The sequence below is a fragment of the Phocoena sinus genome, chromosome 15, assembly GCF_008692025.1.
Source record: "Phocoena sinus isolate mPhoSin1 chromosome 15, mPhoSin1.pri, whole genome shotgun sequence".
NCBI lineage: Eukaryota > Metazoa > Chordata > Mammalia > Artiodactyla > Phocoenidae > Phocoena > Phocoena sinus.
In genome coordinates, this window is record NC_045777.1 from 68,450,939 (window position 1) to 68,523,027 (window position 72,089).

At 38.0% G+C, this 72,089-nt stretch overlaps 1 protein-coding gene across 2 annotated transcripts; it reads left to right on the top strand.

Annotated features, from left to right (window-relative positions):
• The first annotated feature begins 1,656 nt into the window (after positions 1 to 1,656).
• Positions 1,657 to 34,086, top strand: RBBP6 (RB binding protein 6, ubiquitin ligase). Of its 2 annotated transcripts, XM_032604513.1 has the most exons (18): positions 1,657 to 2,895; positions 7,466 to 7,565; positions 9,832 to 9,868; positions 14,274 to 14,318; positions 16,413 to 16,501; positions 16,616 to 16,712; positions 17,065 to 17,204; positions 19,969 to 20,141; positions 21,573 to 21,676; positions 21,795 to 22,129; positions 24,544 to 24,640; positions 24,741 to 24,819; positions 24,930 to 24,984; positions 26,283 to 26,351; positions 28,443 to 28,805; positions 29,089 to 29,190; positions 30,028 to 31,785; positions 32,089 to 34,086. In XM_032604513.1, exons 1-18 carry the CDS (start codon positions 2,730 to 2,732, stop codon positions 33,668 to 33,670), a joined length of 5,391 nt encoding a protein of 1,796 aa, XP_032460404.1. In that variant the 5' UTR covers positions 1,657 to 2,729; the 3' UTR covers positions 33,671 to 34,086. The 2 variants fall into 2 exon arrangements, with proteins under 2 accessions (XP_032460404.1, XP_032460405.1); XM_032604514.1 differs by lacking the exon at positions 29,089 to 29,190 and having other exon boundaries at positions 1,659 to 2,895; positions 32,089 to 34,084.
• The last annotated feature ends 38,003 nt before the right edge of the window (positions 34,087 to 72,089 follow it).

The following is a 72,089-nucleotide window of genomic DNA, read 5'->3' on the forward strand; positions in this document are numbered from 1 at the left end:
CGATTCACCATTCTCTTGTCCAGTTTTTCTTTCATTAGATGTGATTTTCCCCCTTTCATTCACACAGAGATTTTTTTCAAGAAAAGCAGCTGTTCTACAGTGGACCCAAGAGCAAGAAAATTTTAGTGAGTTACCAAAGATAAAGGAGAGAGAAATTTGTTACATGTGAAAAGCACTGATGATGTGGTTGAATTAAATTGTATTTGTGTCTCTGGGACTGCCCTTGATTTGCCAAAATCTTATTGCCATGGTATTTCTATAGGTTACATAAAAATGTATTTAGTTATTCAACAGATATTTCTTGAGTGCCTACTATGTCCAAGCAGTGTTCTAAGATCTGGGTATACAGTATAAGCAAAAGAGACAAAAATCCCTTTTCTCAGCTGAAGGGGAGACAGAGGATTTAAAAGTAAACATACACCCTGTAAGTAATGATGAGTGAGTGCTTGGAATAAAATTAAGAGTAAAGGAATGGAGAATGATGACGGTGCTATTTAGATAAGGTGGCCTCAGGAGACTTTTACAATAAGATAATTGATTTAAACCGAGTTCAGTAAGAATTTGGAGTGTGTATTTAGGAAGTCCCTGGCAAACTTTGCCACATCTTGGCTGTGTGACCTTGCTCCCAGTGACTAACTTCTCTGAGCCCAGCCTGTAAAATTCAGAGAGGATGCGGAAAATGCATTTGTAAATAATAGTGATTATTGCAGTTTATGAACACAACTTTATTACATTATGAATTTTATGAATGTAATAATAACTTCCCCATGCACCAAGGAAAAAATATTCCAATCTGCTGAGGGGGTTCTTGGTACAGTTCCCGGCATGTATAATTAGCGATGGAATTTCGGACCCCGCCACTGAGCAGACATTCCCCTGATTCTGCGAATTCAGAAAGTGCATGATCGCTCACTAGCTTCAGTTCCCTCATCTATAAATTGGAGATAACGGTAGTGCTGACCACCTCGGGTTTTTTGTTGATGTTGTTAAACTAACATTTATTGAGCCACATTGAACCATGTGCCAGGGACGGTCCTAAACAATGGATATGTATTCATTAATTTAATCTCTAACAACCCAGTAAACCAAATACGATTTTTTAAACAACATTTTATAATATAACCGAGGAAACTAAGGCACAGAGGAGTAAAATCTAGAGTCCCCACAGCTAGGATTCCAACCCAGACAACTAGGCTCCCGAGCGTGAAAATACTGTAAAGCGCTTACCCCCATGCTTAATATATCAAGCATATACTTAAAGAGCTCAATATATCTTTACAGTAGTGGTTGTTATCAGTTCAAGCCCGGGGCTGCTCCAGAATTTCTCCTTAGGAAGAACGTTAGGTAACCAGTTTGTTGTAAGAGGAAGCTAGGGGGTGCTTGCATAGCAACCATAGTTTACTGCATTTCAACCATAATGCTTATTTAAACTTGGGAGAGGAATCGGTGGTTCCCCCCCCGCCCTTTGAGGCAGATGGTTTCTTCCGTTCTCCCGGATGGTTTAGGTTACGCGCTCGGGAGTCACAAAGCGCGGGGTCACGTGGGCGGGCCGGTGCGCTTTGTGACGCCGCAGGCCCCGCCCTTCGTCCCGCCTATGAGAGCACGTCAGGCCCGCCCCGCGCGCGCCGCCCGTGCAATCCCTGCTTAAGAGACCCCGGAGTGGGGCGCTCGTCCGAAGCCAGGCCGCGTCCGCCATAGTGGTTGGCTTGGAGGTGTCGCCGGCACCTGGCGAGAACCCGAGAGCGGCAGGGGGGGCGAAACAAAAAGGGAGCCGGCGGAGCCCTCGCCGTTGCCCGGCGGTTTCCGGGCCTAATCTTTCGGTACTGGGCCGAAAGGCGACGGAAGCGAAAGGCGAGAGAAGCGCGGAGCACTCGGCGAGAGGAAGCGTCAGGGAGCCTCGGCGGTGTCGCCAGGGTCAGCCGAAGCCCCCCGGCTGCTGGCTGGGGCCCGGGGTGGTGAGGAGGCGCTGCAAGGCCTAGCCGAGGCCTAGTACCGGCTTTGTGTCTGAGGCGGCGTTGGCGGCGGCGGCGGCGGGGGGGAGGCGGAGCTGGGGGCGGCCTGCGGGAAGGCCTCTCCTCCGCCGACCGCGCGTTTCGGCCTAGGCCGCGGGGCCGCCCGTGGCCTCCGGGGAGCAGGCGAAAGGGGTCTGTGTGTGGTGGGGGCCTGGGCCTGGGGCAGCCGACGCCGGTCGTCCGGAAGCCAGGAGGAGGCGAGAGGCCGCTCGTGGACTCCGGGCCTAGGCCCTCTCCCCTCAACCTTCTCCCGGGGCCTGGGTCACCCCCGTCCACGGAGAGAGAGACCAACCGGGAGGTGCGGCCGCGCTATGGACCCCTGACCCCGCGGGGTCGCTCGGACTTTAACGTGTGGACTGACCGCTACTGACTGCACCGCCTGCCCCCGTCTCCTGCCGGCCCTTAGCATGAGCGAGGGGGACCCAGCGGGGTGACATTGTGCCCGTTGGCGGATTCTCACTTGCCCCCTGCCCCGTCCTCGTCCTCCTCCTCCCACATGAAGCGATTTTGAATATCCGGGGGGGGGGGGTGTTCTGGATTATTGTTTTTACGAACCCCCGCTTGTGGCTGGGGGGGTTATTTAATCTGAGGCCTTAGGGTCCTTCGGTGTCTCTTGAGTGTTCTGTGTGTGTACATATTTTGCTCTTAAGTTTATAAATATACATACATTGAGCGTGTCCACGTCTCCTCGCTGAACCTTAGGAATCCTTTGGCACCATGTCCTGTGTGCATTATAAATTTTCCTCTAAACTCAACTATGATACCGTCACCTTTGATGGGCTCCACATCTCCCTTTGCGATTTAAAGAAGCAGATTATGGGGAGAGAGAAGCTGAAAGCTGCCGACTGCGACCTGCAGATCACCAACGCGCAGACGAAAGAAGGTAAGAGCCACAGGGGCTCCAGATCCTCGCTGGTGGAAGAGAGATGCTGGTGGTGAGGTGCCTGGCAGGAGACTAACCGCCATGATGTCTCTTGTGGGACTGTTCGTTCAAACACTTCGGGGACGACTTTCATTGATAGCCAAGGGTTGCAGCAGTCGGCCCTGAAGTTTGACTTATTTGATTTCTACGTACTTGGATCATCTGGAACAGGCTGATCCCCAGTCGTGCAAAGTCTGATGATTCCTCCCAAATGATTTTTTAAAACGAGGATTTCCGTGGCACAGGATGGGGGTGTTGTCCAGGTTCTCTGAGTGCTTGCCCTGGGGCGTTTTCTAACCTGTTTTTCTTCAGAAGGAGGGGAGGAGCGCATAAGCCAGGCTGCTTATTTGTTAAAGCAGCACTAGAGATACTTTTCTAACTTTCTAACCTAACCACGTTTGGGGGTTTAATGGCAAATTCTATGTTCTCTTCTCCCTCTCCTGATTTATTTAGTTAGTTTTAAATTTTGGAGTTGCCTGCGTTGTGGTGAAGGATCCTCACTTTAATGTTGTAGAGGATTTAATCCAGCCAGTCTTTAATGTTGGAATTGCTTTTGGAACTTGGTATATTCCGGTGTGACCACTTTTGTCTTGTGTGTGAATTCCAGAATTAGTAATGCAGTAATTAGGTAGTTGAACTCTTAGTTCATCACATTACTCTCAAACTTCAGCAATTTCGTAAAGATCAAAAGTACAGGTTTTTCTTTTTTTTTTGAATAGTAATTGCTAGACTTTATATGATTATGTTGATACTAGGATACTGAAAAATAGTCGGCTGCTACCATATGAGTAGCTTATTTATAGAAGCCACTCATTGGAATCTTTAAGTTCTTTCTCCTTTTTAAAAGCATTTTATACTATATTGAGAATGTAGCATAGGTATGAGAATGAGACAAAATGGCCTTTTCAGATTCTGCCTTTGAGCTTGTTTTGGTTTCTTTTTCGCATTACTGTAATGCTGATGTGTAGTTTTTAGTAGGTTAGTCTTTTGAGTTTTACTGATGGGATGAGAAGTAAAGTGAAGTGCTAGTTAGGGTATTTCATTGATCACTACATTTGGCTTAAGGTGGAACATGGGTTCTTTTAGTTGAAATTTGGGGGGGGCCCACATCTAGCATATAGTTTGGTAGGTAGAGTAACTCTTGTCATGTACAAGAGCTGTTTTCCATTTATCAGTACATCCAGACATAACTGTGTTAAGAAACTACTACTGGCATATCACAACTCAAAAATACTCAATAAGGAAGAACTTTATATACTCACTTGATAACACGTGAAAGAATAGTCTCCACTTCCCCCCACCCACTTTTTTCAGTGTATCAGACCTAAGGGACACTTCATGTGAGGCTTTAGTAATTGTAATTATGTGGGAAAATTATTGGGGATCATGAACAGTTGAGAAACAGCTTTTAAAAATATTATTCAAGAAAATACCTTAAAGAAGATATTCTTTAAGGCCACAAAAGCATCCCTTAAGCATTATAGTCACGCTTAACAGAACAGATGGATTTACACGAATTTTAGGCCATCTTTGTATGTTAGTGATACTTAAAGAATGAGAGGAAAGAAAATATAAATGAAATTAGAGAATATTAAGGCAATTTTAATCACATACTACGCAATTTCATATTTTACTGGAGTATAACAGGATTTAATCATTTAAGGCTAGACTTTGTCCATCTTTTCCACCTAATAATTGATAACAGCTTTGTTAAACTGGAGTAAATTATTGTTGATGGAATTCTTGTCCATGAATTTAAGAGTTTTGTCATGCGTTGTTTTTTTTTTCTAAGCCAGGAAATTATATGATACGTTATTTTTACAAACGCTGAAATCAGGGAAGTGCTTTGCCCAGCAGCATATTTTTTATGTATTTGTGAACTGTCATTATTGGAGAAAGCTTTGCTATTAGATTGGTTAAGAGAAGAGAAAATTTGCATCTTATGCAGTCCTCAAATTAGGAGAGAAAAAAGATATCTAGGCACTTAATGAGTTTTATGACAAATAGCATCCAGTGTCACAAGGTAGCTGAGTAAGAATGCCACTTGGTTTTACCACCATCCAGTGAATTAAAGAGGATGGAATAAATATAGCTTCCTAGTTAGGAGATTGCCTAGGAAAGAATGCCAAACTGGATCACTTTCGTTTGTTTGAATTAATATTTCTATCATGTTTCTATAAAACATTCCTTACAGTTTTGGAAATCTGTCCATGTTTAGGACTCTTACATCTTAATTAGACTAAAATGCTTGGATCAGAATTTCATGTTTTAGATTTAAGAATTCTTCTTTATTTCTAGACTGTATTTCAAAATGAATCTCAGATTATCTTTTTTAATGTTTTTCCTGAATAAACTTGTTTTCCTAATTTTCTGCTTATTTGCAATCCCCCTCCAAAAAAAAACGCACACACACACACAACAAAACAACTTTTATCCTGAACTTAGTGTGAAAGATTTGGAAGCTGAGGATGAAGTATTTTCAAGACTGTTTCTCCATTTCTTAAATTCATCTTGTTTTTCATTTCATCCATAGTCTTCATGTTTTTGGATCCGAAATGACAGTGTTGCATAGAAAGGGTCTTTTGAAGTTAACAGACTACTTATTAAGGAGGTATTTAAAGGGTAAGAAATCATCAGTGTAACTCAGATACTTTAAAAGGTCAATTAGAAAGCATGTGGCATCAGGGCACCAGACTTCAAGCTTGACAGAGCACTGTGTTGATCAAATGAATAAGTTGGATTGGAGAGCTCATGAACATATTTGCTATTTGTTCCCACAGTGAACTCTTTTGAGGGTTGTTACATAGGTAGAAGCTTAACTGTCCTGTGTTTGACACCAAGTTTTGGTTCCAGAATTTTTAAAAGATACCCCATCTCCCCTGCTCCCAGTTTTTCTTACTCAGATCTTGCTTGGAATTTGGGACTATCCTGAACTATCCAAAAGATAATGATGGTAGTCTTACATTGGTATGTGAAATCTAGGAAATTGCATCACTCTAATTGGATACTTGTGAAGATACAGCTTACTACCTCAAATATACTGAAAAGAGCCCTTTCCTGAACACTTTAGTTTATAACAGGAAATAGTAATAGTGTGATTAAAAATAATAGAGCTGATACATATATAAAAGCTTAAAATGCTTACATATGTGATAAACTTAAAATAATTAGAACAGTGGTAGTCAGCCCCTAGGTGCTGAGTAACATTAGTGAATCAGGTAAACTCAGTAATCTTAAAAGAGTGAACCCTGATACCTGATTGTGTGATTAAGGGAGATGGGTACATTTTTATATCTGTCTCCCTGTAGTGGATTATTTTTCTTTTTGGTAATTTTACAAATTCCTTTCATAGCAAATCTTTTTTTTTTTTAACCATAGTTGAATTCATTGGTCCAGCTTCTTTTTTAATTTCGTTCTTAGAAAAGTATTGCAAGCAATAGTCCAAAGAGTAGAAAAATTCTTCCTCCCTGTTTGTCTTCTGAGAAAGTGACATCCTTGTTCATCCAGTTGCTTAAGCCAGGAACCCAGGAATTCATACCTGATTCCTCTTTCACCTTCATCTCTGCCCCCGCATCCATCCGAAAGCCTTCGTTCTACCTCAAAACACTCTGACTCGATTTCTCTGTCACATTCCAGAACAGATCATTATTCTCTCTTACCTAAACTACGCAGCAATCTTCATATTAGTCACCCTGTTTCTATTCTTGTTCCCATGCAGGTTCATTCTCCACTTAGATACCAGAGTTATCTTTGTTTTTTAATATTGTTTTTAGAATTGTCATCATTTTTATTTAAAATCCTTCAGTGGCTTCCTGTTGTACTTAGAAACAAGATATGAATCAGGATATATAATGTGTACCTTTCTACCTGTATTTCAAGTCATTCTTTCATTTTCATCAGCTCTTCTGGCCTTTTTGTGTCATTTTTTCGCATGCTTTTCCCTCTATCTGAAACATTCTTTGTCCGGTGTTTTTGCACATCTTGCTGGCTTCTTAGTCTCACATGTCAGTTCCTCAGAGGGGCCTTCCTTGAATCAACATACTATCCAAAGTTGCATCCACTTTTAATTCTTTATTACAAAGCCCTTTATTCTGTATTTGAAATGTGTCATATTTTAATTTTTTACTGTGTCTTACCCAGTAATACTGTGTTTAGGGCCTAGGAGAGAGAGAATGTTTGCATTCTAAATAACAGCTTTTTCTCATATAGTTCAGATGTTCTGCATTACTGGCTAAATAGAGAATGACTTAGTCTTTCTGAGATTTGGGGTTCCACAAAAGTAGAGGTGCCAGAGCCAAGAACCTGCTGATACTATTGGGTGTCCTTTTAAGAGAAACCCCTTATGGCTTTGGATATTTGTTCTGACAATTTCAGTAATCTAGATGTAAGGAGCATGTAGTTACTAATGCTCCTTTATATTTAAGATCATTTCACGTAACGTTTATGTCTGGTTGAAGTTTTCTGTTTCTTGAGGACTATGAATTATCCAAATCCCAAATAGAAATTCAAATCTTTATTTTTTTATTTACAGAATATACTGATGATAATGCTCTAATTCCTAAGAATTCATCTGTAATTGTTAGAAGAATTCCTATTGGAGGTGTTAAATCTACAAGCAAGACATACGTTATGTAAGTATTTATTAAATCCCATGTTTAAGTTCTCAAAATAGACTTTTTTTGTGAGAAAGAACAAGTATATTTTAGAACTGAACTCATTACTTTACCCTAATAAGTATGTCTTCTTAATCCTTAAAATTGTGAGGATGAGTTTGTTTTTTCCTGATTTCTTCCCCCAGCTAACTTAACCTCTAGTTAGGAGTAAGAACTAATTAGAAAGATTTTTTGCTCTGTATAGGTAATATTTACAAAGACAAGAAAGTGATGTTCAAATTAGTGAATAAATATTTCTGAACCCTTCTTTGGTTTTTATTTGCCTGTACACTTTTTCCCCCTACCATTTTTTCACTACAGAAATGTATATTAAGTGTCTTAAGAGATCTGTCCTAAATGTTGTGTCAGCATCAAGAGTATTCAGTAATGCTAACATTTGTTCCTAATCAGTACGGGGCTTTTGTTGGGAAGCAACCACAGACACTGGAATCAGGCTTAGGTTTGACTCCATTTACTACTTCCCACCAGTTGTGTGAAGTTGTATTTGGATAAGTTACCTAAAGTCTGTGACTCAGATTCCTCAAAATAAAATAGGGATATGAGTATTTAACTCCAGGGAGTTGTAGGAATTAAATAGTGCCTGGCACATGGTAAATGCCCTTTATTGGAGTAAGAATGTGGTAATATCTTAGGAGTGGTCTAGAGCTTAAGAAATTCACTAAAGGGGCAGGATTAAAACTTTGTATCTAACTTTCTCTGCTTTCTTGAAATTTCAATGGTGATAACAATTAAAATATGTGAAAAGAGTAGCAACTTGAGCTATTTAAAGCATAGAGATTTTTACCTTACTTGAAATTCTGGCAAATTCTGCTTTTGGTCAATGAAACATTCTGGAATTTGCCAGTCCTAGGAAATGGAATGTGTTCTTGGAATTGAGGGAAAATAGTCATTTCCTGGAGCTTTACCTCATGTGGACAAGTTTTCTAAGAATATTCTCATTAGTTTAGTGTAAAGTTATATTCCATACGTTAACGTTTGGAGGTTCTTTTGTGTAATATCTTCTGTATAGCAACAACTTAAAAAGCTGAATACTTTTTTTTTCCTGTAAATACCAAGTGAACTATGTGCCTTTTACTTTACATAATTTTGAGACATTGTAAGAGAAGAATTAATTCCTAGAATCTAGTGTGAAGTTATTCCTTAATTTACCAAGTGCTTTTTAAAAATAGCAAGCATTCGATTTCAGTAGATTTTTTTGATATTCAGAGACTTTGAGGAGAGAATTGTTCAGAGTATCAATATTAGGGAAAATAGTTGCCCCTTAAAGAATTAAATGTGAATTCACTATGTATATGATTTCCTTTGTAATATACTTGCCTCGTGAAGTGCCTTTGAATTTGTTGAGCAAATACTAGTAAATTAAAACTTCATTTTTATCTCAGGACTTCCAAATCATGCACAAATTTAGAAACTCCATTCATACGCTGTCTGACATTTCTTTGTAGTCAGGATAGCGTAAACTTAAAACTAAAACTAAGCCTTTAAAGGCTGTATTTTAGCAACTTGACTCTTGTCCCCTTTTCTGTGTGGACTTTTAAAGGAATTTCTCCTTGAGCTTATTTGTGTATGTATTTTAAAAATCAAGTTGTTCAGGTCTCCATAACCAACTTATTTAACTTATTCTTTTAACCAAAATACTCTGTCAGACTGTTGATTTTTTTGGAACTTAGAATTCTTATTTAGTCTTTGGTCATTGTCTTGAGACTTTTAAAAAATTAAACTGCCAACCTTTCTGGATTTCAAATTTAGTTTTTGGAGCACAGCAATTTCTCAGGGATCCAAATTTAAAAATGTTAACAACAGTGGTCTTGCTTTAAGGAAATCCGATGTATGAAAATTCACGTCTGTACCTATTAAGAAACTGAGGAATAATGTTGTTCAATCTATTAAGAAATAATGGCAAAGTTTCTTAAATAACAAAATCCTCATACTACCTTTCAGAAAACATTTATTGTATAAGTGGCAAGATACACATCTATTCTAGAATTCCCCAGTATGGATTTTTTTTTTTTAAAACCAGAAATGCATCTTAAACTGTTCAAAGATAGTAAAGATTAATCAAGGTAGTGTGTTTATTACTTCTGAAATTGGCTGTTTTAAAATCTTTATGCCAAGGAAAAATTGTGTTCCTAAAAATGTGTGATTAGAGAGATGTTTTTATCACAAAAATTCATTAATAGCTACTCACAGAGAGCTAATGCTGATTTTCTTTTTGTCGTTTTAGAAGTCGAACTGAACCAGTGATGGGAACTTCAAAAGCAGTATGTAAAAACACAATCTCACACTTTTTCTACACATTGCTTTTACCTTTATAATGTAGCAGTGAAGTAAATCATTTTAGAACTTAATATCCAACTGATCATAGTACATATTGTAAATAAAATGTATTTGATTACAGCTCAGTTGAATATGGATATATGTGGCATAACTTGCACACTTTATTTTGTAGAAATGGGTAGTTTGTGCCCAGAAAACACTGTTTCATATTAAATATGATAGCATTCTTCCTGTATGACGCTGTGTTGTACAGTTAATGTATGATCTTTTTTTAGATCATGTAGGTTTTACACTAATGAACATGGTAACATGTTCTACATCTGTCTGTCTATAGTTAGTATTTTGTATGTATGTACAGGCTGTTGTGTGCTTTTTGTTTCTTGCAATAAAAAATGTTTGGAGTGTATATTTTGCCATTTTCACGTTGTATCACTTAGTTTTTCTTTTTTTGGTTTTTGGTTTTTTTTGGTTTTTGGTTTTTTTTCTGCCTGATTGATGGCTTTGAAAAATGCATTAGCAACATCCAAAGCATATATTTAAGGTTTGATTCTTTCTCCAGTTTCAGACACGTCATAGAAAAGAGCTTTCCAGAGACCATTGATGCAGCTTTTATTATTTACTTTTGCTTTATTTGGCAATTTTGAGCTCCTATTCTTTGTTTATATCTGTACTGTAAAGTGAAACCTGGAATTGGGCCCCCTACAAGTATATCAGTGTCTCGTCGATGATTTTGATGATTTTATACAATTGAGTACACCGTTCTCAAGTTTTAACAGAGGTCTTCTACTTCTCTAGTCTGCTCAGTTGTCCAAATTAAAATATTTCCTGTTTCTCATAAGATATTAAAATGCTGCATTAATTGTAAGCCAGCTGAAAGCTGTAGCTTATCAAAGGTAACTCCCCTTAACCAGGGTAACATCTTAACCTTAAGTATGACACCATTTTGACTTTGAGCTTTTAAGTGAAAGGTAGCAGCATTCCTAAGTTGTGGGGTGAAACATCCGTTTCAGAACAGAGATCTGTAGTAATTGGGTTCTGTAAACTTGATGGTGCTCTCAACATGACTGCTCAGGCTTGATTTGTACACAATACAAGATGTCTGAAATCTTCACGTAGAATTTAAGGGTATTGCTTGCTGTTTCAACTTTATCCTTTTAAAATGCTACTGATCTTTTAATTGTGTATCAGGCATTTCACTAACCTTGGATCATTGGATCTTAAACATGATAACATAGAATATCTGAACTTTGGACTTGTTCTCTATAAAGTATATGGCCTTTAGTTCTCATGGAACTAAATGTAGTGATTCAAAAATCAGAACTCTTAGTGTTTGGGGTTTTTTTTTTTCCCCTCTTTGGGGTATATGGGTTTTTTTGGGGGGGGTGGTTAAAGCGTAATGCTGTAAAGACTGTCCACAGTTTCTGTTTTGCTGGTGATTGGTTTAAAACTGATTTTTATGTATCCAAATGCTAGCACAAATCAGATTGACTATACTGGTGACTGTAGTAGTTAATGTAACACATTTTGTATAAAGTACATTTTATATAGTATTTAAACTAATTCAGATGAAGTTTTATTTCTTGAAAACAATTATTTCCTTTTTGTTTATTAGCATGTGTATAAACACAGATCACATGTTCATAAATAAAGTTAACATTCTTTTAGCCTTGTGTGTTCCCTGGCATGTCTGTATTACACTTACAAGAAGCAGTTTATTTTATGCTTATTTAGGTTTCTCTTTTCTTTCTTCTTTTTTAAAAAAATAACTTTAAAAGTGGCTTTGATTTTTAGGTAGAATAATTTTAAGTGGAGATGTTAAGTAACTTAATATCCCCATCATTTATTTGCTTGGGGTACACTTGCTGACATTTAAGATTTGAGAGAATATATTCATAAAGTGTAATTAGTGCCCATCTTAGGAGACTTATGTGCATTGTGCAAATTCACAAAAGCCAATTAAGACAGAATCACTAAACCAGATTTTTAAATTCTAATTAGTAAAAGTAAATGTATGTACACTTTTGATAATTTAAGCCAGCTCTAATCAAGGATGACTGCTTCTATCTATATTCCACAACTTTTGTTTGTAGTCATCCTTCTATGTTGGTACTCCAAAGCTGCGGGTTCTTCCTGCTTACATTTTGTAAGATCCTTTAATTTCAAGCAAATATAGTTGGCATAAAAGATTTCAGATTCTTGCTTCCAGATGCAAGACCACAAATTAGGTGTGAGAATGTGGGTTAATTTTGATGTCTATGGTGTGCATTAATCAGTGTTTTTGGAGACTATTTTTTTTAAGTAGCGTTTTTTTTAAAATCTGCAAGTTACTGTATTTATTGATGTTTAGTACGTATAAATTCCTAGTTTCTAAAGCATTTCTTGTCAGCATTTTACACTTATTTCTTAGTACCTTGCTATATGTAGAAAACAATTGGATGCCTTTCTAAATTTGTGGTAAATTTGACTTGTGAATTATAAGGTATTAAAGTGTTATAGGGATTATTTGGTGGAAAAAGATGATTTAGATGCTGTTGAATATCTGAAACCACTTTTAACCAGATAAATATACACTACTAATAACAAGTTGGCAGAAATCTAAAAGAAACGATAGGAAGGCCCAGCATAATAACAAAAAGACAGCTATATCTTAAGAGTGGGAAGAACAAAAAAATGTTAGTTTTTTCCAGCAATAAAAAAAGGTGATATAACTGATTGCTTTCTTTCTAAGGAAATGATCAGTATGCATATTCTAGACAATAATAGGCTATTTTTAAAGGCTGTTAATTTCATGGATTGACAGCAGTTTGTTCAGTCCTTGTTTCTTAAAATTCAGGTAATTCCTGGTTGATATATCAATAAAATGTTACCCTCTTCAAAATAGATTGAATAGGTCAGAATTTGTTCTGGATAAAAATAGTCTATTTATGTGTTCTTTCAATTTTTCTTTTTTAAATTTACCTCCTGAGATACTCGTTCTTTAAAGAAAGAACACTTCAAAGCTGCACGAGAGTGAGAACCCACTGGTGGGTTATATGGCTAGGAATGTATGTGGGATTAGTGCATTATGGACTCTGTAGTCCCTCAATGTGGAGCTAAGAACCTTTTGTTTAAATAAACATCCCAGTAATAATATCCATCAAACTAACATTTAAAACTCTTAAGATATTTATAAGATGTATTTTAAATTTAGCCAACATCAGTTTTGTTTCCATTTGTTGAATTACTGCTGTGGTGGGCATTGGGCTAAGAACTTCATATCGAAACTGATTACATTTCTGTTTGGGGCTCTAAGTCATGCTGCTTTTATTTTAATACTCTCAGTTCTCTGGAATACCTGAAAAATACATGATGAAGACTCACTTTTTTTTCTTTGATGCAGACAACTTGTTACATTCTCTCCATTTTAAAGAAGAGTTCTGACCAATAATGCATGAGAAATTTATAACATGTCGAATAAGCGGCCCACTTACTGCATAGGAAGCTAATAATGTTTTCATTTTGGTGCACTTGTAGGGAAATCATATCTTTAGAGTTAGAGGCTGAAGGTGTGTGCATACACACATACATAAACATTTTTTTAAACTGATATTAACATATTCAGGGGGACAATAAGAAGTTTTAAATGTCACATTTGAAAAAAAATGTTTTTTAAAGCCCTTTTATATCCATGTTTAATACTTGCTCTGTTTGATTAAATTAACTTTCTTTTCTCTGCATATTAAAGTCCATTCTGTAACTGCTCTGTTTGCCCTGCCCCGGGGTACCTTTTGTTTCCCTTTATTTGGCTTAACATCTTTGCCCTGATAAAGCTGTGGTTTCTTTGGCAAGATTAGCTATTGTTACTCTTTGTATGGGAGAATAAATGAACTTATTCAGACTGAGCAGTACATACTCAAAGAAGAAAAAGTAGCAATTATCTGGAACCTGTTTTATTAAAGCAATTATCTGAGCCTTTAAAGAGCTGCTTGTTTTTACAGTGTTATATAATGGCATTACGGGAAAGTTCGAAAGATTTCTTATTCTCTCTTCTAGTGTACATTGTCTTGAGCATTATCAAATTTAGAGACCATTGATAGACATGGGACTCTTTCTTAGTATTAAACCACCACTCTGAACAGGTTTCCTATGTGATATAGTGTTCTTTACCCTGTTTTCTCATTGTAATTGAGTCCCTATCAACAGTTAGCCTTTATTTACTGTATGTGGGATGTGTGGAGAAGGATAAGTGGGGTGAGTTACATTTCAGCTTTAAAACAAGATAACATTCTTTAGAAAACGTCTAAGAAAAATGCCCAGTATTTGAACATTAAGTGGCAGTAGGGACTAAATGATCACTTTCAGATGTTTTCAGTGTGGAACTTGAATGTGTGTTTAATTTTTTGTGAACAGATTGATGACTCTTCTGCGTCTATTTCTCTGGCCCAGCTTACAAAGGTATATATATATATATATATATTCTTGAAAATATAAATCTTTTTCTAACATCGTATTTTTTTGTTGTTGTTTAATGTGGAACAGTGTTTTAAGAGGGGTTGGGGGAGGAGATATTTTGCAGACACATTGTACGTACTATTACTATCCTGTAAAGAGTAGTTGCTGTTTTGAGAAGATAGGGGGAGTATTTTGCAATCAGCTTCACCATAATGTTGGAGTATTGTTCATCTTCAAGACAGAAGAAACACATGAAGCTACACTTATTCGCTTTTTTCCCCTCATACATTTTGTTTAATTATACATTGGAAACTAGCAAATTTCTGGAGGAATTCCCTGGTTTTGGCTGTAAATTATGTGGACTTTACGCAGCCAAAATAGAAGCTTTCCTTTACATGGACGATTGCGTGGTTATTTCTTGAATATTTGAATTGATCCCTTGAAGGTCAACATTTTAAATGTGATACAATTGTTTCTTTATGCTATAGACTTGTAGTCTGTCTGCATTAGAAAAAGTTTTAAACAACCTAATTTGTTTGAACACAGACTACATGAATTGTGTAAATGTATAAAGTTGTTTGCAGGAATATACCAATGTGTATGTTTGGCAGAGGGGAAAATTGTTACCTCCTGAAATCATTGTATATGCCATGTTTTGCGATAAGATTGCTTGCAATTTTCTGCTCAACAATGTGTACCTTTTGTTTGGGAAAGCACTAGTGATGGATTAATTTTTAAAACAACAGACTTAGTTTGCAAATTGTGCCTTTAGGGGAAAAAAGGCAAATATTACAGATCAGGCAGATTTTTGAGGGCCAAGAAGGAAGTTTTCCAGTTTTCCGAAAATCGTTTTTTCCCTATCAGAAATGTAAAACCAAATTTAGCAACCGAGGTTAATGAGTTAGATGAGTTTTCCATTAGTGCTGTCCCTATCTTGTCTTTGGCTTTGTTATAGGTTTTGTCCTTATCCCCTAGAATGTATCCCCCAAAATGTCCTAGTAACAAATACAGCTTTTTAAGTTCCTGTTGTGGGAAAAGTAAACATTAAAGTTGATGATTCTAAAACATGAAGTGGGCTAAAACCAATCTCTATAATTTTTTAATGCAAAGTGGTTTAGCATAGAGTTAACATCTTTAGCAATTTATAGTTCACTGTTTTAATTCATGTGTACTGTAAGGACCATATTTGAGTTTTGGTCTATTCCTACCATTGTTTCTTTGTGGGAAGCAGTTGCGGAGTTTTGGAGGTTTGGGGGATTTTTTTTTTTTTTTTTAAACTATCTGTAAGTTACTGTTTGGGTTCAAACAAATTAGTTGTTCAACATCTGTAATCCAGTTTTCTGTAAATGTTGCTGTTGTTTTAAGCTCTGTTAATGTTAAGCATTCTTTGTATATAAAATTACAATAAAGTGTTAAAACTGGTTGCTTGTTTTGTGGATGAATGTAAAGCTAAAACCTAATGAATGGCTGATATGAGTGCTAGATGCTTGAAGATTCAAGTTATTAGGACTCACTCCCTTAGACCCTGCTTATATCTAGACTATTGTATGTAATACCTTAAAGTTCATAAATCTTTGGAGAGTTGGATTTAAAATTTGAATGCTCAGTGCATGTGCTTTGCACTTAGTTTGAAATTTGACACCACTACCTAAAGAGCCTTCTGACTTGTAGTATCTGCTGCATAATATGTTCAGTTGTTCTACCCCCAACCCTACCTCCAAGTTATATGCTTGACATTTGATGCTTAATGCTGTGACACTTGAACTGTTTTTAAGACTTAAAAACATCAAGTGTTTCTCTCCTAGCTTAATCTCAGTTTTTAACTCTTAGAAGAGTAGTGTGCAAATCTTAAATGTAAGGTACAAACAGGGTCTAAGGTTTGAGTGCCCCCAGAAAGACTTTCTTCAGCACCATAGACACCCAAACATCATGTAATGACCTAATGAACTCCCAGTGCGTCTTCTAGGTTATACTTGTAAATAACTGTTTTTATGCAAGATTGGATACTGCTCTTTACAGGATGAGTGGTGTTGTCTTTGGCTGTGTGGTCTTAAATGTGTTTCTAATGTGTGTGTCAAATAATTACCTGTTAAACAGACTGCCAATCTGGCTGAAGCCAATGCTTCTGAAGAAGATAAAATTAAAGCAATGATGTCGCAATCTGGCCATGAATACGACCCAGTCAAGTAAGTTCATAAATACTTTAAACTAATAGGTACTTTGGGGTGGGGTCTCCCCCCCATATCAAAAGCATTTTTTTCAACTCTTTGTGTACATGTAATTTTTTTTTCCCCTTTCAGTTACATGAAGAAACCTCTAGGTCCACCACCTCCATCTTATACTTGTTTCCGTTGTGGTAAACCTGGCCATTATATTAAGAATTGCCCAACAAATGGGGTAAGTTCAAAGTAGAAACTATGATACACCTTATTTTTCTTAAAATCTTTTCTTAGCCATATTATTTTTCTTGGTAAATACTGCCTTCTCTATTAAAACGGCAAATGAGCATAGCTTTTAGAGCCAAACTGCCAGGCTTCAAATCTTGACACTGCCACTGAGTGAGCAAGTTACTTGATTTCTCCAAGCCTGTTATTTCTTCTCTGTGAAATGGAGGTAATAATAGTACTTACCTCACATGGCTGTTGTGAGGATTAAATGAGATCATATATGATAGCACTGCGTGTTAGCTAATATTAAATAAAGGTAACTGCTTTTTCTCTTCCTCCTCTCTCCTTTCCCATACATATAGGATAAGAACTTTGAATCTGGTCCTAGGATTAAAAAGAGCACTGGAATTCCCAGAAGTTTTATGATGGAGGTGAAAGATCCTAACATGAAAGGTGCAATGCTTACCAACACTGGAAAATATGCAATACCAACTATAGATGCGTAAGTATTCAAATTAGGAATGATCTATGGAGACTACAGTCAGTCCAGGTGATAGTGTTTTATTTAATCTTGGGCTTGTAAGTTGGCTACTTGGATTCCTTATGAACGTTGTATACCAAGACTTAGTCTCCACATGTTGCATTTCTGTGTTAAGAATGAGAGGCTGCAGTCTGCTCCATTTAAAGCAAATTTAAAATGGATTTGGGGGTTTTTTTGCTGCCAGTGAGTGCCACTTCCCTTGTGATCTTCTAATTTTTCTTTTTCTGTCATTCCCTGCTTTCTTCTTCATTCACATACATACTCCCACATAGTCTTATATGCTGTTTGCATCCTTTAAAAGAACAAGACAAGTATCTTAAACTTTCTGAGAAGCAGGACGGTTAAGAATAAAAGTTCTGCAATATATCAAGGCAAATTTAAGTGCCAAGATTAAAGGAAATGCTGAGGTATCTTGAATAATTTTGGATGTACTGTGTGAGTCTTAAGATTCTGAAGTGTGGTTTATTTTATAAACCATTAGTTCAGATCGGCTATAGCTCTATAAGCTATACCTTAATGCTTATTTTTAATGTGTTTTCAGATTTTATTTTATGAGCCAATTTTTAATGAAATGAATAGACAGTAAACCTAGAGGCATAGTTCAACTAGGTAACTTCCCATTTTATATGCTTTTATTAATACATTTAATTACCTTTTTGATTACCATCAACAGTTGTAAAGTCTCACAATATAAAACACAATATTAAGTGTTCTTTGGAATATGGTTCGCTAACTTAATCGTGCATAAGAATCTCTTACAAAAGTGTGTTAAATAACCTAGGTACCCTGCCCCGCCCCCAGGGATTATATGATGAGACTCTGAGTCTGCATTTTTTAACAAGTCCTCAAGGAGATTATGAGTTTAGGGGATCCTTAGGGCATACCTTGAGAAACATCAATTTAGAGAGTAGATGTCCATGTTCTTAGTGACAAAATGTATATTAAGAACAGTTTTCCTCAGCTTCATGCTATATTGTCAGATGTGGTGAGCAGGTAAGGATGATGAAAATGGCTATGCTTACAGAATGATACTGAAAAAAGATTGTTTTTGAGTAGGTAAATACATTGTTTTTGAGTAAATACATTGTTGTAGTTCACAGATGAGAATTAATGTTTTCCTAAACTCCCAACCTTACTCACTTTCTCAACTTCACTCCCATCTATTTTTTATCAGTCTACCATCCTGTGTTTTTGTGGTTCATCTTAGAGCAATTTGTTGTTACGCTGTTTCTAATTCAGACATTTCATACATGATCCCGAACAGCTTTAGGTTGAAATTGATGACTTTTACAGACACAATTTAAGAGCAGACGGCTACATATTAATATAATATGTAGATATTAAAGTATTTAAATAGAAATTTGTGTTGGAAAAGTTAACATCACCTGTGAACCCCTACTAATAATTAACTTCATTGCTTTTGAATACTGAAATACAAAAGCCCATCTGTGCCAAACACACAGCAAATACTGGGGAAAATGGGAACCCAAATATTTTAAATGAAACTTTCACCTTCTCCACTAACACCACTGATAAGCAACTTAGACTCTTCTTCTGTTTCTTTTTCTATCCTCTCTTCTCCTCTTTTTTTTTTTTTTCTTTTCTCTCTTTTGGGCAGTGGGAGACTCCTCTTTCACAAATTGGGAACAATGGGGCATAAGCAAATTGATACATATTTCTGGAATCGTGGTGATGTCTATGGAGCAACTGCAACACAAATAACACACCTAAGGTACCCTGCTCTGTCCAGATGAGATTCTTTCATTTTAGCATTTGAGATGAACACACTCTGTTCCTGAATGAAACAGAAAGGATTTCTCTGGGAATTCCTGTGTTTTACAAATGTGCCTGATTACAAAGATGAGGGTGTTGGAAGCACTGGTGATAAGTCTGAGAATAGAATATTTTGGTTTTTTATTTTTAGTATATTTAATACCCAACATTTCTGCAAAGTACATTTCTACGAAAAATGGACCTCCAAATATCTAATGAGGTGTTCCTTTAAATTTTTTACACATATTTTTAATATTTAAGTCATGAATATTTCTTAATTGACTATAAATAGATTAATCTCTCTTAAAATGTTAAGTATAGTAGACCATTGTTTTGAAGTCTAATTCTGGCTATTAATTACTGGTGTGATTAGTGACATATTTCCCTTGAATTATCCCCCTTAATTGTGTAATGTCAGTTCCAATTTTAGTTTCCCATATTGTGGTATTCACATTAGTACCTTCACAAGTTTTGGGGACTGTTAGACTATGGAGGAAGAAAAAACAATTTTTTCCCCCAAGAAACATGGTAGTACAGAAAATAGTGATTAGGGTGTTGTCATAGCTTAAGCTCAAATCCCGTCTCTGCCACCCATATAAATATAACTTTGTGGCACTGATTGTGTCGCTTTACTTCTCTGGCTCTCAGTTCTTAGTTACAGATTCTACAGAACTTAGTTACAGTTCTTAGTTACAGATTCTAAGATCCTTTTAGCCACTTTCATAGCATTTTTTTTCTTTTTTGTTATACTTGTTTAGGATTTTGTTTTATATCTTTTTGTTCGGGGAGGATGTTCATAACTGCTCCCTTATTTTGGGAGGTACACAATTATATAAACTGATTTGACATTGTACTGAATGATAAGTACCCATTATGGTATAGTAGAATATATAAATTTTTTTGGAAATACTTTGCCTTAACAATGTTAAAACACTAAAACTTTCTTTTACAGAGAAGCATATGCAATTGGGAAAAAAGAAAAACCACCTTTTTTACCAGAGGAACCATCATCATCTTCAGAAGAAGATGATCCTATCCCAGATGAATTGTTGTGTCTCATCTGCAAAGATATTATGACTGATGCTGTTGTCATTCCATGCTGTGGAAATAGTTATTGTGATGAATGTAAGAAATGTTGAATCTTTGACAATACATAATTTAGAGTATGTGTATTTCCTTGGAAAGGCTGTTAGCAATATTGTATATTTTAATAATATGAATTATTGATAAATTAATCAATGAGCATTTAATAACTTTTTGTTGCTACTTTTTTTAAAAAAAAAACAACCTCCTTGTCCTTTTAAATATTAGAATTGACCACATTCTTTATCTTCATCCAGGTGACTTTACTGAGGTTTTATAAAATGTAGGATTTTTATTTCCTCTGTGTTTTAAATGGTATACAGAAATTTAAAAGCCTTTTGGGCTTTAGATATTCTAGAAGTACTTTTAAATGATATCTAAGTCCCTTTCTAGGAATGTGAAAAATAGCTTATTCTAAAATTCTTAAGTGTGATTGAGAACTACTCTGTAAAGATATTACCCAACATTTGCCAGGGCGTTACTTGTGAATCATTTATATTCTATTAGCACTTGCTTTTTTTCTGCCACTTATCTTAAGTTTGTCCCTTCTTACATCATCTGAAAATTTCATTGCTCAGTCCTGCTCTGGTCTTCATCATTTCTTAAGATAGTTTGGGGGGACTTCCCTGGCAGTCCAGTGGTTAGGATTCCACACTTCTACTGCAGAGGACGCAGGTTTGATCCCTGGTTGCACGGCCACAAAATAAAGGTAGTTTTGGAATACAGATCTTTTTTATGGGCCCTCTTCAGTGAAGACCAAAGTCAAGAAGAGGTCACTTAAAAGTTGTTTCAGAGTGTGTCTTGAATTTAACAGACCACTTATGATTGGATTTTTTGCAACACTGAAGCATAGTCAGTGCATCTATAATTTAGTGTTGGTTCTTACCTGCTGGGCTATAGATGTCTCTGATTTCCTTGCCTGAATAGTGCTTCTGTTATTTATAATGCCCTTTTCTAGTGATGCTTTTTTTCTTAGCACCACATACCTTGTGGGATCTTAGTTCCCCTACCAGGGATTGAACCCGGGCCCTCAGCAGTGAAAGTGCGGAGTCCTAACCACTGGACCACCAGGGAATTCCCAAGTGATGCTTTTTTAAAAGCCCTATATTAGCCATATAATGTTTTTGTCTCTTTCTAGACTATTTCTTTTCTTTTTTTTTTCCCTATAATATTCCGATTACTAGCTAAACAAAGAGAATGGTATTTGGGAAAGAGCATCTTTTCTCTCAGTTTAAATGTTTGTTTAGCTTATATCCATTACTTCTGTTTTTAAGATAGAGATTAGAGCAGAGGAGTGCTATCAGGCGAGAAATTTTACTTTTAAATTTCTTAATCTAAGAATAGAAATGGTTAGTGATGTGTGCTTGAAAAACAGTAATGTAACTGAACACATGTAAACTGTCTTTTTAATTCATTCAGTAAAAACTGGGTTCCTAACTATGCTTTTGTTAATATTTAAAATCTTATACATAGGTATAAGGACAGCTCTCTTGGAATCAGATGAACATACATGTCCAACATGTCATCAGAATGATGTCTCTCCTGATGCTTTAATTGCCAATAAGTTCTTACGACAGGTAGCTATATTTGTATCACTTTTTATGAAAAATTAAAAAAAATCTTTTAATTGATTTAACCATACTTGAGTAAATACTACATTACATTTTTCTGCATTTTTATGATTGGTGTCTGTAGGCTGTTAATAACTTCAAAAATGAAACTGGTTATACGAAAAGACTAAGAAAACAGTTACCTCCACCCCCACCCCAACTACCACCTCCAAGACCACTCATTCAACGGAACCTACAACCTCTGATGAGATCTCCAATATCAAGACAACAAGATCCTCTGATGATTCCAGTGACATCATCAACTCACCCGGCTCCATCCATATCTTCATTAACCTCTAATCAGTCTTCCTTGGCCTCTCCTGTGCCTGGAAATCCATCTTCTACCCCAGCCCCTGTACCTGATATAACTGCAACAGTCTCCATATCAGTCCACTCAGAAAAATCAGATGGACCTTTTCGGTAAGTCGATGTATTTCTCGCTGTTAGGAAACAAGTGAGATCAGTGATGTAGTTTTTTTTTATTGTATATTGCTTTAACAGTTGTTTTAGTGACCTTCAGTCTGTTGCATCCCACTGTGCTCAGTAAGGTGGATGACTTGTAAGAAATGACCTAGTCTTTGGGAATTCACTGGCAGTCCAGTGGTTAGGACTTGGCACTTGCACAGCTGGGGCCCAGGTTCGATCCCTGGTTGGGGAGCTAAGATCCCACAAGCCACGCGATACAGCCAAATTTAAAAAAAAAAAACAAAAAAGAAAGAAATGGCTAAGTTTTACTGGAGGAACAGACAAATGAAGGAGATTCATTTGCAAATTATTAAGCATCCCAAGGTCAAAAACTATATACATTGCCAGCAAGTCACATTAAATGTTGAATAATATCCCATGACAGCTCTGCAGTTCACAAGAGGGAGAGGTCACTTACGGTCACCTCTTATGGTGTTATTAGAAAACAGTAGATTTGAGCAGAACTAAGAACAATTTGGATAAATAGAGAAAGAGGGGATGAAATACTGGTAGAAGTAGAGAGGTCAAGAAATAATTGTTTTGGAGCATAATTATGTAGGAGAGTAGTGAAAACTCACTTAAATCCTACCACTCCTGAAATGAAAGGGACCTTTATAGTCCAATGGCTCATAAAGCTTAAAAAATCAACCAGCTTTTAAAAAATAGATGCCAGGGGTTTGTTCCCAGAAACAAAATCTTTAGGAGTAGGACCTTTACAAGTATATTTAAGAAATCCCTGCAAAGTATTATATATAGGATGGATAAACAAGGTCCTGCTGTATAGCACAGGGAACTGTATATTCAATATCATGTAATAAACCATAATGGAAATGAATGTGAAAAAGGATGTATATATATGTATAACTGAATCATTTTGCTGTACAGCAGAAATTAACATTATAAATCAGCTATACTTGAATAAAATAAAAAATTTTTTTAAATCCCACTTAACCTATTTCAGCCTTTTATTTGATTGATAGTGGGAATAAGGCCCAGAGAGTTCATTGACTTATCTAAGGTTACCCTTTTGATTTAGTGGTAGAGGTGGAAGTAGAATTTACTCTTAATCCTTTATTTATTTATTTTGTCTCTCAAGTTTTTTTTTTTTAGCTTTACTAGTCTTAAAACTGAACCAGGGCTTCCCTGGTGGCGCAGTGGTTGAGAGTCCGCCTGCCGATGCAGGGGACACGGGTTCGTGCCCCGGTCTGGGAGGATCCCACATGCCGCGGAGCGGCTGGGCCCGTGAGCCATGGCCGCTGAGCCTGCGCGTCCGGAGCCTGTCCTCCGCGACGGGAGAGGCCACAACAGTGAGAGGCCCGCGTAACGCATAAAAAAAAAAAAAAAAAAAAAAAAAAAAAAAAAAACTGAACCAATTTCTGTCATATCTATCATAGATTGTACTTTTTTTTTTTTTTTTTGCGGTACGCGGGCCCCTCACCGCCGCAGCCCCTCCCATTGCGAAGCACAGGCCCCGGGCGTGCAAGCCCAGCGGCCATGGCCCACGGGCCCAGCTGCTCTGTGGCACACGGGATCCTCCCGGACCAGGGCACGAACCCACGTCCCCTGCATCGGCAGGCGGACCCCCAGCCACTGCGCCACCAGGGAAGCCCGATTGTACTTCTTAAGGAGGCTTCTTCATTTTACATTTCACTTACATACGAAGAACTCTTCAAAAGTCCAGTCCTCTCTCACTTTCCCCAGAAGTTTTCATCATCTTTGATGTAACTCATCTTAATGCAAGTGTGATGGATGAACAGTAACACGATATGATTTTTACTCTTTATTTTCCTTTGATAATTTTTACTCATTACATGCAGAAGTAAACTTTATAATCCTATTATCACAGATTATGTATTCCCGAAATAAGAATATTTGTGTAATGCAGACATTTCCTTCAGGTCTATTATTTTTCAAACTTTGCAAGTATTATATTTAGAGGCCTCTTAAATATGACTCAGATCCTTGTAACATGGAATTTTTTTCAAAAATATGGAAAATATTGCCTATTTTTTTCCAGTTTTATCGAGAAATAATTGACATACATCACTGTATAAGTTTAAGGCATACAGTACAGTGATTTGACTTACATATATTGTGAAATAATTACCACAGTAGGTTCAGCTGACATCTGTCTTCTCATGTGTAAATACAATAAAAAGGAAAAAAAATTCTTTTCCCTTGTGATGAGAACTCAGGATCTATGCTCTCTTAACAGCTTTCCTGTATACCATACAGCTGCGTTAGCTATAGTCATCATGTTGTACATTACGTCTCAAGTACTTATTTATCTTATATAACTGGAAGTTTGTAACTTTAATCCTCCATTTCTGGTGACTTTTTAATGTTTTGTAAATTATATTATGATCTAGGGATTCTGATAATAAAATACTGCCAGCTGCAGCGCTTGCATCTGAACATTCAAAGGGAGCCTCTTCAATTGCAATTACTGCCCTTATGGAAGAGAAGGTAAGTTTCACTGGCTTTTAAAGATTTTTTTATTATTATTATTACAGTAGAGTTTTTTGTTTTGTTTTTTTAACTATACCTTTTTGGTTTTTTCCTAAAGGGTTACCAGGTGCCTGTACTTGGAACCCCATCTTTGCTTGGACAGTCATTATTGCATGGACAATTGATCCCCACAACTGGTGAGTAAAATCATTTTGGTTTGAACTTTTTTCCTTAAAAAATAATTTTAACTTTATTTAACCTGTAATTTTATATTTACTTATTGGTTTTGTTTATTTTTGTTTCCAAGGTCCAGTAAGAATAAACACTGCTCGTCCAGGTGGTGGTCGACCAGGTTGGGAACAGTAAGTATATGTCTCAAATAATCTTCAGATGATTGCTTTCAAACCGGATGATGGAAATTACAATCTCAGCAGTGTGTGCTGAGTGTCTTTTACTGTGAACTCCTCTTGTATATGCCATGTTAACACAGTTTTTATGTAAAATGTCACAAATTCAAGACTATATGAAGAATTCTTCTTAAAAAATTAGTAATTCTTTTCTATAATAATAAAATGTAAATCCTTTTTACTTTTATGACTTAACAAATGGTGATCTTGGCAGAATCTCAGTTAATGAACAGATAAGAATTACCTGAAAGAATATTTTAAATACTGAATCAGTTATTATGCTGGTAGATTAAACTTCCCTCTTTAATTTGGATGTTTTTGATTTGAGTAAATAAACACATAATAAGATTAAAGTCTGTCAAACACAAAATTTCTCATTTTGACTAGCTATGTTAATGAAATTTTATTGCATATTAAAATCTGTAGGGTGTGGGAGACACTGCTTTGTGAATGATCCCTGGTGTTCTCCTTACTGCTGCAAGTAATAAGTCCTTCCGTCTCCCAGAAGAAAAAAACAAAAAATTCTTTAGGGTATGATTTTCTACCCTGGAGTACTAAGAACTTTGATCTTCTATAGGATGTTCTATGGCATTAAAAATCAGATTTATTTATTGTTTTTATATAATTATTTTTGTTTATGTGACCCATATAAATGGGCTCATATATTTATGTAAACTGGCTTATATTCTAAAACTTTAATCTTTTTGTTTGAAAGATAAACCAAACTTCTTATAGAAAAAGTATGTTAGTTGAGAGACTAGCAGAATATATCAGTAGAAAGAACACGGGATTTGGAGACAGACCTGGGTTTGAGTCCCATCTCCTGCATTTGCTAGCTATGTGAGAAGGGTATGTGATTCTACTTCTCAGCCTCCATTGCCTCATCTGTAGAATTGGAATGGTGCTACTTACCTCACATGTCAAATGCCTCTGCATAGTGTCCAGCAGATAAAAGAGCTCTTTTCCTTTTCTATAACAATAAGTTCATAGAGTAACTTATAGAATGCTAATTAAAATACAATATTACATAAAATATATATTGAAGCTTAATTGTTTATAATATGTTAATCAGAAAGAATATTTCATTTTAAGTAAATATAACACTTGATCATATCTCTGTCTGAAACAAGTTTAAGAATCAGGATCAGGGAGTAAGGAAAAGTTTTCAGAATAGTTAAAATAGGTATATTAAAGTCTACACACGAAAAGGTGTGTATAATACTCAAGCCTATTTTATCCTTCTTTCCACACAGTTCCAACAAGCTTGGATATCTGGTTTCTCCACCACAGCAAATTAGAAGAGGGGAGAGAAGCTGCTACAGGTAGGCTTGCTAAAAATCTTGAAAAACAGTAATCTGATGACACACTGAAAAATATAACACAAATTAAAGCACAATAGTGGTAGGGAGAGTGGGTTCATTTGGTTTATACTTCCTCACTTAAATCTTAAGTAGTTGCCCTTAAGAGGCCTATAAAAGAATAGATTACATTTAATATTTTATATATATATATAAATTTATTTAGTTTTGTCTGTGTTGGGTCTTCATTGCTGCATGCAGGCTTTTTCTAGCTGCGGCGAGCAGGGGCTACTCTTCGTTGCCATGCGTGGGCTTCTCATTGCTGTGGCTTCTCTTGTGGAGCACGGGCTCTAGGCACACGGGCATCAGTAGTTGTGGCACGTGGACTCAGTAGTTGTGGCACATGGGCTCTAGTGCGCAGGCTCAGTAGTCATGGCGCACGGGCTTAGTTGCTCCACGGCATGTGGGATCTTCCTGGACCAGGGCTTGAATCCATGTCCCCTGCATTGGCAGGCGGATTCTTAACGAGTGCGCCACCAGGGAAGTCCCTACATTTAGTGTTTTAAATGGTTTTTTAAATTTTTAAAAATTTTTTATTTTTATTTATTTATTTTTAAATGGTTTTTTAAGGCTACATCTTTACTACTTCTTCCCAAGCACTACTTTCTCCCTGTCAGCACACAGCAGAATACTGGCTTACATTTACTCTGTTGAGTGTAGAGGGCGGACAGTAAGGCCCAGACAAACTAAGGTGTCGATTTAATTTAAGATGGATGTTAACGAGCTCAGCTCCCAAATGCGAAGAAGACGGATTTATTTCTCCCCTAGACTCAGTTATCCCCATCTTCTACCATCTTCTCTTCCAAAAGGTTAGACAGAAGATTGTTAGGGGCCCTTGCCCAGAAGATGCACAAGCAGTGTTAATCTAAGAAGTGAGCCATAGAGTTCTTACTGTCTAGGTCATACTTAAGGGTATCTTCTAGTACTCCAAAGAGAATTGCTAAGCTTATGAAAGATAACTACTGTTTTGTTGTTAGATCACATATTTAATAAGAAGATAATATTTACTAATCAGACTCTGAAAAGAGACCTGAAATCTAAATCCCAGCTGCTGCTATTGTATACCAGTTACCTATAATTTAAAGATCCCTTTAGCTTAACAGAAATAAGCCCAGTTTTTTAAAGAAGCCACTGTTTGTTTGATGAGGCAGAATTTAGAAACTTTGGCCAGCACTGTTAATTTTAACCTAACCCTTTGAGAGAAAAAGTGAGATTTTCAGTTGTTAGTTACAAATGTTAAAACTAGTATTTATTCTACTTTGTTTGTTTGTTTGTTTTTGGCTGTGTTGGGTCTTTGTTGCTTGCACGCGGGCTTTCTCTAGTTGAGGCGAGCAGGGGCTACTCTTTTTTTTTTTTTTTTTGTAGGGGGGTGCTACTCTTCGTTGCGGTGCATGGGCTTCTTATTGTGGTGGCTTCTCTTGTTGCAGAGCATGGGCTCTAGGCGCGCGGGCTTCAGTAGTTGTAGAATGCAGGCTTAGTAGTTGTGGTGCACGGACTTAGTCTCTCCACAGCAGGTGGTATATTCCCAGACCAGCAATCAAACCCGTGTCCCCTGCACTGGCAGGTGGATTCTTAACCACCATGCCAGCAGGGAAGTCCCATGTTTATTCTACTTTGAAGGGTCTTATTTCCTCAAAAAGATTATAGGAAGTGGGTTTTCTTCATTTTAAACTTTTGGTCTTGGAAGGCATTTTGGGGAGAAATAGGTCACAGAGACATTAACCTGTCAGTTCCTTTAAATGACAGATTAGGAAGTAATGAGATCATTGTGGAGTGATAGTTGGACTTCACAAAAGATAACTTTTATCAAAAAATAAAAGCATGGCATCTCCATATAAAGAAGACCTTGTAAACTTATCTCAGTCCCTAACTGGCCTTAAAAGTTGTTCTTAACATATAAATGATGTTACTTTTACATATAAACAATATCAGTGTCCCTGTGCTTATTTGAATAGTTGATTCTTTTCCATTGTTTGTGGATTGAAAAGATTATGAGTAGAAAAGATAAGGTTACTTGTCTCAGATGCTTTATTATCTTGGAATTTATTTTTCCAGAAGTATAAACCGTGGACGACACCACAGCGAAAGATCACAGAGAACTCAAGGCCCATCACTACCAGCAAATCCAGTTTTTGTACCTGTCCCACCCCCTCCCTTGTATCCTCCTCCTCCCCACACGCTTCCTCTCCCTCCAGGTGTTCCTCCTCCACAGTTTTCTCCTCAGTTTCCTCCTGGCCAGCCACCACCTGCTGGGTATAGTGTTCCCCCTCCAGGGTTTCCTCCAGCTCCGGCCAATTTATCAACACCTTGGGTGTCATCAGGAGTACAGACAGCTCATTCAAATACCATCCCAACAACACAAGCACCACCTTTGTCCAGGGAAGAATTCTATAGAGAGCAACGACGACTAAAAGAAGAGTAAGTGTTTGAATTTGAAATTACTCTACACTTTCATTTTCTGATGTTAAATAGGTATCTTTGGAAACATTTTCCAGTGTTTCCAGTTAGTATAAGAAAAATCACCTAAAAATTAAACCAAGCCATACAAGCAGCTTCCTCAGGGATTCCTAGTTATTTATAGTTTTAAAGTGGAAAACTAATGGCAATTTCATTCATTTCATTCATGATCTAATTACATTTGTCTTGTTAGTTTTCTTAAATGGTTTTTGTTAACTTTCGCTCTTTAACTTTATTTTACTAGGGAAAAGAAAAAGTCCAAGCTAGATGAGTTTACAAATGATTTTGCTAAGGAATTGATGGAATACAAAAAGATTCAAAAGGAGCGTAGGCGCTCATTTTCCAGGTTAGTGTTTTGCAAGCCTTCACAACAGAATTACAAATGGGACTTTGAATATCCAGGGATTAGCTATGGATATAAGTAACATTGCAGTGATGGAATTTTTCTGATTCGGTCTAGGTTTATAAAAATGGAAATGTAGCTTATTTCCCAATATCTGTTTATTGAAATATCTCACTGTAAATTCTATTGTGTAGAACTAGCAGTTATGGGGATTAAATTACCCTTGTCCCTTGAAGTTATTTATAGTGTGAAATAATTGGGAAATGTTTGTGGAAGGAAAAAAATAGTGGACTAGCCAAAGATTACATTTCTGAGGCCCCTTTTACCTAAGGCTACAGCTTTCTGCTGGAACATTAACCTGTGTGATTATGAACTAACAGTAGAATACAAGTTGCTTTATTGATAGAAAAACTGAATTATAAATATTCCCAGGAAGTTTGTTTAAAAGACTTATTTTTTATGCTTGAGATGTTCCTTTTAAAGCTAGACTATTGGCCAACGTAGGACAAAAAAAGTTACTCCTACTTAATAATCAGATAGGAAGTAGTGTTTAAATTTAATTGGCATTTTATTTAATGCTAGGTCATATAACTCACGGTACATTAATGCACTTCACTCTGATTGTTAAGATTTCACTCTCGTTTTATAACAAGTGATTGCTCTGATCTTTGTGTACTTTATTCCATTCCAGTAGAGGTCACTGTGCCTCTTTAATCATCTAAGATGAAACAATATAAATAAATAATGAACCATGAGGAGAACATACTGAAATCTGAGAGTCTGTATTTTATTTTGTATATATTTCTCAACTATCAACTATTGTTTTATTTTTGCTTTTAGGTCCAAATCTCCCTATAGTGGTTCATCCTATTCAAGAAGTTCATATACTTATTCTAAATCAAGATCTGGTTCAACACGATCACGTTCTTATTCTCGATCGTTTAGCCGCTCACATTCTCGTTCCTATTCACGATCACCTCCATACCCCAGAAGAGGCAGAGGAAAGAGTCGAAATTACCGTTCACGGTCTAGATCGCACGGGTATCATCGATCTAGGTCAAGGTCACCCCCATATAGACGGTATCATTCACGATCAAGATCTCCTCAAGCATTTAGGGGACAATCTCCTAATAAACGTAATGTACCTCAAGGAGAAACAGAACGTGAATATTTTAACAGGTACAGAGAAGTTCCACCACCTTATGACATGAAAGCTTATTACGGGAGGAGTGTTGACTTCAGAGACCCATTTGAAAAAGAACGTTATCGAGAATGGGAGAGAAAATACAGAGAGTGGTATGAAAAATATTATAAAGGCTATGCTGCTGGAGCACAGCCTAGACCATCAGCAAATAGAGAGAACTTTTCTCCAGAGAGATTTTTACCACTTAATATCAGGAATTCTCCCTTCACAAGAGGCCGCAGAGAGGAGTACTCTGGTGGACAGAGTCATAGAAGTCGAAACATAGGTGGCAACTATCCAGAAAAGCTTTCATCAAGAGACAGTCACAATCAGAAGGATAATACAAAGTCAAAAGAGAAGGAGAGTGAAAATGTTTCAGGAGATGGTAAAGGAAATAAACATAAGAAACACAGAAAAAGAAGAAAGGGGGAAGAAAGTGAAGGCTTTCTAAACCCAGAGTTATTAGAAACTTCTAGGAAATCAAGAGAGCCAACAAGTGGTGAAGAAAATAAAACAGACTCATTGTTTGTTCTCCCAAGTAGAGATGATGCTACACCTGTTAGAGATGAACCAATGGATGCTGAATCCATTACTTTTAAATCAGTGTCTGAAAAAGACAAGAGAGAAAAAGATAAACCTAAAGCAAAAGGTGACAAGACCAAACGGAAAAATGATGGATCTGCTGTGTCCAAAAAAGAAACTGTTGCAAAACCTGCTAAAGGACCTCAAGAAAAACTAGATGGAGAGCGTGAAAAATCTCCTCGATCTGAACCTCCACTTAAAAAAGCCAAAGAGGAGACTCCAAAGACTGACAATGTGAAATCATCATCTTCCTCTCAAAAAGATGAAAAGATCATTGGTACCCCCAGAAAAGCTCACTCTAAGTCAGTAAAGGAACACCAGGAGACAAAACCAGTCAAAGAGGAAAAAGTGAAGAAGGACTACTCCAAAGACGTCAAGTCAGAGAAGCTAACTAGTAAGGAAGAAAAGACCAAGAAGCCTAATGATAAGAGTAAACCACTTGATAGCAAGGGAGAAAAAAGAAAAAGAAAAACTGAAGAGAAAGGTGGAGATAAAGATTTTGAGTCATCTTCAATGAAAATCTCTAAATTAGAAGTAACCGAAATAGTGAAACCATCACCAAAGCGCAAAATGGAACTTGATATTGAAAAGCTGGATAGGACGCCTGAAAAAGACAAAATTTCATCATCAACTGCTCCAGCCAAAAAAATCAAGCTTAACAGAGAAACTGGTAAAAAAATTGGAAGTACAGAAAATATATCTAATACAAAAGAACCCTCTGAAAAATTGGAGTCAACATCTGGCAAAGTTAAACAAGAAAAAATCAAAGGAAAGGTCAGGCGAAAAGTGACTGGAACTGAAGGATCCAGCTCAACACTTGTGGATTATACCAGGTATCTGATAATGGGCGGGTGGAAAAAGTGGAATATGATAATTAAGAATATATTGATGTTGGAGGTTAGCTGGTTACTCTTGTCTTTGAAGAAAAGAATTGTTAAAAGATAAGTAGATTTTGGGGGTGAGCCACATTTGTTTTTATATAATCATACACTTAAATCTTTATATCTCAGAGCAAAATAAGTGGCTTTTGAAAGTTAAAAGGACATTTATCATGTTTAAGTTGGTCTTTTTATACTTATCAATGTTTAATAACTGTAAGTTCTTCATTAATTAAAAAATATTTTAATTCTTTTTAGTACCAGTTCGACTGGAGGCAGTCCTGTGCGGAAAGCTGAAGAAAAGACAGATACAAAGCGAACTGTCATTAAAACAATGGAAGAATATAATAATGATAACACAGCTCCTGCTGAAGATGTCATTATTATGATTCAGGTTCCTCAATCCAAATGGGATAAAGATGACTTTGAATCTGAAGAAGAAGATGCTAAATCCACCACACAGCCTATATCAAGTGTAGGAAAACCTGCCAGTGTTATAAAAAATGTTAGCACTAAACCATCAAATGCAGTCAAATATACTGAAAAAGAAAATGAGTCATCAGAGAAAATTCAGAAACTCACCAAGGAAGTGAGCCATGAAATTACACAGCATGAGGTCAAAAGTTCAAAAATCTCTGCATCTAGTGAAAAAGGGAAAACCAAAGATCGAGATCATTCAGTGTTGGAAAAGGAAAACCAAGAAAAGAGGAAGAACAGCACTCAGCCAGAGAAAGATAGTAATCTGGACCGTCTGAATGAGCAAGGAAATTTTAAAAGTCTGTCTCAGTCTTCCAAAGAGACTAGAACTTCTGGCAAAGAAGATAAGCATGATTCCATTCGAGGTTCCTCAAATAAAGACTTCACTCCCAACAGAGACAAAAAAACTGATTATGACAACAGAGAGTATTCAAGTTCCAAACGTAGAGATGAAAGGAATGAATTAACAAGAAGAAAAGACTCTCCTTCTCGCAGTAAAGACTCTGCAGCTGGACAAAAAACTAAGCCAAGGGAGGAGAGAGATGTGCCTAAAAAAGGAACAGGAGATTCCAAAAAAAGTAACTCTAGTCCCTCAAGAGACAAAAAACCTCATGATCATAAATCCACTTATGATACTAAACGTTCAAGTGAAGAGATGAAATCTGTAGATAAAAATCCCTGTAAAGATCGTGAGAAACACGTGTTAGAGGCAAAGAACAATAAAGAGTCAAGTGGCAATAAATCACTGTATATACTTAACCCACCGGACCCACAGATTGAGAAGGAGCAAGTTACTGGGCAAATTGATAAGAACACCATCAAGCCTAAACCCCAGTTAAGTCACTCCTCTCGACTGTCCTCTGACTTAACTAGAGAAACTGATGAAGCTGCTTTTGAACCAGATTACAATGAAAGTGACAGTGAAAGCAATGTATCTGTAAAAGAGGAAGAAACTTCAGGGAAAATTTCTAAGGAACTGAAAGATAAAGTAATGGAGAAAGCAAAAGAGAGCCTGGACATGGCAGCAGTCAGCCAGGTAGGTGTAACCAGGAGCCAGAGTCAAAGCAGCCCTAGTGTCAGTCCAAGTAGAAGTCATAGCCCTTCTGGAAGCCAAACCCGAAGCCACAGTAGCAGTGCTAGCTCTGCAGAAAGTCAGGACAGCAAGAAGAAGAAGAAAAAGAAAGAAAAGAAAAAGCACAAGAAACATAAAAAACACAAGAAGCATAAGAAACATGCAGGCACTGAAGTAGAATTGGAAAAAAGCCAAAAACACAAACATAAGAAAAAGAAGTCAAAGAAGAGCAAAGATAAAGAAAAGGAGAAGGAGAAGGATGACCAAAAAGTGAAATCTGTCACTGTGTAAAAGGGCAGATTTTAAAAATTGACTTAATTACTAAGTCATCTGTATTAAATTTTGTTATAATGTAAAGAGATTCAAGCCTTGTAAATAATGATATGGAAGACCCTGTGCTGCACTTAAAATATTGCTGCTTGATTATTTGATTTTTACATCAGAGCTTTATAACACGAACTTTTGTACAGAATTGTGAGTTGTGACCATGTAACATGAGAGGTTTTGCTAGGGCCTATTATTTTTAACCACCGTTAATTAGTTGGGGTGGAGTTTACTGTACTGTGAAATTTTCACATTGAATTTTTTTAATTGCCTGGCAAAAGGTGATATCAGTTCTAAAATATCAGCAGAATGATTTGCTGAATTCATTACAACTCCGTTATGTCACTTTTTGATTACAATAAAAGTTTTCAGTAAACTTTTCAGATGTTGAATATCTGCCTTATTTGAAGGAAAGTGTGTCATGTCTCTTCCCCCTTCCATTTTCATATTTAAAATATCCTTTGAGGCTTTAGTATAAGCTGAACTGTATATGTAAAATTCTGAAGTAAACATGGAAAATGTACTTCATTAGTGGGCTGGTAATAGGTGGCCAGAAATAAGAAATCATGGTTAATTGGAGATCTGGTTGAATAAATCTGGAAGGGTCTTTAATATAGTAATTAGAAGTTTGGACATGAATTTTAGAGGTGAGGAATTTTGATTTGTTTATGGTTATGTATTTTTCTTGAAACCCTGATAAATGAGTATTAAATTCCTTGATAAAGTACTAAATAACACAACAGTCTGTGGCCTACCCAATCTGTCCAGTTGACAGAAGCAAGCAGCAATAGGAGGCAAGAAGCACTAGGTAAGGCTACAGTGGATTTCCTTAATGGCTCTGGTTTAGGAAGTTTATTGTAAGCAATAAAAAGCTGTTGAAAGGATGTCGGGAAGTAGGATAAGAATGGTACTTTAGAAACATAGCTGTATAAATGGAGATGAAGAAGACAATGGCTAAAAGCAGGAAAAGACCAGTTCTAGTGTGAGGTAGTGGTCCTAAAGTACTTTGGCAGGGGGCATTGGACTATGGTAGTAGAAGAGGAAAGGGTTTACATTAGCAGCAACTTTTAACTTCCTGTCTTGCCTTGATACATTATTTCCAGAGCATACAGTACAATATTTACAGTATTGTATACCATTGTTGGTACTCGGTTTTAGATGGTATACAAACATACTTAAATGTGTGTAATGCAGCATTTAATATTTAAGGAAAAAGTGATTTAAAGAGAAATTGTAAGGCTGATAGTAAGAATGCTATTAGCCTTATGAAAGCCGTTCAGGACTGAGTTAAGTTTGGGAAATGTTAAGTTTGGGAAGTGCTGGGAAAAGTTTGGGAAATGTTAAGTTTGGGAAATGCTGCCTTTAAATGAAACCGACTTGACTTTCTGAAGTCACATTTTTTTATTCCTAGACATCTCCATCACTGGGGATGGGATGCCTGTTCTACCTACTGCCAACCTCACCCCACCCTACCCACAACACATACCACTTGTATTTTCAGATACTCCAGCAAGACTACACTTTTTTAAAATTACTTGTTTATTTTTTGGCTGAGATGGGTCTTTGTTGCTGCACGCGGGCTTTCTCTAGTTAACGGCAAGTGGGGCCCACTCTTTGTTGTGCACAGGCTTTTCATTGCGGTGGCTTCTCTTGAGCACAGGCTCTAGGCGCGTGGGCTTAGTTGGTCCGCAGCATGTGGGATCTTCCTGGACCAGGGCTCAAACCCGTGTCCCCTGCCTTGGCAGGTGGATTCTTAACCACTGCGCCACCAGGGAAGCCCAAGACGACACTCTTAATACTTAACTAATCTCGACCGAAAATCTAAACTATATCTTGCACGTTCACCGAGGATTTTGGCATCTAGAACTCACTTTTTATCATAAATTCTGTCATGTGAGGTCAGTTTCATTACCTAGGTGCATTGTTATTTCAAGCTCAACTCCACTTTAATTGCAGTCCACTCCTATGACAATTTTCCAGAGTTGTTAATCATCTGTCACCATTCCCATCTTAAAACTCCATTATGTCATCTGCAACCTGGTTTTTCAGCTCCATTCTCTATTGGCCTGAGGTTTCAACTCATCCCGTAGTTATTCTTTTATTGTCCTTCCTTCTATAGTTGCCTATATCCCATCATTTCAGCCACATGCTAACACTCCCAAAACCTGCTCCCCCTTGTCCATCTTGCTGTATCTGAACAGGTTAAACCCCAAATCTAGATACAGGTGCTGCATGCTGCTTAACAAAATTAAAAGGCTTGAAAGAAAATTTAAGAAATAAGTGCCGGGTACGGTGCTAGGTGCAGTACTTGATCCTTAAAAGTCCTGATGGCTCATGTTGTTTAATGCTGGTTTGAGCAGGCAACTCCACACTGCCTCTGAAGGTTCAGTCCAGCCTTGGGTACTCCAACTAGTGCCTAACTTGTCCACCTCACCCCTGCCATTTGGTGTTGGACATGGGAAACCTCTCCAAAAAGACAAGGTTATATCTGAACTCAATTGGCTGTTTCACCGGGCTGGAATTTCCTTCCTCCTCTGCCTGTCTTCACAAGTTCCTACCCATTGTTTGAGAGTTACCTTGATTGTTTTGAGTTCTCTCAGTGCTGTCTGCCGTCCTCAATATACATGTTCAAGATGCAGTAGAATCACTGAATATGCTATAGTAACACCAAAGTGCTTACTAACAGGCTCTGTTTGGTTGTCTCCCTCAATGGATCATGGAAACCAGGAATATGTCAACTTTTTAAAGACAGGAAAAAACTTTTGAGCTACTATAGACTTGGGTGATAGTATCCTTCCAATGACTAGCTGCTTCAGTGTGCCAGGGAAACTCCAAAGCCTTACAATTAGGAATCTAAAAATAACTCCTTTGCTAGTGTCAGCATGCCAAATGAAGAAAGCAGATGCCCTCCAAAATGTTTAGGACAGGGATTCAGAGAGGTAGAAAGCTAGTTAATGGTTTATGCATCCTGATTTGTGTAAGTGTCCTCATCTATGTCTTGTCCACTTTCTCCTGCCTTTAATTCCTTTAATGAGCACTGTTCTTATTGTACAAAACTACATAGAACAGAACCTGTGATTTGGAACTTCCTTCTGAGTGCTTTTACACCACTGCCATTTACTTAAGCTAGCTTCAGTGGGTCTCTTAACAACAAAGGCCTCTCTAATACATGTGTATAGTGTACCCTGCTTTTTCTTTTTATATATCATAATCACATCCCTTTGACATTAACATTTTTCACATTTTTTAAGAATTGAGAATGATCATGAAAAGAGAACTGAATAAAAGTAAACCATTTAACTCCTTGATAAAGGGTAATAATGTAGAGCTGCTAGAAGTGAATAACAGGCATACAATGTGAAAGAAATGGGGTTAACAGGAATATTCAAAGATTTCACGTGAATTTTTTCAGTAACCTCAAGTATAAATAGTTTATCAAGTCTTTGTGGCCTTTGAGATTATTTTTAAGATCATGTTAAAAGGACCTTTTTAGGGCTTCCCTGGTGGTATAGTGGTTAAGAATCCCCAGTGCAGGGGACAAGGGTTCGAGCCCTGGTCCGGGAAGATCCCACATGCTGCGGAGCAACTAAGCCCGTGCGTCACAACTACTGAGCCCGTGCGCCTAGAGCCCGTGCTCCGCAGCAAGAGAAGCCACTACAATGAGAAGCCTGTGCACCGCAAGGAAGAGTAGCCCCCGCTCACCTCAACTAGAGAAAGCCCGTGTGCAGCAACGAAGACCCAATGCAGCCAAAAATAAATTTATTTAAAAAAAAATTTTTTAAAGACTTTTTAAAAATAGCTATTGATAATTTCATTATGCACTTAAAGCTGGAGGGTGAACAGTGATCTTTTATTAAAGCCAACACCAACATGAATCTTTTCCACTTTGCAATGTGGCTGTTTAGTAATTTGCTATGAAATTGGCTTGGCCAGTATGAATCTTTCTCAATTTAATTGTTAATGTCTTTAGTAGTAAAAGATACTAATACAAGAGTGGACATACATTTAGGATTTAAAAGAAAGTATTCTTTTGTAGAGACGTTAGCACCTTAAAATTATAATAATTGCTTATAAATGTTTTTACCTAGGCTTAATGATATATGAATAAAGCTGGTAGACTGATTCTTTTTCGTGTCCTAAAAATTAATAACAAATTTAATGAAAAATGAACATGAGGGGGGCTTCCCTGGTGGCGCAGTGGTTGAGAGTCCGCCTGCCGATGCATCAGGGGACGCAGGTTTGTGCCCCGGTCTGGGAAGATGCCACATGCCGCAGAGCGGCTGGGCCCATGAGCCATGGCCGCTGAGCCTGCATGTCCGGAGCCTGTGCTCCGCAACAGGAGAGGCCACAACAGTGAGGCCCACGTACCGAAAAAAAAAAAAAAAAAAAAGAACATGAGGCAAACTATATCAGTGCTAGATACCAGGTAAAGCATAGGAGGGGCAGACATAGAAGTGTGTAATTTCTGCCACAATACCACATTTTTAAGGTTTTTTGGTTTTGTTTTTTTGGGTTTTTTGGTCACTCAGTGGTGGGTGGCCATCTGGTGATTATTACTGTTGGAAATATGCTAAGAATAAAAGTAGCAGTTCATCAGTTAGTAGCAATTTTTCTATTAAGAAAAGGTTGAAACTGACAATTCATGAAATTTTGAACCCCCTGAATTGAACTGATATTTTGGAAGGATTTCAATTTGGCTTCATCAAATTAATCAGATTCAAAAAGAATCCAATCCAAGAATCCAAAGAATCTTGGCTTTACTGGAGTCAGAATCTCAGGCTAAAGAACAGACTTCCTGTCATGCAATCAATCATTACCTCTTGTAATTACTCTGGGAAATGTTATTTTTCTATATCTAGTGTGTATTTCTTAATTTAATAATATATATTTAAATAACAATTATTAATTGGCTTTGGAAATATAAATTTAATAAATATCAATTTACAAAATCACATTGATGATTAATTTTATTTATTTTTATATATATATATTTTGGCTGCATTGGATCTTCGTTGCTGCGCACGGGCTTTCTCTAGTTGTGGCGAGTGGGGGCTACTCTTAGTTGCGGTGTGTGGGCTTTTCATTGCAGTGGCTTCTCTTTGTTGTAGAGCACGGGCTCTAGGCGTGCAGCCTTCAGTAGTTGCAGCACGTGGGCTCAGTAGTTGTGGCTCACGGGCTCTAGAGCGCAGGCTTAGTAGTTATGGTGCATGGGCTTAGCTGCTTCACGGCATGTGGGATCTTCCCGGACCAGGGCTCGAGCCCGTGTCCCCTGAATTGGCAGGCGGATTCTTAACCACTGCACCACCAGGGAAGTCCCTATCTTGTCATTTTAAATGTTTCTAATATCAAAAAACCTAATTAGCACAACTCTTATTATATATAACTGACATAACCTGTTTAAGGTGTATAATCTGTTGATTTGATAGATTTATATATTGCAGTATGATTGCCAGCATTGTGTTAGCCAACATCTCTATCACGTCATGTAATTATTATTTATTTTTGTGGTGAGAACAATTAGGATGTAGTCTGTTAGCAACTTTGAAGTTTATAATACAGTATTGTTGGCTATAAAAAAAAAAGTAAAATAAACACCTACAATTCTTTTCCTTGAGAAAGCAGATGGCCTCTTGAGAAGTACAAATAGATCATCACAGGCATTATGAACACCTTGTAAGTTGGAGGGACAGGGTAGATTGTGGAGCACATGAGGAATATTCCCTTTGAGTCCACTTTTGATATGATGGAAATTGCACTTCAGGTTTCCTTAACCTGGATCTTAGGCTACAGTGTTGATTGGTAAAGGGGACAATTTTATCCAAAAATAGATTGCTATACCTGGTCTCATTGCCAGGAAGAAGGCTAGGCCACACAGGCCTCATTCCCCTTGCTGTTACAGGTAAGGGGAAAAAACAAAGATATATAATTTTCAAATCATTATGGTATTGGTACTAGCAAGGGCAGACAATTAAGTGGAATTGAATAAAATTCCAGAAATGGATCCAAGTATAAGAGTAGTAACAGCTTCAGCATAAATAAATGTGAGAAGGATAGATTTTTCAGTAAGCAGTTTGAGAGAACTGGATAGCCATTTAAAGTAGCTTTTTTTCACATCTTAAAATTCTAGACAGATTAAATATTTTTTATCCAAAGTTTTGTTTTATTGCATAACTCGTTGATCAGTTTTCCTCCAGCCTTGTAGAATCACCTTTTCTTTACTAGTTTAGGTCTTTATTTTTCAAATCAGACAATTGGAAACCCAGGTCCTCCCTCATTATTTCTTCTTTTTTTTTTTTTTGTGGTACGCGGGCCTCTCACTGTTGTGACCTCTCCCGTTGCGGGGCACAGGCTCCAGACACGCAGGCTCAGTGGCCATGGCTCACAGGCCCAGCCACTCTGTGGCATGTGGGATCTTCCCGGACCAGGGCACGAACCCGTGTCCCCTCCATCGGCAGGCGGACTCTCAACCACTGCGCCACCAGGGAAGCCCCTTCCTCATTATTTCTGATGGTACTTGTTGAGATCTGTTTATCTTGGTTTACCCCTTTTTGATTTCCTGATGTCCATTCTTGGTGCTGATTTTTCTCTTCTAATCTCACTAGGGTCTCAGTCTTCATAAGCTTTATGACATTTCTCCTAGAACAAATTTTCCTCTCATTTTTCTATGTACAGCATCATCCTTCTTTTCAGTCCTATACCATAGGCTCTTCATCTTTTAAACTGAAATTAATCATTAAGTTATTTTTCTGAACCAAGAAACAATTCTCCTGTGATGAATTATGCCATTAGGGGGCAGAAGAAGCTACAGTTTGTTCTTTAAAATAGCAACTTTTTTTCCCTCTACAACTTTTAAAAATTACAAACTCAGCTATTACTCAGTAATACAAATGGCCGGTTAACATCTGAAAAAGATGTCACTGATAATAAAATTCCAATAAAACAAAGTTCCATTGCCCTCAGGTGTTTAGAATTACAAGTCCAGGGCTTCCCTGGTGGTGCAGTGGTTGAGAGTCCGCCTGCGGATGCGGGGGACGCGGGTTCGTGCCCCGGTCCGGGAGGATCCCACATGCCGTGGAGCGGCTGGGCCCGTGAGCCATGGCCGCTGAGCCTGCGCGTCCGGAGCCTGTGCTCCGCAACGGGAGAGGCCACAACAGTGAGAGGCCCGCGAACCGCAAAAAAAAAAAAAAAAATCAACATATCAAAATTTGTGGGATATTAGCAAAGCATTGTGTAGTGGGGGAAAATATCATTTAAATGCCTACATCAGTAATGAATAAAGGTTTAAAATCAATGATTTAAAAAAAAAAAAAAAAAAAAAAAAAGAATTACAAGTCCAAAGCCAACCTGATTCTCCATTCTCCCCGCACCTTGACATTTCCACCAGGATTTGTCTATGATGGTTAGTTTTTTCATGAAGTTCACCCAGATCATGATTTACACATTCTCAATTGGAAGGCTTTTAAATTTTGTTTTTAACAAAGTTGTACATAGTTTTAAAAGTCACAAATTGCCTCGAGACTTCACATTCAGTCTCCTGTTCTAACCCATTGCACCCTGACTCCAATTCTTCAGAGGCAATTTCAAGTCTGCTAGTTCTTTCTTTAACAACAAAAGCAAAACCCAAAACCCAAGAATAGAGCATTCGCCTCTTATTTCTTGATTTTCCAGTTTCACGTATTAACTATTACTTTAGCTCTTCCTTGTCCCTACCTGCCCCTTCCCCACCACATATACATCCTCTCCCAGCCTCCAAATAAAAGTTTCACTGTTTGGGCTAAATCGAATGGTGTGTACATTATGATATATTCAGAATCAAGTCATTTGGTATATTAGGATTTCTTATGAAATTTTGTTTTTCCTGGAATTAATAACTGCCTCATTTTAAAATGTGTTTTGTTTCCTATGGATTACCAAAAATGTAAACAACCTCTTGGCATATTCAAATAAATCCTGTTCCTTCGGTTTTATCTTTTTTCTTGTGACAATTCTAGAACCTTCTTTATATCTATTCCTATTTTTAAAAAAATGGGTTCTCTTCTAGGCCTGCTGCACAGCTCTGATCCCACAAGCTTATTTTACTATTCTGGGAATTTTCCTCACCCTCTCACCTGCACTCTATCTTTGTGTTTTCCATCCTGTGTGCCTCTTTCTAGGTTTGTTTCCTCATTTGGGGTGGAGGGCACATGATCTAGTAAATTCCTGAGAGGTAAATTTTTTGAGCTCCTATAATATTAAAAGTGTTTTTACTCCACCCCACATTTGATTTATAGCTTGACAAGGCATAGAATTCTAGGTTGGAAATTATTTTCACTCGTACTTGGAAGCCTTTCTCATGACACAGCTTGGCATTGCTGATAAGGAATTCAAATCCATTCTGACTTCTAATCCATTTGTTTATTTTTCTTTTCTCTCCCAGGAAACTTTTGGGAACGTTCTCCTATCCTGGGTGCATTAAAAAGCCCAGTGATGTACATCAATGTATTTTTTAATTTATTTTGCTGAGTGCTCTATGAGCCCTTTCAATCTGGAAATGAATGTCTTTCAGTTCTAGAAAACATTCTTTTATTACTTGTGGGACAATATCCCCCCATTCCATTTTTCTCCTGGGACTTATTATTTAGATGTTAGATTTCCTGGACTGATTGTCTAATTTTCTTACCCCTTTTCTCTTATTTTCTATCTATGTTTTTTTTGGTGAAGACTCCTCAACATTTCCCAATTTTTATTCCTGCTAGCATATTTTTAATTTCTCAGAATTATTTCTTGTTTTATTCCCTTTTTGTAACATTTTGTTCTTTTTTCATGGATATAATAGGACTTGTGGAGAGACGATAGGTTTTGAGTTTTTTTTTTCTTTTGGTTGGTGTCCCTTGCATTAGAAACTGTGTGTGACGTTTGTCAAGTGGGTTCTGTTGTTCTTGTTGGATCATTTCATTAGGGGAGCCCCAGCTGCTAGTATCTCCCAGACATTTTTCTTGGGCTAGTTTCCCCAAAGAGGAATTTTCCACTCTTCAGAATGGGATAGAGGAGGTAAAATATAATTATGAAGCTTGCTACCAGGAACTTTTGGGGAGCCAGGTAGGCTTCATTCAGTATATAGACTTAGAGTCGATCTTCCTATTCTCATTATAGCACCCCGATGTCCTCAAATCCAGAGGCTTTCTGTTCAGTGGTTCTCACAGGGCTGCATATTGAAATTACCTGGGGGGCTTTAAAAATGCTGAAAACTGGGTGAATGCTACCCTCCAGAGTTTCTGATTTAATGCATCTCCCCAGGGGATTCCAATGTGCAGCCAAGGTTTGGAACCGCTGCTCTAATTGAGCTAGTCTTCATTCTTCTGCAGGATGAGCTGCTGTGTATTCACCCTTCTGGCCCTACCTGCATCCCTGCTTTCAGTAGTATCTGTCACCTATGTATTCTGATTCTTCCTGGGCTTCTATCTTATGAATAGCCTCACTTTGGGCTACTGATTTAGACCTCTGATTTTCTGGTCAGTTTCTACTTTTCCATATGAATTTCACCTTCCAAAAATGTTGCTAGTATTTCTTCTCTTTGTTCTTGTTCATTTGTGCCCCTTTTCTCCCTTTATTATCATTATAGTGAATTTTCAGGAAGAATCAGAAGGAATTATATTCAGTCCACTATGTTTAGCTGGAATCCCTCAATCCGACTCTCTATCATCAATAATATTGTTAAACAATGTCAGCTGGGAGCTTGCCAAGTCCTACAGATTAGCAAAACGTGAGCCTGTAAAATGTCAAAGTTTTCCCCCAAGATTCTATAAATTTCTGGACTTCTCATGTTTTCAAGGCCATTCTAGATTTGTGCCTAGAATCCTTGGTCAACTATATCAACCTAAGTTTTTCCTTTAGATCAGGAACTTTTTCTTCCACTCTTTCCTTATTTCTTCTTCTCTTCCTCCACCTCTTTTATTCTGTTGGTAACTCTGATTCTTTGTAGGGTATAGTTAAGGGATTTGTCTTCCATATACCTTTCCATGAGCTTGTTTTTTAATTAAAAAATTTTATTGAGTTATAATAAAATAAAATATATTAGTTTCAGGTGTATGACATAGTGATTCAATATTTTTATACATTATAAAATTATCACTGCAGTAAGACCAGTTACCATCTGTCACCATGCAAGTTGTTACAATATTATTAACTATATTGCCTGTGTGTACATTACATCCCCATGACTTATTTATCTTATAGCTGGAAATTTGTACCTCTTAATCCCCTTCACCTATTTTGTCCATTCCCCCCATCCCCTGTCTGGCAACCATCATTTTTTTTCTCGGTATCTGAGTCTGTTTTTGGTTTTTTTGTTTGTTTCTGTTTGGGTTTTTAGATTCCACGTGTAAGTGAAATCATAAGGCATTTATTTTTCTTTGTCTGACTTATTACACTTAGCATAATAACCCTCCATGTGTCTATCCATATTGTCACAGCTGGCAAGATTTCATTCTTTTTTATGACTGAGTACGATTCCATTGTGTGTGTGTGTGTATATATATATATATATATATATATATATATATATATACCACATTTTCTTTATCCATTCATCTATTGATGGGCACTAGGTTGCTTCCATATCTTGGCTGTTGTAAATAAAGCTTCAGTGCATGTAGGGGTACATATATCTTCTTGAACTCGTGTTTTTGCCTTCTTTGGATAAATACCCAGAAGTGGAATTTCCAGATCATACGGTAGTTCTATTTTTAATTTTTTGAGGAACTTCCATATTTTCTATAGTGGCTGCACCAAGTTACATTCCCACCAACAGTGCATGAGTGTTCTCTTTTCTCCACATCCTCACCAATACTTGTTATTCTTGTCTTTTTGATAATATCCATTCTGATAGATATGAGGTAGTATCTCATTGTGGTTTTGATTTACATTTCCTTGGTGATTAGTGATGTTGAGCACCTTTTCATTTGCCTCTTGACCATCTGTATGTCTTCTTTGGAAAAATGTCTATTCAGGTCCTTTGCCCATTTTTTATCAGGTTTTTTTTTAAATACTGATTTGTATGAGCTGTTTGTCATTTTGGAATTAGCCCCTTGTTGGTTCACATTGTTGGCAAATATTTTCTCCCAGTCTGTAGGCTGTCTTTTCATTTTGCTAATGGTCTTATTTGCTGTGCAAAAGCTTTTAAGTTTGATTAGGTCCCATTGGCTATACCACTTTTTGTTGATCCATCAATTGATGGGCATTTGACTTATCGCTCCTTTTTGGCTAGTATGAATAATGCTGCTATTGAACATTCATGTGCAAGTTTTTTGGTGGATGTATATTTTCAATTCTCAGTCTTGTGTATTTGCTGGGTTACGTGCCGAATTGTTTTCCAAAACAGCTGTACCATTTTATGTTCCCACCAACAGTGTGAGAATTCCAATTTCTCTACATTCTCCTCAGCACTTGTTATTGTCCATCTTCTTGTTTATAGCCATCCTGGTGGATGTAAACTGATATTTCATTGTGGTTTGGATTTGCATTTCCCTCACTCCTGATGATATTAAGCATTTTTCATGTGCTTATTGGCAATTTGCATATCTTTTGGGGAGAAATATCTATTCAGATTCCCTGCCCAACTTTTTCTTGGGCTATTTGTCTTTCCTCTGTTGAGTTGTAAGAGTCCTTTGTATAGTCTGGATCCAAGTCCCTTATCAGATATACAGTTTGCAAATATTTTCTCCCAGTCTTTGGGTTGTCTTTTTATTTCTGCTATGGTGTCTTTTGAAGCACAACAGTTTTTAATTTTGATGATGTCCAATTTATCTTATGTTTTCTTTTGTTAATTTTTGTGTCACGTCAAAGAAAACTTGCTTAATCTAAGGTCATGAAGATCTACTCCTACATTTTCTTCCAAGAATTTTATTATTTTACCTCTTACGCTGAGGTCTATGATGCATTTTGAGTTAATTTTGGCCTATGGAAGGAGGTAGGGGTCCAAATTCATTCTCTTGCATCTGGATGTTCACTTGTCCTAGCACCATTTGTTGGAAGACTACTCTTTCCCCATTGAATCTTGACACATTCTCCAAAATCAATTGCCCATAAATGTGAAGGTTTATATCTGGATTCTTAACTCTATACTATTGATAATATGTGCTTATCCTTAAGCCAGTACCACATTATAGTAAGTTTTTAAATTGGGAAGTGTGAGTCCTCCCACTTAGTTCTTTTAAAATATAACTTTTTGGCTATTCTGAGTCCCTGACATTTCCATATGAATTTTAGGATTAGTTTGTCCATTTCTGCAAAAAAAAAAAAAAAGGGAGTTGGAATTTTGATAGGGATTACATTGAATCTGTAGATTTCTCTTGATAGTATTGCCATCTTGATAATATTAAGTCTTCCAGTCCATGAACAGTGGATATCTTTCCATTTATTTATATCTTCTTTAATTTCTTTCAGCAACGTTTTGTGGTTTTCAGTGTACAAGTTTTGTGCATCCTTGGTTAAATGTATTCCTAAGTATGTTTTTTCATGCTATTGTAAATGGAATTGCTTTCTTAATTAGATTTTGGTTGTTCATTATTAGTGTATAGAACTACAATAGATTTGTATATATTGATCTTGTATAGTACAATATTCTTGAGTGAGCTTTGATCATTTTTGTCTTTCCAGGAATTTGTCTAATTTATCTAAGCTGTAAAATTTATCAACATAAAGTTATCATAATATTCTCCATTATCCTTTTTAATATCCATAAATCTGGAGTGTTATCTCTCTCATCCCTGATATTGGTAATTTGTGTCTTCTCTTTCTTTTTTCCTGATCAGTACGGCTAGAAATTTATTAATTTTATCGATCTTGAAAATATCCGGGTTTTTTTCATTGATTTGTCTATATTTTCAGTTTTCTATTTCATTGATTTCTGTTCTAATATTTTTTATTTCCTTTCTTTTGTTTACTGTGTGTTTCGTTTGCTCCTTTTTCTCTAGTTTCTTAAGGTAATAGCTAAAGTTATGTAGTTGTGATCTTTCTTTTCTAAAATATTCACTTAGTATTACAAGTTTCCATTTAAATATTCCATTAGTTGCATTCAACACATTTTTATATGTTGTGTTTTCATTTTCATTCAGTTCAAAATTCTTTCTAATTTCCTTTTTGATTTCTCCTTTCACCCATGGGTTATTTGGAAGTGAGTTTTTAAATATTTTTTCCACATCTTTATTGGAGTATAATTGCTTTACAATGTTGTGTTTGTTTCTGCTGTACAACAAATTGAATCAGCTATATGCATACATATATCCCCATGTCCCCTCCATCTTGAGCCTCCCTCCACACTCCTTATCCCATCCCTCTAAGTCATCACAAAGCATCAAGTTGACCACCTTGTGCTATGCAGCAGCTTCCCACCAGCCATCCATTTTACAGTTGGTAGTGTATATATGTCAGTGCTACTCTCTCACTTCATCCCAGCTTCCCCTCCCCCCACTGTGACTCAAGTCCATTCTCTATGTCTGTATCTTTATTCCTGCCCTGCCACTAGGTTCATCAGTACCACTTTTTTAGATTCCATGTATATGCGTTAGCATACGGTATTTGTTTTTCTCTTTCTGACTTACTTCACTCTGTATGACAGACTCTAGGTTCATCCACCTCATTACAAATAACTCAATTTCATTCATTTTTATGGCTGAGTAATATTCCATTGTATATATGTGCCACATCTTCTTTATCCATTCATCTGTTGATGGACATTTGGTTGCTTCTATGTCCTGGCTATTGTAAATAGAGCTGCAATGAACATTGTGGTGCATGTATCTTTTTGAATTATGGTTTTCTCAGGGTATATGCTCAGTAGTGGGATTGCTGGGTCATATGGTAATTCTATTTTAGTTTTTTAAGGAACCTCCATACTGTTCTCAATAGTGGCTGTATCAATTTACATTCCCACCAACAATTCAGGAGGGTTCCCTTTTCTCCACACCCTCTCCAGCATTTTTTTAAATTAAATTTAATTAATTAATTAATTTATTTTTGGCTGCATTGGGTCTTCATTGCTGTGCACAGGCTTTTTCTGGTGCTGCGAGTGGGGGCTACTTTTCGTTGCGGTGCGCTGGCTTCTCATTGCAGTGGCTTCCCTTGTTGCTGAGCACAGGCTCTAGGTGTGCGGGCTTCAGTAGTTGTGGCATGCAGACTCACTAGTTGTGGCTCATGGGCTTAGTTGCTCCACAGCATGTGGGATCTTTGCGGACCAGGGATCGCACCCATGTCCCCTGCATTGGCAAGTGGATTCTTAACCACGGCACCAACAGGGAAGTCGAGCCAGCATTTGTTGTTTCTAGATTTTTTTTTTTTTTTTTGCTGTACGCGGGCCTCTCACTGTTGTGGCCTCTCGCGTTGCGGAGCATAGGCTCCAGACGCGCAGGCTCAACGGCCATGGCTCATGGCCCAGCCGCTCTGCGGCATGTGGGATCTTCCCAGACCGGGACACAAACCTGTGTCCCCTGCGTCAGCAGGTGGACTCTCAACCACTGCACCACCAGGGAAACCCCCATGTTTCTGGATTTTTTGATGATGGCCATTCTGACCAATGTGAGGTGATACATCATTGTGGTTTTGATTTGCATATCTCTAATGATTAGTGATGTTGAGCAGCTTTTCATGTGCTTCTTGGCCATCTGTATGTCTTCTTCGGAGAAATGTCTTTTAGGTCTTCTGCCCATTTTTGGATTGAGTTGTTTGTTTTTTTTTGATATTGAGCTGCATGAGCTGCTTGTATATTTTGGAAATTAATCCTTTGTCAGTTGCTTTGTTTGCAAATATTTTCTCCCATTCTGAGAGTTGTCTTTTTGTCTTGATTATGGTTTCCTTTGCTGTGCAAAAGCTTTTACGTTTCATTAGGTCCCATTTGTTTATTTTTGTTTTTATTTCCATTACTCTAGGAGGTGGGTCAAAAAGGATCTTGCTGTGATTTATGTCATAGAGTGTTCTGCCTGTGTTTTCCTCTAAGAGTTTTATAGTGTCTGGCCTTCCTTTAGGTCTTTAATCCACTTTGAGTTTATTTTTGTGTATGGTGTTAGGAGGGTTCTAATTTCATTCTTCTTTTACATGTAGCTGTCCAGTTTTCCCAGCACCACTTATTGAAAAGGCTGTCTTTTCTCCGTTGTATATTCTTGCCTCCTTTATCAAAGATAAGGTGACCATATGTGCATGGGTTTACCTTTGGGCTTCTTATCCTGTTCCATTGATCTATATTTCTGCTTTTGTGCAAGTACCATACTGTCTTGATGACTGTAGCTTTGTAGTATTGTCTGAAGTCAGGGATCCAGATTCCTCCAGCTCCATTTTTCTTTCTCAAGATTGCTTTGGCTATTCGGGGTCTTTTGTGTTTCCCTACAAATTGTACAATTTCTTGTTCTAGTTCTGTGAAAAATGCCATTGGTAATTTGATAGGGATTGCATTGAATCTGTAGATTGCTTTGGGTAGTATAGTCATTTTCACGATGTTGTTTCTTCCAATCCAGGAGCATGGTATATCTCTCCATCTGTTTATGTCATCTTTGATTTCTTTCATCAGTGTTTTATAGTTTTCTGACTACAGGTCTTTTGCTTCCTTAGGTAGGTTTACTCCTAGGTATTTTATTCTTTTTGTTGCAATGGTAAATGGGATTGTTTTCTTAATTTCTCTTTCTGATTTTTCATTATTAGTGTATAGGAATGCAAGAGATTTCTGTGCATTAATTTTATATCCTGCAACCTTACCAAATTCATTGATTAGGTCTAGTAGTTTTCTGGTGGCATCTTTAGGATTTTCTATATATAGTATCATGTCATCTGCAAACAGTGACATTTTTACTTCTTCTTTTCCAGTTTGTATTCCTTTTATCTCTTTTTCTTCTCTGATTGCTGTGGCTAGGACTTCCAAAACTATGTTGAATAATAGTGGCAAGAGTGGACATCCTTGTCTCATTCCTGATCTTAGAGGAAATGCTTTCAGTTTTTCACCATTGAGAATGGTGTTTGCTCTGGGTTTGCTGTACTTGGTTTTTATTATGTTGAGGTAGGTTCCCTCTATGCCCAGTTTCTGGAGAGTTTTTATCGTAAATTGGTGTTGAATTTTGTCAAAAGCTGTGAGCTTGAGTTGCTATAAACTTCCCTCTTAGAACTGCTTTTGCTGTATCCCATAGGTTTTGGATCATCATGTTTTCATTCTTATTTGTTTCTAGGTATTTTTTAAATTTCTTCTTTGATTTCTTCAATGATCTCTTGGTTATTTAGCAGCACACTGTTTAGCCTCCATGTATTTGTGTTTTTTTTTTTTACAGTTTTTTTCATCTGTAATTGATTTCTAATCTCATAGCATTGTGGTTGGAAAAGATGCTTGATACCATTTCAATTTTCTTAAATTTTCCAAGGCTTGATTCATGACCCAAGATGTGATCTATTCTGGAGAATGCTCTGTGTGCACTTGAGAAGGAAGTGTATTCTTCTGCTTTCGGATGGAGTGTCCTATAAATATCAATTAAGTCTATCTGGTCTATTGTGTCATTTAAAGTTGTGTTTCCTTATTTATTTTCTATCTGGATGATCTATTAGTGTAGGTGGGGTGTTAAAGTCCCCCACTGTTATTGTGGTACTGTGGATTTCTCCTTTTATGGCTGTTAGCGTTTGCTTTATATATTGAGGTGCTCCTATGTTGGGTGCATAAATATTTATAATTGTCATGTTTTCTTCTTGGATTTATCCCTTGATTATTATGTAGTGTCCTTCCTTGTCTTTTGTAACAGTCTTTATTTTAAAGTTTATTTTGTCTGTTATGAGTATTGCTACTCCAGCTTTCTTTTGATTTCCATTTGCATGGAATATCTTCTTCCATCCCCTCACTTTCAGTCTGTATGTGTCCCTAGGTCTGAAGTGGGTTTCTTGTAGACAGCATATATAAGGGTCTTGTTTATGTATCCATTCAGCAAGCCTGTGTCTTTTGGTTGGAGCATTTAATCCATTTATATTCAAGGTGATTATCGATATGTATATTCCTATTACCATTTTCTTAATTGATTTGAGTTTGTTTTTATGGGTGTTTGTTTTTTCTCTTGTGTTTGCTGCTTAGAGAATTTCCTTTAGCATTTGTTGTAAAGCTGGTTTGGTGGTGCTGAATTCTCTTAGCTTTTGCTTGTCTGTAAAGAGCTTTTGATTTGTCTGTTGAATCTGAATGAGATCCTTGCTGGGTAGAGTAATCTTGGTTGTAGATTTTTCCCTTTCATCACTTTAAATATAACCTGCCACTCCCATCTGACCTGTAGAGTTTCTGCTGAGAAATCAGCTGATAACCTTATGGGAATTCCTTAGGATGTTATGTTTTGCTTTTCCCTTGCTGCTTTTAATATTTTTTCTTTGAATTTAATTTTTGTTAGTTTGATTAATATGTGTTTTGGTGTGTTTCTCCTAGGGTTTATCCTGTATGGGACTCTCTGCACTTCCTGAACTTGAGTGGTTATTTCCTTTCCCATGTTAGGGAAGTTTTCATCTATAATCCCTTCAAATATTTTCTCAGACCCTTTCTCTTTCTCTTCTTCTTCTGGGACCCCTATTATATGAATGTTGGTGTGTTTAATGTTGTCCCCGAGGTCTCTGAGACTGTCCTCAATTCTTTTCATTCTTTTTTCTTTATTCTGCTCTGTGGCAGTTATTTCCACCATTTTATCTTCCAGCTCACTTATTCCTTCTTCTGCCTCAGTTATTCTGCTATTGATTCCTTCTAGAGTATTTTTAATTTCTGTTATTGTGTTGTTCATCACTGTTTGTTTGCTCTTTAGTTCTTCTAGGTCCTTGTTAAACATTTCTTGTATTTTCTCCATTCTGTTTCTGAGATTTTGGATTACCTTTACTATCGTTACTCTGAATTCTTTTTCAGGTAGGTTGCCTATTTCATCTTCACTTATTTGTTCTTGTGGGTTTTTACCTTGCTCCTTCGTCTGTAATGTACTTTTTGTCGTTCCTTTTTTTTTGATGGGTGAGACTGAATTCCTATCTTACTGGTTGTTTGGCCTGAGGCATCCAGCACTCGCGTTTGCAGGCAGTTGGGTAGAGCCAGGTCTTGGTGCCAAGATGAGGACCTCTGGGAGGCCTCATTCCAATTAATATTCCCTGGGATTTGAGGTTCTCTGGTAGTCCAGTGGTTTAGACTCGGCGCTCCCACCACAGGAGCTCAAGCCTGACCCCCAGCCTGGGAATCAAGATCCTGCAAGCCGCGTGGTGAGGCAAAAGAAAAGAAAAAAAGAAGCAGTACAATAACAAAGAATAAAAAATAAAATAAAACTAGAAAGATAAGAAATATATTAGGAAAAATAAAAATATAATTGAAACAACTGCAACAAGGTAAAAGAAAACCACAGCAGAAGAAAGGAAAAAAAAAAGGAACAAGCCAAAAGGAGCAGAACAATAACAAAGTATAAAGAATAAAATAAAATTAGAAAAATAAAAGATTAGAAAAAATAAAAATATAAGCGAATCAACAACAGCAAGGTAATACAGAAGCCCAACCTAAAAGAAGAAAAAAGAAAAAAAAAAGGCCCAGAAAGGCCTTGACTGGGGGGGGCAGAGCCTAGATGGGGGTGTGGAACTTAGGCAGGGGTGGGGTTTAGGGTGGGGCGGGGCCTAGGCTGGGGAGTGCAGTTTAAGCATGGAGTGAGGCCTAGGCTTAGCACCTGTGCAGAAGTGGAGAGGAGGCACGTCCAGAGGGGGGCCTCCAAAGTGTGGAGTTCCGGAGTTTGGAGGTAAGTCCCTGGGTGAGGGTGTGTGGGTGCGGTTTAGGCCCAGGGCAGTTGGAGGGGGTCTCAGAGTGCCACCTGTAGAGGTAGGGCTCTGGGTGGGGGTGTAGGGGCAGAGCTTGGGCTCTGCACAGCAGTGGGGAGACTCTAAGGGCAGAGGATTAGGCCCAGGAGCCCGACAGGCTCCCCGGTGCCCAGTGGACAGGGAAAATGCTGGCTGCGGTCCCTTTCATTCCTCCACCCCATCCCCCTCCAGAGTCTCCTCCGTCGCCTCTGGAACCCTAACTGTGGGTGGGTCCCACCAGGTGTAGGAACTCCTCCCCTCCCCCAGCCACCCCTCAGGGGTGCTGGTCCCAGAGGTCCGGCCTTTACTTTTGCTCCCCCTTCCCTCCCTCCCACTCCCTCAGGACCCGCGTGGCTGGATGGGGCCTTTGTGTGCAGAGGATCAGGCCTGGGATCTCAGCAGGCTTCCAGGGAACCAAGTGGACAGGCTAAACGCTGGCCATGCTCCTTTTGGTCCTCTGCCCTCCCAAAGGTTCCCCCCTTTTCCCCTCCAGGCCTCGGATCCCTCTCCCCCGCCCAGCCACCCCTCAGGGTTGCTGATCCAGTCCAGCCTCCACTTCTCCTCTCCCCTCACTACTCCCCACATCCTACCCAGTTTCTGGGGGTTTCTCCCATCCCCTTAGGTGTCCATGGTCCCCCACCGGTGCCTGGTAGGTGCCCTAGTTGTGCAGAGACACGAATTCCTTGTCCTCCTAGTCCACCAGCTTGACTCTGCCCCTAGAAGTGTGTTTTTTAGTTTCCAACTATTGGGGGCTTTTTCAGATTTATTTCTATTATTGATTTCAAATTTAATTCCATTTTGGTCAGAGAAGGTACTTCATATAATTTTAATCCATTTTCTTGAGATCTGTTTTATGACAGAGACCATGGTTTATCCTGGTAAATGTTTTATGTACACTGGAAAAGAATGTGTACTCTGCTGCTGTTATGTGGAATGTTCTATAAATGTCAATTAGGTCAAGTTGGTTAAAATATTGGGTCTTTTATACCCTTACTTATTTCCTGTCTAGTTTTTCTATGAATTATTAAAAGAGAGATGTTGAAATATCTGCCTATAATTGTGGATTTATCTGTTTCTCCTTAGTGATTTATCCATATCTATATGCAGTTGTGCTCCTCTTAGCTTATTAGCTATGACTCTTAATTATGTTATTTTAGGGGTTGCCTTGGGTTTACAGTATGCGTCTTTAACTTATCACATTCTACTTTCAAGTGATATTTCACTTCACATGTAGTTAGTATAAGAATCTTACAACAGTATATTTCCATCTCCCCCTCCTGATCTTTATGCTATTTTCACCATCCATTTTACTTCTATTTATTTTGTATACCCATGGTACGTTGTTATTACTTTTGCTTTAAACATTATTTTCAAAGAGATTTAAATAATAAGGCACAGAGTCTTTATATTTACCTGCATAGTTACTATATCTTGTGCTCGTCATTCCTTTATGTAGATCCAGATATCCATCTAGAATTATTTCTCTCTGTCTGAAGGATTTCCTTGAACAATTCCTATAGTGTGGGTCTGCTGGTGATGAATTCTTTCAGCTTTTATATGAATTAAAATGTTTTTAATATGATTTCATTTTTGACAGGTTTTTTGGGGTGTATAAAATTCTAAGTTGATTTTTTTCCTTTCAGTACTTTAAAGATGTTGTTACTGTCTTCTCACTTGCATTTTTCCAACCAAAATTTTGTTCTCATTCTTATCTGTTTCCTTTATATGTAAAATGTCTTTTCCTCCATTTCATTGCTTTTTAATTATTTGTAACAATTTTATCAAAATATAATTCACATCCTGTATGATTCACACATTTAAAGTATACAATTCAGTGGTTTTTTTAGTATATTCACAGAGTTGGCAGCAATTACCACAATCAATTTTAGAACATTTTCATCACCTCAAAAAGAAACCCTGCACCCTTTAGCTATTACTTTCCAATATCCTCATCTCCTTCAGCCCTAAACTCTTTTTTGTCTCTACAGATATGTCTATACTGGATATTTCATATAAAGAGAATCATAATATGTGGTTCTTTTGGTGACTGGCTTCTTTCACTTAACAAAATGTCTTCAAGTTTCATCCATGTTGTAGCATGTATCAGTATTTAATTTATTTTTATGGCCAAACGATATTCCATTGTGCTTATCCATTCATCATTGATAGATATTTGGGTTGTTTCCACCTTTTGGCTATTGTGATTAATGCTACTATGAACACGCACGTACCAGTTTTTATGTGAACATATGTTTTAATTTCTCTTGGTTATATACTTAGGATTAGAATTATTCGTTCAAATGGTATTCTTAAATTTTTGAGGAAATACAAGACTATTTTCCAAAGTGGTTGTTTTTTACATTTTACATTCTCAAAAGCTCAGTGTATGCGGGTTCCAATTTCTCCACGTCTTGGCCTACACAGATGATATTATCTTTTTTCTTTAATTATTGAAGTGTAGTTGATCTACAGTGTTGTATTAGTTTCAGGTGTATAGCAAAGTGATTCAGCTATACATAAATGGAGAGATAGATAGATAGATATTTATTCTTTTTCCGATTCTTTTCCATTATAGGTTATTACAAGATACTGAATATAGTTCCCTGTGCTATACAGTAGGTCCTTGTTGTTTATCTGTTTTATATATAGTAGTGTGTATCTATTAATCCCAAACTCCTAATTTATCCTTCCCATGCCTTTCCCCTTGGGTAACCATAAGTTTGTTTTCTATGTCTGAGTCTATTTCTGTTTTGTAAATAAGTTCATTTGCCTCATATGTGTGATATCATGTGATATTTGTCTTTGGCTTACTTCACTTAGTATAATAATCTCTAGGTCCATCCATGTTGCTGCAAATGGCATTATTTTATTCTTTTTATGGCTGAGTAATGTTTCATTGTATATATATACTACATCTCCTTTATCCATTCCTCTGTTGATGGACATTTAGGTTGCATCCATGTCTTGGCTATTGTAAACAGTGCTGCTATGAAAATTGGGGTTGATGTATCATTTTGAATTAGAGTTTTCTCTGGATATATGCCCAAGAATGGGATTGTCGGAACATATGTTAGCTCTATTTTTAATTTTTTGAGGAACCTCTACGCTATTCTCCATAGTGGCTGCAGCAATTTACATTCCCACCAACAATGTACCAGGGTTCCCTTTTCTCCACACCCTCTCCAGCATTTTTTATTTGTAGACTTTTTGATGATGGCCATTCTGACCACTGTGAGGTGTTACCTCATTGTAGTTTTGATTTGCCTTTTTCTAATAATTAGTGATGTTGAGCATCTCTTCATGTGCCTGTTGGCCATCTGTATGTCTTCTCTGGAGAAATGTCTATTTAGGTATTTTGCCCAATTTTTTTTTTTTTTTTTTTTGCCATGCGATGCAGCGTGCAGGATCTTAGGGATTGAACCCTTGCCCACTGCAGTGGAAGCGTGGAGTCTTAACCACTGGACCTCCAGGTAAGTCCCATCTGCCCATTTTTTGATTGGGTTGTTTGTTCTTTTTGATACTGAGCTAAATCAGCTATTTGTATGTTTGGAAATTAATCCCTTGTCAGTTGCATTGTTTGCAAATATTTTCTTCCATTCCGTAGGTTGTCTTTTCATTTTGTTTATGGTTTCCTTTGCCGTGCAAAAGCTTTTAAGTTTAATTAAGTCCCATTTGTTTATTTTTGCCTTTATTTCCATTACTCTAGGAGATGGACGCAAAAAGGTATTGCTGCAATTTATGTCAAAGAGTGTTCTGCTTATGTTTTCCTCTAGGAGTTCTATACTATCTGATCTAACATTTAGGTCTGTAATCCATTTTGAGTTTTATTTTTGTATATGGTGGTAGAGAATGTTCTAATTTCATTCTTTTACATGTAGCTGTCCAGTTTTCCCAGCACCACTTATTGAAGAGACTGTCGGGACTTCCCTGGTGGTCCAGTGGTTAAGACTCCATGCTCCCAATGCAGGGGGCCCAGGAACTAGATCCCACATGCTGAAACTAAGAGTTCACATGTTGTAACTAAAGATCCCACATGCCACAAGTAAGACCTGGTGCAGCCAGATAAAAAAATAAATATAAACGAAACAAAAACAAAGTACCATTATTATAAGAAAAAAAACCCCAAACTGTCTTTTCTCCATTTTATATTCTTTCCTCCTTTGTCATAGATTAATTGACCATAAGTGCATGTGTTTATTTCTAGGCTCTCTATCCTGTTCCATTGATCTATATATCTGATTTTGTGCCAGTACCATACTGTTTTTTTTTTTTTTTTTGCAATACGCGGGCCTCTCGCTGTTGGGGCCTCTCCCGTTGCGGAGCACAGGCTCCGGACGCGCAGGCTCAGCGGCCATGGCTCACGGGCCCAGCCGTTCCGCGGCATGTGGGATCCTCCCAGAAGGGGGCACGAACCCGTGTCCCCTGCATCGGCAGGCGGACTCTCAACCACTGCGCCACCAGGGAAGCCCTACCATACTGTTTTTATTACTGTAACTTTGTAGTGTAATCTGAAGTCACAGAGTATGATTCCTCCAGCTCCATTCTCCTTTGTCAAGATTGTTTTGGCTATTTGGGGTGTTTTGTATTTCCATACAAATTTTTAAATTATTTGTTCTACTTTTGTGAAAAATGTCATTGGTAATTTGATAGGGATTGCATTGAATCTGTAGATTGCCTTGGTTAGTATAGTCATTTTAACAATATTGATTCTTCCAATCCAAGAGCATGGTATATCTTTCCAACTCTTTGTGTTGTCTTCAGTTTCTTTCATCAGTGTCTTATAGTTTTCAGAGTACAGGTCTTTTGCCTCCTTAGGTAGGTTTATTCCTAGGTATTTTATTCCTTTTGATGCGATGGTAAATGGGATTATTTCCTTAATTTCTTTTTCTGATATTTTGTTGTTAGTGTATAGGAATGCAACAGATTTCTGTATATTAATTTTGTATCCTGCAACTTTACTGAATTCACTGATGAGCTCTAGTAATTTTCTGGTGGCATCTTTAGGATTTTCTATGTATAGTATCATATCATCCACAAAGCATCTTCTTTTATTATAGCAATCCTAGCAGATGTGAAGTGACCCCTGACAGCTATTAATATTTTCTCCCTATCACTGGTTTTTAAAAATTTGATTATGATATTCTTTGGTGTTGTTTTCTTTATGTTTCTTGTGTTTGGTGTTTGTTTAGCTTTTTGGATCTGTGTGTTTATAGTTTTCATCCATTTAGAAATATTTCAGCCATGATTTCTTAAAATATGTTTTCTATCCCCCTCCTTTCAGGGTCTCCAAGTACATGTATACTAGGCCACTTGAAGTTTTTCTAAAACTCACAATAGTCTGCTCATTTCTTTCAATGTTTTTTTTCTCTATGTGCTTCACTTTGGATTATTTCTATTGTTACGTCTTTAGGTTCACTAATATTCTATTTTACAAGTATAATCTGCTTTTAATCTTATATATTATAATTTTCCTCTCAGTCATTATAGTTTTCACATCTAGAAGCTTGACTTTGATATCTTCATGCTTCTACCCAACATATTTCATCTTTCCTCTAGCCTTTTATACATATGGAACATAATTATTATAACTGCTTGAATTTTCTTACATACTAATTCCATTTTGTGTCATTTCTAGGTCAGTTTTGATTGATTTTTTTCCCACTCTGTTATATATTTCTGTTTCTTTGCGTGTTTGATAATATTCAAGATTGGATGGTAGAATTGTGAACTTTATTTTGACATGTGCTGGATGTTTTTGTATTTCTTTAAATATTGTTAACTTTGATATGGGATAGAGTTAAGTTACTCAGAAATATACTGATTCTTTCAAGGCTTGCTTTAAAGTTTGTTTGGCTGAACTAGAGTTGTGTTTAGTCTGGAGATAATTTGGTCCCACCACTGAGGCAAGACACTTCTTAGTACTCTACCCAATACCCTGTAAATTACAAATTTTTCCATACTAGGGTGGTGAACAGGAATTATTTCTGGCCCTGTGTGTGCCCCAGGAATTGGTCCCTCTAATCCTTTTGGGTGGTTCTTTCAGTTGTCTTGGGTAGTTTTATCACCTGTGTGTGATGATCTGTACTCAGCTAGAGACTTGAAGGGCACCCCTGCAGATCTCTGGAGGTTCATTCTCCATGAGGCTATCTCCTCTCCAGTACCCTGCCTTGCAAACTTTAACTGCCTTGGCCTCCCTGGCCTCTCAGCTCTGTCTCCTCAACTCAGGGAGACTGCCAGCCTCAGTCTGAGTCCCACCTCTCTCACTGCAGCCTGAAGACTCTTTCTAGACAAGTAATATGGGGCAATAATAAGGCTCATCTCATTTGTTTCCTTTGTCCTTTATTATCTAATGTTCCATGTCTTGAAAACTGTTGTTTTATATATTTTATCTTTTAAGTTGTTTCACACAGAAGGGTACATCCAAATCCTGTTATTCCATCTTATTTGAAATCAAGAGGCAATATCTCTTCTTAAAAAGTTAAGCATAGGGCTTCCCTGGTTGCGCAGTGGTTGAGAGTCTGCCTGCCGATGCAGGGGACACGGGTTCGTGCCCCAGTCCGGGAAGATCCCACATGTCGCGGAGCAGCTGGGCCCATGAGCCATGGCCACTGAGCCTGCGCGTCCGGAGCCTGTGCTCTGCAACGGGAGAGGCCACAACAGTGAGAGGCCTGCGTACCGCCAAAAAAAAAAAAAAAAAAAGTTAAGCATAAAGTTTTTTTAAATAGTCTACATCTAACTGTTTTATTGTATGAAATTTAGAGGGATCTAATACTGTTCTGTCACTAGTGCTTTATATGTTATAACTGGTGTTTTACCATTTTGGATTATGAACTCATCTGCTTTGGGAACTTAATCCGTGGGAATTCTGTGGAGCCTGGGTTTAGGGAACTTGCCTCTGGGTCAGTTTTATGTTTGCCTCTCCAAGGCTCCTCTCTTTATGTGTTATTTTTTATTTTGGGTATTCCTGGGTCATAAAAAGTAGTGTATATTCAAACATCAAAGTACATGAGCCAGGCCTTAGTTATTAATTATCAGAGGAGTCATTTTTCCCTTGACCCAGAATTCAGGTCAGATCACACAAGCTTCCATGTTTTCTTGGACTTAAATGCAGACCTTTTTCTGTTGCACGTTTTCAGTGAGAATACAGCTCTTTAAGGGTCCTAAGTTGTTGTCGAAATTTCAGTTCCAATTCCCCAGACTTTGTCTTCTACACTGCTCGAGGTTACAACCCAATCCTCTAAGGCTGCCATGTCCCCATTAAGCACCAACTCCCCAAGGTTGACACAGTGTTACCTCATGAGCTTAGCTCTCTGCTTTTCTTTTTCTTCTTCCCTCTCAGAGTACTCAACTATGCACGTAAAAGAAATGTGTTATATTTTATCCAGTTTTTTTTCTATGCGTATTTGGTCCTCTGTATCGTCAGGAACAGAATTTTCCAATTTACTTCTTGACTCACTATCATCAGACTTCCACCTCCACGACTTCACCAGTGCTATTCTTCCAAGGCCATTGGTAACCAGGAGGCAGCTGCCAAGTTCGGTGGATGCTATGTCAGTTAGGATATGTTCCAAACACAAGTGACAAGATACCTGGATAAAAGTGTCTTAAACCATAAAGATGCTTAATTTTTCTAAGATAGGTGGACCCAGGGTCAGTTTGGCAACTCAGTTTCATTAAAAACCTGTGTTTTTTCTGTCCTTCCTCTTCGCCATCCTTAGTATTATGACAATGATTTTTTTTTAACCTCATTGTCACATGATGGCTGCCTCCCATGACCACATCCAAGTAACAAAAGGTGGCAAGCAAGAAGAGAACTTTTTTCTCATGACTCTGTCTCTTATCAAGTAGGAAAATCTTTCCAGAAGCTCCAAGAAGTTGACCCTTTTGCCCTTATGGCAAGAACTGTCACATGTCCATCCTTGGAGCAATCACTGGCAAAGGAGAATGGAGTCATCCCCGGGGCTGGAAACATTGCTGTTGGCACCATAATGGGGTTTTGTTGACAAAGAATAAGAGTTGTAGAAACACGTAAGGCAAGATCTCTGTCCTTGAGGTGCATGTTGTCAGTGGAAGGCAGAAGAAACTCAGACACAGCAAACCCAAATTTCATGGTCACACAAACTCAGGAGTGCAAAAACATTAGTGCTCTAATTGTCTACTCCTAAGCCTAATTTCTACACTCAGCCCTCACTCTGCTCCACACAGGAAACTTAATTTTTCACATCATGTAAACTCAGCCACTTGTGCCTACCACAGACACCCTTTCTGCTCTTATTATATAGGATGGAATAGAACAAAACTTCTGACTCAGAACAGGATCTTTTCTCTCATAGGCATTTTACACTGCTGCCCATCTGTTCTTAAAATGTAATCTTCCTTTGCTCAAACAGGCCTCCAGATTGTAAAGTAACGGTCATACTATCTCCTTCCAAGGAAAGTGGTCCATATAGTTTGTTTACCTGTTTCTTTATTTGAGCGAGTGTCAGAGTTTAATATCAACCCTAGTATGCAGAGTGACAAGAGAACAGAAATTTAATTTGACTTTAAATCCGAAGCAGAGAAAAATCACCCAGACAAGTTTATTCGGAAGTGATTAGATTAAATCTCCTATATTGGGCAGAATGGAGGCCGGTGGGGGGGGGGGCGTGTGGGGCTGGAGCGAGAGGTGAGGTTGGGGTGTAGACAAATAGAGGATTCACATTTTTGCATGCCTGAGTTTGTGTGACTCTGAAATTTACATCTACTACGTCTGTTGATGTTTCTGTTGCCCCTAACAAACAACGTGAGCCTCCAGGATGGAGATCTTGTTTTACACATTTAACATCTCTTCCCTTCCTTTCTCCTTTCTCAATGCCTAGCACAAGATCCACAACGCAGTAGGTACTCGACAAAAATGAGTTTCTTTAATAAAAGATTGTTTGAGTGAAGGAACAAGTGAGACAAGGAGGTTACTGCAATGGGAGGAAACAAGCCTAACGGATTTTTAAACCAGATCTACTTAACTGAATCCCGATTAAGGAGGGAAATGAAGGAATGCTTGTGGGCACAGAGAGAGAGAGAGAGAGCGCTGCAGAGCTGAGCTACAATCACTAAGAGGAGACAGCCTAATCAGAGCCAGACGGGCCCCACCTGACTCCTACTGCAGCTAGAAAAAAAAAAAAGGACTAGAAGGTTCAGCTGGAGCGGCTCCCCTTCTCCTGCAGCCCCACCGTCTCCCAGCTCCGCCCCACTCCCACTGCTCTGTGAGGAGGCATGGAAGCTGTGGGGAGGGGAGGCCGGCGAGCTGGGCTTTCCAGGACGAGGCAGGATGGTGTGAGCTCAAACGCTCTGCAATTGCTGGAGCAACGGTGGCGACACTTGAGTTATTCACAAAGGCTGGAATTCAAATGAGGTTGGCACTGCTCCAAGTCGCAGTAGCTTAGGAGGAGGGCGAAAGGCATATTACTATTCATCAAGACCCGAGCGTCGCGTGGGCTCTGAGGTTCTCCACCTGCATCCCTCCCTCTATCACTGACTTCTGGGGGAAGGGGAGGCTCCTCCAGAAGCACTTTATCTGCCAGTCTGAGAGCTGGAGGTGGGGGCGGGGGTCTGAAGTTAGGCAGATTTGTCTCGTCACATGATGGGGGACCTGTATCACGTGATGACTCCGGTGATGTTGCAGGCAGCATGTGACTCCCAGGGCTACGTGGGCTCAAAAACAATTTAAATCCAAAAACACAAGCAGGTTCCCCTCCTCTCCCTTTGCCTTTTGGTCTGGCTCTCCCTCCCTTTGGGTTGATGCCTGACTGAATGGAAAACCCGTCGTCTTGCAGCCACTAACCCGTGAGCGCCGGGTACCTGGAGGCCAGGCCCCTCTGCAGGGGGTCCCCCCCACCCCACCCCGGGAGCTGTGCCCCATCATTCTGAAGCCTGGTAAGTTCCTGAGCACTTGGAGCAATTGTGTGTGAAGCCGTCCTAGACTGCCTCATTAGCATGCACAGGCACCCTGGTTGGGCGCGTTGGTAGGAACGTGCCTGCCGGCTCTGGCCCCGCCAGACGCAGGCTTCCTGGGACCAGTGCTGCGCGGCTGTGCCGGGGCGGCATGTGCACTCCATCTCTCTTCTCCCTGCCTTCCCGGCCTCCTCTTCCGACAGCCCTCTCCTCTCTCAGCTTGCTCCTCTGAGCCTCTCTCTTCTCAGCCTCTCTTACTTCTCACCTCCTCCCTCTCCACCCCCTCTTATTTTCTCTTTTCATTCACCCCCACCTTCTGTTTTTCTCTCTCCCACGCCTTGTCTTAGGAGTTCCTCTCCCCTCGCATTGAAACACTTTTTTTTTGGGGGGGGTACCTAGATTTTGTGTTCTTTCTGTCCAGAACCTGAAGGCCCAGCTTCTGAGGACTTGGTGGTTGGAAATCTACTAACGGCCCCTCTGGAGATGATTTTCTTACTAAGACAATGCAGAGGGCCCAGTTCCTGTCATGTATGTGTGTGCGTGTGCGTGTGTGTTAAGGGTGATTGATGTATTTCCCATCAGAACTGTTTCTTGAATGGATGTTTGCGGCTCCAGATCCCTGCTCAGCCAGGGGATCATCAAGAGACAGGAGGGGCAGTTACAGCGGTTAGGAGACCACGTCCTCTGACCCCAGATGTCTGACTCTCTGTGCAAGAAGTCGGGTCTTAAAGCAGGAGTCAAAATCCAGTGCTCAATGCATAGGGGCTCACTCAGTTGTCACAAGGCACCCCACAGAGATGGCTTACAGTTTGAGGCTGCACCTTGGTAGAACGAGCAGAGCATTAGCTGAGAAACTAGCCACAGGGAAGGCAAAAGTAAATTTAATCATGGCAGTGTCTGTAGCCTCATAGGAAGGAGATGTTGGCAGTGTCAGAAGCTCCTGGTTCACTGTTCTCCAGGTATGCTGACACCTGTTCAGCAAGAAATAATTAAAAATTACTGAGCATAATCCATCTAACAATTCAATGAGGAGGTGCTATTTGTATCCCCATTCTAGAGATGGGAAAACTGAGGCACAAAGGAGTTAGTTATGTCACTCAGTTCGTAAGTGATGGAGCTAGGATATGAGCCCAGGCAGCTTTTCTCCAGAGCCTGCACTGTTAACCACTATGATAAACTGCCTCAAAAAATATCTATCCACATCCCTATGTGACAGGTGGTATGCAAGGTTTGGGGCTACATATGTGAACAAACAGAGACATCCTGTTCTCGTGAAGTTTGCAATCCAGTGGAAAAGGCAGCTAATAAACATACCATCACACAAGACAATATATCGTTTCAAATTAGGGTATTTGCTAAGAAGAAAAATAATAGGGTAGCATGAGAATATATAACTGGAGACATACTTCAGTTGGGGGGCGAAGGGGAAGAGTTGGTCCAAGAAGTCCTCTCTGCTGATGTACAATAATATTTAAGCTATGACTTGAAAGAGGAGCAGGAGTCAACCAGGTGAAGAGCCAGAAAGAGCATCCCAGGTAGAGGGAATGGCATGTGTAAGGGCCTCGGTGTGGGAGAGAACTGGGTCCACTTCAAGAGCAGCAAGAAGGAGTGGGACAATAGGAGGTGAAGCCGTCCACATAATGTGGGTCACAGTAGGCCTTGCTAAAAAGACTTGGGTTTCATCCCAGGATCAATGAACAACCATTAATGCATTTTAAGTAGGGAAGTAGCATAATTGGATTTGCAATATGAAAAGACTCCTTCCAGAGGTGTATCGGTTAGTTTTTGCTATGTTACAAAGCACCCCAAAACTTAACAGCTTAAAACAACAATCATTTATAGGTCATTATGCAGCAAGTTGACAGCTGCAGCTGGGATCATCTGGACAGGAATTCTGTTCTTTTTTTTTTTTTTTGCGGTACGCAGGCCTCTCACTGTTGTGGCCTCTCCTGTTGCGGAGCATAGCCTCTGGACGCGCAGGCTCAGCGGCATGTGGGATCTTCCCGGACCGGGGCACGAACCCGTGTCCCCTGCATCGGCAGGCGGACTCTCAACCACTGCGCCACCAGGGAAGCCCAGGAATTCTGTTCTTGCGTGGCTTCACTCATATAGCTAGTTAGCTGGCAGGCTGGCTGGTGGTGGTTGATATTAGATGTTCTCACTCACATGTCTGCTAATCGGCAGAGGCCACTGAAACTGACCAGGCCATGTGTCTCTATATCTAACAAGCTAGCTAGCTCAGTTGTCTTCGTATGATGGCTGAGTTCCAAATTCAGCAAGAGAGGGTAAGCCCCAATGCACAAGCACTTTTCAAACATCTGCTTGCATTGTGTTTGCTAATGCTCCATTGGCCTAGACAGGTTACATGGTCAAGCTCAGATTCAAGGGATGAAGAAATATACCTCTTGACAAGAGGAGTTATAAAATACTGTGTCTATTTGCTTCCAGCCTACTACATGAATTCAGAATGGTAAGCTGGATACTGTCTTCCTCTACTATGGGAAGAACTGAAAGCCAAGAGGAAATTTGGAGCCAGTTTTGCTCTGATTAGAGATGAGCTCAGACCTGGTCATATATCAGACTTTATTATCTGCTTAGAACAAGCAGGGGTCTGAGCATCTCTTTTGGACGTGAATCAGGAGAGGGTATAGAAAGCGGTGAAGAAATGTCGAAATGTCTCCTCATGGGGTTATCTGGGAATGACTTGGAGTCAAAGAAGACTTTGTGATTGTTACCCTAGAATGAAATTTGGGCCATATGGAACTTGGAGTGTGTTTCAGTGTTCTCGGCAAGACAACAGTGTGTGCAAAGGCCCTGAGGCAAGGAAGCAGGTGGCTTGTTTTGGGAAATAGGAGGCATTAGTTTAATGTAATTGCAGTGAAAATGGCATGGAAGTAGACAGATTAGAAAAATATTCAGGAGGTAGAAAGAACAAGCCTTGCTGATGGATTTGATAGGAGTTTAAGAAAAGGGACTTAAACTTGGTAATATCATTTCCTAAGGTGGAAAGATTAGGAGAGGATCAGAATATTTTGGTGGGGGAAAGGGAGCAGGCAGGAAAAAATCTAGCATTCTATTAACTGGGTCAAAAGTTGCTGAGACATTGAGTAAATTGAGGACAGAAAATTGTCTATTCAAGTTGGTAACATGGAGATAGCTGAAGACTTTGACAAGAGCAATTTTGGTGGATTGGTGATAATGGAAACCAGATTGGAGTGTGTTAAGGAGTGAATAAAAGTAAATAAACTGTGAAAGGGAGCACAGAAATCAAGCACCATTTAGATATGGGTCAGGGTTGGGAATCTATCTTGATTTTATGTTTGCTTTAAAAAAACAAAAACAGGAACCTGTAGATTATGTAAACTGTTGGAGTGGTCCAGTTGAAAGGGAGAGAGGGGAAAGGGATCCAAAGTGTATGTGAATGAATAGGTGATGATAGCTTTTTATTTTTTTAAAGGAGGGAATAACGAGAAAGAAGATGGAGCAGATACATGAAACCTTCTAGATTTTGGTATCGAGAGGATGAAGAGTTTCCTATCTGCCAACTTTTATTTTCCCAGTGAAAGGGGATTAGTAGAGAGAAAGGAGATGAGAAGAGGGAGGAGGTAAAGATATAAAATGGTCATTTTGGAAATAAGCATCTTGAAGAGAGAAGTAGGGTTGCTGGGCAAAGCAGAGTGCCTACTGAGAACAGAGAGCATGTATTTAAATTGTCTCATTTTCTCCAGTAACATTTAAGTGCTTGGATTCAAGAACCTGGAGATGGTGGAGTGCAAGTCGGGTGGAAGTTTTGCTGAACAAGTTCCACAGGGGAGAAAAGGGCGAGGATGTTGAAGGGGGTTTTAAGGGAATGATCGTCCAGGTGAGCCACAGAATCCAAGCTGGATCAGAATGGGAATGGAACCAGGAAGGAATGATGGAGGATGAATGAGTGGTAAGCTCAACGGAATAGAGGTTATGATGAGGTGAAAGACTGCATTCTTGGAGGTAGTCCAGCATCAGCATCACATGGGAGCTTGTTAGAAATGTGGAATATCAGGCCCCAACCTAGATATTCTGAATCCAAATCTGCATGTTAACAATGCTCAGGTGACTTGTATGTACACTGAAGATTTAGAAGCAATGATCTAGATTGTCTTGTGAAAAACAAATGGTGCTGAGAATGACCTGGTGGTCCAGTGGTTAGGACTGCATACTCTCACTGCTGAGGGCCCGGGTTCAATCCCTGGTCGGGGAACTAAAATCCCACAAGCTGTGCGTTACAGCCAAAATAAGATAAACAAAATAAATGGTGCTATTCTGGGCAGAGTGAGAAGGTAATGAACCCCAAAATGTCACACTCACTTCTATATTTATTTTCCCTTTCAAAACAGATCTTGATTTAGCAGAAGTTCTTTAAAATTTTGTCCTGGTTTTTATTTTATTTTAATTTTTATTATGCAATATCTCAAATGTATATATAAATATAGTGAAAACCAGTATACCAACATTAGTTTCAATAATTTTCAACTCATGGCCAATCTTGTTTTCTCTATACCATCCCTCCACCCCACCCACTGCCGCCACCAAACAGGATTATTTTGAATCAAATCTTAGACATGATAAAATTTCATCTGTAAATATTGGAGTGCAAGTCGGGTTGAAGTTTTGCTGAACAAATTCCACAGGAGAGAAAAGGGCGAGGATGTTGAGGGGGATTTCAAGGGAATGATTGTCCCTTAAAAGACAAGGGCCCCTTTTTAAAACATAACCACTGTATCATCACCGCTTCCCAATAAAATCAAGAATAAATTCTTATTATCATCAGATATCCAGATAGTGTTCCCATATCTGCAGTTGTCATATTTGTAGTAATTTGTTTGTTTGAATTAGCGTCTGAACAAGGTCTGTACCTGGCAATTGGTTAATATGTCTCTTACCTCTTTTGTAATTTATAGGTTCCTGTTCATCTCTTTTTTTTTTTCCTTGAAATTTTGTATTGAAGAAATATGATGATTTGTCCTCTAGATTTTCCCAAAGTCTAGACTTTACTGGTTGTTTTCTCAAGGTATCGTTGAATATGTTCCTCTAAATACCTCTAGGTAATTAGACCTAAAAAGAATTGCTTTCAAAAAAACTTTTATGGTGAAATGTATCACACATGAAACATGTATGTATAAATACATACATATATACATACAGCCTGAAGAATAAAAATGTCCTTGTAACACCTACCTAGTGCCTTAGAAGCCCTCCAATAACATCTCTCTTCATCTTCCCTAGAGGTAACCTCTATCTTGACTTTTATAATAGTAATTTTTCTGCTAGTTTTATTACATATGTGTGCATCCCTAACCAATATATTAGTTTTTCCAACTTTTTGAGTTGTAGATAAATGTAATCAGATCATAGATATTCTTCTATGACATTTATTTTACTCAATATTTTATTTTTGAGATTCATCTGTGTTTGTGTATGTTCATTCATTTTCACGGATATATAGTAATCCACCAAGTGAATGTGCTACAATTTATTCATCCATTCTACTCTTGATGGGCATTTGGTCTTGTACATGTCTTATGGACTTGTACAAGAATTTCTCTAAGCTATATACCTAGGAGTGAAAGTGCTGGATCATAGAGTATGCATAAGTTCAGTTTTACAAGAAAATGCCAAACTATTTTCTGCAAGTTAATTTTTTTCCTTTCCTATCCTTACACCTTTTAATTTTTGTTGTCATTGCCTCATTGTACCAGCCAAGCCTTCTAATACAATATAATAGAAATAGTGAAAGTAATTATCCTTGTCTCATTCTGATCTCAAAGGGAAAGCATTCAACATTACACAATTAAGTAACAGATTTTTTTTTTTTTGGTTGAATGGGGTTTTTTAGAATTTTATCTCTTATCACATTAAGAAAATTCCTATTTTTCTTTGCTTGGAGTTTTTAAATATGAATTGTTTTTGAATTTTATCGAATACTTTTTCTGTGTCTTCTGAGATGATAAAATGATTTTCCTACTTTATCCTTTTAGTGTAGTGAATTATATTGATGAATTCTCCCTTTTTTCCAGCTTTATTGACATATATATACATTTGTTTAAGGTATACAATGTGATGATTTGATACACACACATATATATACTGTGAAATGATTACTACAATATGCTTAGTTAACACCTTCATTCTTCCATGTAATTACCTTTTTTTGTGTGTAGTGATAACATTTAAGATCTACTCTCTTAACAACTTTCAAGAATATAATATAGTATTGTTAAGTCTAGTTACCAAAACTTATGCATCTTAGAGCTGGAAGTTTGCACCCTTTCTTTAACCAACATTCCCCGCATGCCCCAGCCCCTGTCAACCATCATTCTACTATTTATTTATTTATTTATTTATTTTTGGCCGCGTTGGTCTTTGTTGCTGCACGCAGGCTTTTTCTAGTTGCGGCGAGTGGGGGCTACTCTTCGTTGGGGTGCGCGGGCTCCTCATTGCAGTGGCTTCTCTTGTTGTGAAGTATGGGCTCTAGGCGCACAGGCTTCAGTAGTTGTGGTGCGCGGGCTTAGTTGCTCTGTGGCATGTGGGATCTTCGCGGACCAGGGATCGAACCCATGTCCCCTGCATTGGCAGGCAGATTCTTAACCACTGTGCCACCAGGGAAGTCCCCATCATTCTACTATTTTTATGAGTTTGAATTTTTTAGATTCCACATATAAGTGAGAACATGTAGTATTTGTCTTTCTCTGTCTGACTTATTTCACTTAGTATAATGCCCTTAGGGTCCATCCATGTGTTACAAAAGGCAGGATTTCCTTCCTTTTTATGGCTGAATAATATTCCAGTGTGTATGTGTGTGTGTGTGTGTGTTTCTCTGTGTGTGTGTGTATCACATTTTCTTTTTCCTTTCATACACTGATGGACACTTAAGTTGTTTCCATGCCTTGGCTATTGTGAATAATGCTGCAATGAACATGAGGGTGCAGATAACTCTTTGAGACAGTGATTTCATTTCTATTAGACATATATTCAGACGTGGGATTGCTGGATGATATGGTAGTTCTATTTTTAATTTTTTGAGGAATCTCCATACTGTTTTCCATAGTGGCTCCACCAGTTTACATTCCCACCAACAGTGCCCCAGGGTTTCCTTTTCTCCACAGCCATACCAACACTTGTTGTCTCTTGTCTTTTTGTTAATAGCCATTCTAATAGGTGTGAGGTGATATCTCATTGTAGTTTTTATTTGCATTCCCCTGACGGTTAGTGATGTTGAGCATCTTTTTATGTACCTGTTGGTCATTTGTGTGCCTTCTTTGGAAAAATGTCTACTTAAGTCCTTAGCCCATTTTTAAATCAGGTTATTTGTTATTTTGATATTGAGTTATACAATTTCCTTATATATTTTAGATATTAATCCCTGATCAGATAGATGGTTAGCATAATCGGGAAAAGAATTTGAAAAAGAACAGGTACATGTATATGTATAACTGAATCAATCTGCTATGCACCTGAAATTAACAAAACATTGTTAACTGTATGCTAACGTAAAATAAAAAAGTTTTAAAAGATAGTTAGCAAATATTTCCCCCCATTCTGGAGGTTGCCTTTTCATTTTGCTGATTGTTGCTTTTGCTGCGCAGAAATGTTCAGTTTGATCTAGTCCCCCCTGTTGATTTTTGCTTTTGTTGCCTATGCTTTTGTTGTCATATACTAAAAATTGTTGCTAAGACCAACATCAAGGAACTTTTTCCTGTGCTTTCTTCTTGTAGTTTTAAAGTTTTGGATCTTCTATTTAAATCTTTAATCCATTTCCAGATAATTTTTGTGGGTTGTATAAAATAGGAATCTAATTTTATTATTTTGCATGTGAATATCCAGTTTTCCCAGCACCGTTTATCGAAGAGACTGTCCTTTCCCTATTGAGTATTCTTGGCTCTCTCGTAAAATATATTAGTTGACTGTATATGCATGGGTTTATTTCTAGGCTCTTGGTTCTTTTTCATTGATCTATGTGTCTGTCATTATGCCAGTACCAAACTGTTTTATTACTATAGCTTTGTAATAAATCAGTAAGTGTAATGCCTCCAGCTTTGTTCTTCCTTCTCAGAATTGCTTTGCCTCTTCAGGGTCTTTGTGATTCCATATACATTTTAAGATTGCTTTTTCTATTTTTGTGGAAAATGCATTGGGATTTTGATAGGGATTGCATTAAATCTAGAAATGCCTTTGGGTAGAATGAACTTTTAACAATATTAATTCTTTTGATCCACAAACACAGGATATCTTTCCATTATTTGTGTCGTCCTCAGTTTCTTTCATCAATGCTTTATAATTTGCAGTGTACAGACCTTTCACCTCCTTGGTTAAATTTATCCCTAAGTATTTTATTATTTGTAATGCTACTGTAAATGGGATTGTTTTCTTTACTTCTTCTTCGGATAGTTAATTGCTGTTGTAAAGAAGTGCAACCGATTTTTGTAGGTTGATTTTGTATCTTCAACTTTACTGAATTCATTTATTAGTTCTAATTTTTTTTTTTTGGTGGAGTCTTTAGGATTTTCTATATAAAAGATTATATCATCTGCAAACAAAGACACTTTTATTTCTTCCTTTCTGATTTGTATGCTTTTTATTTCTTTTTCTTGCCTAACTGTTCTGTCTAGGACTTCTAGGACTCTGTTGAATAAAAATGTTGAGAGGGGACACCCTTGTTTTGTTCTTAATTTTATTGGGAAAGCTTTCAACCTTTTACTGTTGAGGATGATGTTAGCTGTGGGTTTGTCATGTATGGCCTTTATTATGTTGAGATACATTCCTTCTATACCCTATTTGTTGAGATTTTTTATCATGAAAGCATGTTGAATTTTGTCAAGTATTTGTTTGCATCTATTGAGATGATCATATGATTTTTATCTTTCATTCTATTAATGTGGTGTATCACATTTATTGATTTGCATATGTTGAACCATCCTTGCATCCCAGACATAAATCCCACTTGATCATGTTGTATGATCCTTTTAATGTGCTGCTGAATTCAGTTTGTGAGTATTTTGTTGAGAATATTTGTATCTATATTAATCTGTGAAACTGACCTTTGGTTTTCTTTTCTTGTAGCATCCTTATCTGGCTTTGGCATCATGGTCATGCTAGCTTGTGAAATGAACTTAAGAGTGTTCTGTCCTCTTCAATTTTTTGGAAGAGTTTGAGAAAGGTTGGTGTTAATTCTTTAAATGTTTGTTAGAATTCATCAGGGAAACCATCTGGTCCTGGATTTTCTGTGTTGGGAGGTTTTTGATTACTGATGCAATCTCCTTACTTGTTATTGGTCTGTTCATATTTTCTATTTCTTCATGATCCAGTCTTGTTAGTTTGAATGTTTCTAGGAATTTATCCATTTTTTCTAGATTATCCAATTTGTTGGCATATAATTGCTCATAGCAGTCTCTTATGATCCTTTGTATTACTGTGATATCAGCTGTAATGTCTCTTCTTTCATTTCTAATGTCAGTTATTTGGGTCCTCTCTTTTTTTCTTAATTAGTCTAGCTAAAGGTTGGTCAATTTTGTTTATCTTTAAAAGAAACCCAGCTCTTAATTGTGTTATCTTTTCTATTGTTTTTCTGGTCTTCATTTCATTTATTTCTGCTCCAATCTTTGTTATTTCCTTCCTTCTGCTAATT

Excerpts from the sequence above, each read along its gene's own strand:
- RBBP6 (XM_032604513.1), top strand. The coding sequence starts at position 2,730 with ATGTCCTGTGTGCATTATAAATTTTCCTCTAAACTCAACTATGATACC. Across the intron at positions 20,142-21,572 it reads AAATAGTTATTGTGATGAAT|GTATAAGGACAGCTCTCTTG; the intron begins GTAAGAAATGTT and ends TCTTATACATAG. Across the intron at positions 24,641-24,740 it reads CTGCCCTTATGGAAGAGAAG|GGTTACCAGGTGCCTGTACT; the intron begins GTAAGTTTCACT and ends TTTTTCCTAAAG.